Genomic DNA, 72,089 nt, shown 5'->3' with positions numbered 1-72,089 from the left:
AATATTCTTCAAGCAGTACAGCTTGTATCTGCTTTTTTATGGGTCTGATCATGCTACTTTGTGTCTTTTGTAATAATATTTACATTATTATAATACCTTAAAAGCTTTTTACTTTTTTTCAAAAATTTTAAATCAATCTATTGGCAAAGTGTAGAAGAATCAGTCAGAACAGAATGCTAGTTTGGCATAAATATCGACAGTGCAACAAGTTGGAAAATGTAGGTTGAGCAAAGATGGAGGAAGTATGTGGGGTATTGTTTTCTCATTATGTGACTGTTTATTCAAATTTCTGAAGTTCATGGGTCTAGACAGAAATGTTAATTATTATTTAAAGATATAAAGGTGACATCTTAGTGCCAGTTTTGTGGCACTAAGTTTGGGTTGACAATATATGCCCCACCTATCTCACAGCAGCTAGCTATGAATATATAATAAAATTAAGAGAAGTGCTTGGGAGAAATAAAAGTGGCATTGGAGCATAAAGTGTTTTTATAATCAAAGCATGTAGCTTCCATATGTTTGACCATTTGCTTCTGCATCCTAAATGCAAATTTTTCACTAACTGCTTTCACTAGCTTCTTTCACTAACTGCTCTACACAGTTCTCAGTTTCTGCCCATGCAGAATCATAGGCCTTTCATGTCATTAGGCTTTTCAAAGATCCTGATATATATATTCCTCATTTCATAGGTGAGGAAACTGAGGACACAAGTAGCTAAGTGACTTGATGAAGCCAAACAGCTTTTAAATGACAGAAATATCTAGGAACTGAGACCTGAATTTAAGGACAATGCTTTTCTGTTATGTAAATAACCCACCTACCTCCCCAAAAAAGTCCAGATAATAAACTGGATCTGTATGACTTCAGAACAAAGGTAGACCCCTTCACTTTCAGATAGTCAGGGAGAGTGCCAGGGAATAAATAAATGAATGTGCAATCTAACTTGCATAGGTTTATTTTGTAACATATACAGTTGTAACTTTTTTATTATTTAGGATTCATTAATTTGATTGTTTGATATGCAAATGTAGTCTTCTCAACTAGATTTTAATGGGTAGTTCAGTCTCTTAGTTCCTTACTGTTTTTCAGAGTAATGGGCTATAGTAGGCATTCAATAAAACATATTGGCAGATTGTTTTTCTTTTTTTTCTTTTTAAGTTTATGGTTGAAGTAATTTCAAACTTACAGAGAAGTTGCAATGATAGTACAAAGAACTCCTGATTACTCTTCATCAAATTATTACATTTGTTTTATCTCGTTTCTCTCTCTTTCTATTATGTACATGACACAAACAAGAATACTCATTTTTCTGAACCATGTGAGATTAGGTTACATGCCCTTTTACCCCTTAATATTTATTTCCCAAGGACAAGATTTTTCTCTTATAAAACCACAGTACAATTATCAAATTTAGGACATTTAGCATTGATACAAACAATTTTAAAGTCCATATTTCAAGTTCGTCAATTGTTCCAATTATATCCTTTATAGACATTGTTTTCCAATTTAAGAAACTGTTTGTTTACTTGTTTGTTTATTTTCACGAGGTATTAGAAATTGAACCCAGGACCTAATACATAAGAAGCAGGCACTCAACCACTGAGCTACATCCACTCCCCTAAGATACTGTTTAGAATCACATATTACATTTAGTTGTCACGTTTCTTTAATCTTGTTTAATTGGCACAGTTCCTCAGCTAGTCTTCATCTCTCATGCCATTGGCATTTCTGATGAATACAGGCCTGTTATTTCATAGAATACATCTAATGAGATTTGGATTACCTCATGATTACAGTCAAATTATTAACTTTTGACTGGAATATTACATGAGTGATGTTGTGTCTTTCTCACGGTATTATATTTGGAAGAATTTGTTATTTTCTGGCCCCTTATTGTGATGTTAAACTTGATTGACTTCGTTAAAAGATTATCTTGCTTTCTTGCTTTTCTGCTACACTATTTTCCATTTTATAATTATTAAGGAATTTGTGGAGAGACTTCTTTTCTTTTTGAGGTACTGGGGCCAGGGATTGAACCTAGGACCTTGTATGTGGAAAGCCAGCACTCAACCAATGAGCCACATTGGCTTCCCTGAGTTGGTTTTTTCCCTTTGTTTGCATGTTATGTGTTTTTGTTTTTTTAGGAGGCACCAGGGGCCAAAACCCAGGACTTCTCATGTATGAAGCAGGTGTTCAACTGCTCAAGCCACATCTGCTTTAGAGACATTTTTAAACTATGTATCTTGTTTCTCATCAAACTTTCCTTCCCTAGATTTAACAACTACTAATGATCTTATCCTAATTCAATCATTATTAGGTAGATTGTAAAATGGTGATTTTTCTAACTCCATCTTATCTATTAACCTTCTCTGTCCATCAGTCAGCATTTTGCTCTAAGAAACAGCTTTCCTTTCTTCCTGATTTATTTATTATCAATTTGAACCTGTGAATTCTTATTTTATTCAATTATAATCCATTAATGGATTTCTCTCTCAAAGAAAACAGTTGTTTCAGATATGAAAAATTGTTTCATTCAAGCTTGTTTCTGTGTCCTTTTGACATGTCCTCATCATTTTTGAGTACTTCCTGGCACAACAAAATATTCCAGGCTTATCATGTACTTTTCCTGCCATAGCCCCAGAAGTCCAAGAAGCCCGAATTCCTTTTCGTGCAGAATGGTATTTAAGCTGATTGGTTTTTAAAGTTGACATCAGAGAGTTCAATCACGTCTTTCTAAAACACATTTTTGGTTACAATAGGAAACAGAATATGGAACTGGAAACGCCTTAAGTCTCATCCAGAATAGATTTACTCTGTGCTTAATTTTTATATTTTTTTATAGAATTAGGAAGTTGTTGTGGAAAATGAATCTACAGCAATGAAATGTCCTTAAGTATTTTTAAAGGAAAAATTTAACTATTACATAAAATTGATCTACAAACAAATCAACTCTATTAAAAACCTACGATTTTAAGTGAGATGACAATCATTACAATTCCACTTAAAAATGCAAATGAAGATACAGGCTGTATCTTAGAATTCTTCAAAAACTCAATATGGCTCAGCTTGAAAACAACATATAAACAAACTCAAAATATAACTTTAAATACATAATGTAAAATGAATATTGATTGACTTTAAAATCCTTAGTGTCTGGCACTATGGAGTGTTTTAAATATGTAGATGCTAACTGAGATTTAAGAAAGAGGCAGGCACTCATGAGAATGTAGGTAAAAATATTTATACGATGGACATTAATATAATGGCACATATGCCCTCCTTTACTGAATAGGGTATGTCTGGTTTCCAATTTAAGTACCATTTCTTTTAAAATTTCACCCTTTCTCCCCTTGAAAAGCCTGCTGAGAAAGCAAAAAAACAAACAAACCAAAAAACAGATGAACACAGTATTACAAAGGCCGGCTAGAGTTCTTGTTGTCTTTGCTCAAGAAAAGCAGCCCAGCCTCAGTCAGAGCGCCCAGGCTGTGGCCTTGGTGAACCAGCTTCTGGCAACACCTCTGCTCCAGCCAGAAGGCAATTTAATATCCATGAACGAACAATCCTCCAGTTACCTCGCAAGTGTTAAAATCAGTAGTGGTAACTTACCCTGTGTTGTAGTTAAATGTAGGAATTCACACATCTGTGTGACCACAAAACCTCTCTTTGGGGAAGGAGGCTGAGCCTCTGCCACCGTGGCCAGCACGGGACTGGGCAGAGGAAAGGACCACGTACCTCATTCACACCCCTACACGCTCACTGCCTCATGGCTGGTGTCAGGTTCCCCAGGCTCCTCCGGGGCCACATTTGTAACAGTGAGAAGGAAATTTAGATCAAAAGAGACCGCAGGGCAAGTCAGGAGTCCAGGAGCATGACTGGACTAGAGTTTCCAGGTCCTGCTGTTTTCTTTCAAGTAATGAAATAAGTGGACATAAAAGAGGAAGCCAGGTTAAAAAACGGAAAGGAGGGTGGGCAAGAAGCAGCGATAAGGTACCAGGGAGGAGGATCAAGGTTGGCTGTGCCAGACCTGCTGAGCCTTATTCATTGAGTGGGAAGCCTCCGCCTATCGATGCAGCTACAGAGCTTTAAAATAAATAAATAGACAGATAAATAAATGCATAAATAAATAAACAAATAAATAAGTAAATCCTGGTGCTCAAGGAGATTGCGGCATGTTAACAGTGAAAACATTTCAGGTTCCAGTTGTAAGTGATGATGGAAATAGTCCTCAGACAAATGGTCTCAGCTGGAGGAGCTATATATTAGCTCCCCGTGAGCAGCACCTTTCATCAGTCATTCAACAGGAAATACAGCCTTGCGAGAGAGGCCTCAGCTCAGCAGGAAGCGGCAGCTTTGGAGGAGAATTACCTGATTTACCTGCTCAAAGAAGGTGGCAATGCTGGCAACATAGCGGATAAACGCTAATTACATTTTGCAGCAGAACGAGGAGGAATGAACCTGGAGGACAGCGGGGCCAGAAGCTGCAGGGCTCGTGTTCTCCACCCCTGCCTCTGCGGAGGAGGGAAACCTCCTGCCACGCTGGCGCTGCGCCCACCGCGTTCCTCGGAGGCGAATCAGAGGACGGGGGGAAGCGGGACTGACTCAGGACCACGCCGAGCCCGGGACTGTCCGCCCCGCAACGTGTCTGTCTTTCCACAGCCTGGCAGGCGTGGAGTTCAGAGGGCGCAGAGGAGTCCCTGGGGGTGGAAGGAAGTGGAGAGAGCTCGAGCTGACTAAGTCATGACCTGGGTGACTGCACTGGCGAGTCTTCCACTGGTTGTTTGACTTGAGCTCCCTCGGAGAGAAGAGAGCAAAGTCGGCATCGTCCCATCACTGAGACCATGTGACTTGTCTCTCTGACCCTCCCTCTGATCACATTTATGGAAAATCCTTGTCCAAGCTGGCTAACATCACTATTTCTTACATAATACATTTATTAAATCATTTAAGGAACTACATGCCACGCATCCATCCAGCCTTCTCTCCTCATCTCCCATTCCTTACACCCTCACCTCAGTCTTCCCCTACATAAGATCGAGCAAGTGAGAGAAAGGATTCCTTTTATCAAGCAACTTGCAGCGGATTGAAGTCATTGGGGTCTATTTCCTACATTTTCTATGGCTGCAATATAACAGACATTGATGTAATACAGGTATATGCAGCTGCATATTCTACATCCTGAAGGACTAAATTATATTCATTTTTTTGCATTTTAATTTTTTGACAATCCATTGTGTAACATATTCAGCAGGTAATGATAATAACGTAAAAAAAAAAAAAACTAACCCATTCTTCAAGAAAGCTTCCTGAAATAATTACTGACAGGAACAGGGGAGAACAATAGTAGTCTGGAGTTCCTCTGGAAAAGTTGTTTTTACAAACAGAAAGGGTGCAGAGAAACTCTTCTTAGCATCTCTGTGTTGATGAGCCAAAAACCAAGGCCACAAGTCTCATTCTCTACCTGTCTTTAATTATAAAAGAATACTAAAAACTCATTTTTAGATGGACCGATACTCTCTATCATTATAATCCTCAATTCTTCCTGGCATTATTCTGTTCTGTATACATACTCATGAGATAATGGAGAATCTGAAGAGAAAATATAGGCATTTGAAAATAAATGACTCTCTAAGGATTCACAAAATAACTACTTTTCTAAAGGTAAGGAAAGAGAAAGTTAAAGTCAATTGCTTGGATTGGATGATAAGTGAAAACTTGATTTAGGTATAAAAATAAGGGTAAGTTTTGGCCTCTGAATGTTAGTGTAGTGCAGAGTGATGGACCTGTCCTTTCTTCAAACAGGCAGGGCTACCAATGGCATGAAAACATTTAGAGAATCCCCAAGCACATTTTAAGTCCCAAAATTAGTGCAGTGATGGCTTTTATTTCGTTTTTGTATCTTGTTTATCTATAGGCAGTTAATACCAAAGAACACTGTAGCTGTTCTGAAAGTCAGAATGGGTAGAAGTGTAAATTTTTAGCTGATTCACCCAAGTGTACCTTACCAAGGTGGAAGCAAATTTAGAAGTCTTAGAGCAAATATTTAATTTACTATTATCAGAAAAACTGAAATGGGACATTTAAAATTTGACAAAAGACTTTGAAAGAATGGCTAAAAAAAAGCTAGTTGAGGAGGCTAGAGGCACAAGTCCTGCTTTCTATGCTCTAGGAAGTCTTCAGAAGCTTTCAAAGCAATGCTCTCAAATTCAACCTAGTAATGGACAAAAAATCCCTTAGACCAAAGATTTCACACATCCCTGGGATAGGCAGTGAATCCAAATCACCTTTGAAGTAAGACGCCTGAGGTCAATAACCAGAATGACCCATCTTGGCCTTGTTGATCTTCCCATTTGCAAGCCTGTGTGAGGAGTTGTTGACAACAATTGTGTAGTTGGCAATTTTGTGCTAAAAGCTGGGAACCAAATAAGTAAAAACTAGCTGTCCCCTTCCTGTACTTTCTGTTTCCTTTCAATGGGTGAGGAAATTTAGGCTTCAATAAATGCTCAGAAATCATTGAAAATTGAATCCAGTCCTCCAGGTGTATATGCTCAAAGAATCAGGCAACTTAGCAATTCATTCAAATGATAGTTCAGTAAATAGTAAGAGTATGGACTTGAAGAAATTATAAATAAGATACCATTAAATGATCCTATTAAAAATAAAGGTGACGGGAGTGGATGTGGCTCAAGCATTTGGGTACCCGCCTCCCATGTGGGAGGTCCTGGGTTTGGTTTCTGGTGCCTTCTGAAGAAAAAGGAAACAACTAGCAGACAATAAACAAAAACAAAACAAAACAAAAACAAAAATGAGCAGACAACGAACAAAAACAAATGAGCAGGGAGTGGATGTGGCTCAAGCAGTTGAGCACCCCCATGCCACATAGGAAGTCCCAGATTCGGTTGCCAGTGCCTCCTAAAGAAAAAAAAGTTAAATTTCTGAAGACAGGATTCTTTAGGCATATGCCTTAAAACTGCCTAAAATTCTATAGTGTTGATATATTGTTTTTGTAATCAGACAAAAGAATATTTTTGATACAAACCCTAAAAAGAGACTTCCACCTGCCCACAAGCATACCCAGAGCCCACCTGTACTATATAGATTGAGATGGGACATGCTCATTACACAACAAGTATTTTCTGAGAACCCAATTTATGCCAGACACTGTGCTAAGGGCTGGATATTTGTGAAGTTTCTTAAATTCTTGGGCCCACTTCTCCTTCTAAAGCACAATAGGAAGCTCTTATCCACAGCTTTCCCCCATCATAGCAACATGGATGACTGTTGCCTTGACCCAAACTTCAAATCCACTTAAGTCAATGCCAAAAAACAAAAACAAACAAATAAATAAAAAAACCTTAAAATATTGTACCTTGAAAACTAGGGCAAAGCATAAGTGAAATATAACCTAAACTAAGAATACAGTTGTTTTATTTATTAAGAAGAATTACTGTGTTGGAGCTGTATGTATCCCAGCAAAACATTTTCATAAAGTTAACCCATCCCTGTAGGTGTGAACCCGTTGTAAGTTGGACATGTTGATGAAGCTACTCCAGTTAAGGTGCGGCCCTCCTCATTGAGGGTGGGTCTTAATTCCATTCCTGATCCTGTATAAATGGAATGAATACCGAAAGAGGACATGAGAAAGCAAGCCACAGAAGCAAGAAGCTGAAAATAATGAAACCCAAAGAGAAGGGAGAGACCAGCCTTGTGCCTTGTGCCTTGCCATGTGCCAGAGGAGCCAAGGATTGCCGGCAGCCAGTCTTTGGGTAGAAAACATCACCTTGATGATGCCTTGATTTGGACATTTTCTCAGTCTCAAATCTAAGCTAATAAATTCCCAATGTTTAAGCCAAACTATTTCACAGTATTTGCTGGAGCAGTTTAGGAAGCTAAAACAACTATAGAAAGGGGAATAATTTTTATTATTAACTCTTTGCCAGGCATTAAGCTTTGAAATTTACAAGCTGAAGATAATTTAATCCATACAATAACTGTGTGATTCTTTATTTTTCTTTAATTTTCAAATGAAGAAACTGAGTCCCAGAAAGGTTAAGAAACTTGCTGTAGCAGTTTGATACTATTGATGAATTCCAAAAAGAAATACTGGATTATGTTTGTAAACTGGTCTTTTCCTCTGGGCATATGAGATTATATTGGATTCATAGGTTTACTTGATTAAGTAATTATGTAAACCTCTTGTGCCAGCTGGGCGTTGAGTCCCCACCCTTTGGTGGGTAGGGACTCACAGATAAAAGGCCTGGCAAAGGACAGAGTTAAGGGTTCTTAAAGTTGAGTTTTGATGTTGGAGTTTGATGCCGAAGCCTTAAGCCGGAGCCCCAGGCAGTAAGCTCACAGAGGAGAGAGCAGCCAGGCCCAGGAAGAGAGGAACCCAGGAAGCCTGGAACCCTCATGGATGTTGGAAGCCATCTTGTTCCAACACGTGAAAGTAGACTTTGGTGAGGGAAGTAACTTATGCTTTATGGCCTGGTAGCTGTAAGCTCCTATTCCAAATAAATACCCTTTATAAAAACCAACCAATTTCTGGTATTTTGCATCAGCACCCCTTTGGCTGACTCATACACTTGCCCAAATCACCTACCTGATACAAGCAGAGCTTGGACTTGAATCCAGTTGTTTTGATTTCAAAAACAAACTGAATCTAAAACATTTCTTAATAATCATTAAAACAAGGATGGGGGTGCAGTATCTTGTATATCAAAACTAGGTAAGTACCACTGATAATTCATTAGGTACAATTTCTTGTTTAAAATGTTTTCCTTAATCCCTTATTTTACCAAGGCCACCAAGGAAATGGAAAATAAATGGGTAATTAGTATGGGCCTTTTCCAGCCACGATATCCTCAGATAAAGTAGGAGTTTGGGAATAGGCAAGCTGTTAAATCAAAAGTGTCAGAGTCAAAGTGCCCAGCTAACTCGCAAATTGAAAAATAAATCCACAAAAAGTGGAGGGCGTGCCATGGTGAAATTGCATGAAAATTATGAAGACCACCATTTTAATTAATAATTCCTTCTGTTATTCACTGAAAATTTTTTTAAAAACTGAGATTTATAAGACACTGCAACAGCAACAAAAAAAACTGAGCTTTATCCATACAGGTATGTAATAATTAAAAGATGTTGGGTGATGGAATTTTAAATGCAAATTAATTCCAAATACCTGGTCCCACAATAAACTTTTAAACTCCAGTTATCCCCATTTATTGGAATTTAGTTTCATTTGCCTCCAACTATGTGATTTTTACTAACTCCCCTCTTCTAAATTTCCTGATGGAGATTAGATAAAAACACATGATTCTGAAAACAATGACTATGTTAGGTTTCTTCCAATTTTCTAAATAGGCTGTGTGAATAAAACAAGAATTTTATTTTTGCTTCAGAAGTTTGTTCACACTGTGTCCTACTACATGGTAAAAACCGTAGGTGAAATATATTTTCAAAATGAAATACATGTGTATTTATCATATATTAAAAAAAAATCTTTAAATCAACTTTATTGTGAGGATATAAACTACAGTTGGGTGGTTGTGGGATAGAGAAGGTAAGTGACAAGGAAGACCGGATACTCTTTCTCACACCATCAATCTCTCCTTCCTCTGTCCTTAACAACTCTACCAATAAGGCCAGGCAGCTCAGCCCCTACTGCTTTCACCATATACCTTCCACACATGTACTCCTCAGCAGTAGGTTATCATTTCCCATCTTCTCCTCTGACACAGCACTTACTGTCTCTTGAAATATATTCCTCCTGGAGATACAGGGTATTTGATATCTCACTACAGAAAGCCAGAAAAATATAGAGTATTTTTCGAAGGTAGTGTTACTGGCATTTGGATTTACTGGTTGGGAAGTCCTTCAGAATCCCTGATCTTGGTGTACTGAATGCCAGTGACACCCCCTCCCCAGTCACGGCAACAACAAAACCCCACCCTAATATTCCACCCATCCCCACAGAGGCAGTACTTCCCTGACTGTGAATCACTAATTTAAGTGAACTCTTATTGAATACCAAGAAAACTGAGTTGCAGAGCAATAAACAACTTGCTCAAGATCGTACAGTTAATGAGTATTTTTTTTTTAATTTCTTTCCTCACCTCCACAGAGGACTTCTGACTTACAGTCAGACAGACAATTATTTGAAGTACTTTTTCCAGAGGTGAATATGGGTTCTAAGGGAGATATTAACTTTGATGACAGTGAGTGAGACAAGTAGGCATTGTGTTTACTTAAAGCAATTAATATTAAATAATTGTGATGTGCATTCTATAAACAGCATTCAGTTAGACCAGTGGTACTCAAAATGAGGTCTACAAACCCCTGGAAGTCTCTGAGTCTTTTTGGCGTATCCATGAGATCAAAATTATGTTTATAATAATCCTGAGACATTATTTGTCTTTTCACCATATTGACATTTAAACTGATGGTGCAAAAGCAATGCTGGGAAAATTGCTCATACCTTAGCACAAATCAAGGCAGTAGCATTATATTCTGCACAACCAGTCATTTGTACTTATTTTTTTTAAAAAGGTGGAAAAGTGTGCATTTCACTTAAGAATACACATTTTTAAAAAATATTCTGTGCACCAAAATGGAAATATGCATAAAATATTTCTATATGAAGAAATATGATCGTTTTCTCTAGGAAAAGCTCTTGCATGATTCTTTGAGTTGTGAGCTGAACTTCCTGCTTTCTCAGCAGAGCACCAGTTTTACATGGAAGAACTATGGTTATAGACTTGGGTGTTTAGCAATATTTTCTTGAAAATGTACTAATGAGCCTGTTAATTAGGGTGAATAATTGTTTACCTGGGATTGAGGGGTTCCAGAGATGCAGAACTTTCTGTACTAAAACCAGGGAAGTCCGGGGCAAAGTTCATAAATTGCTCACTCTACTGTCACTTCAAGTAAAACAACTGACAGTATTTATTGCTAATGATAAAATTTAAGCCTTCAAACAAAAACTAGAATTTCAGGAAATTTGGATCTTCTACCATAACTTTGTCAATTTCCTAGTAAAGAATTTTCTGATGAGATGAGTGATGATGTTAACAATTGTCATTTTTTTTATATTGCATAATGAAATGTGTCAACATTTGGAAGATCTGCATAAATCAGTAAACCAATATTTTCCAATTAACTAATGAATAATGTGACAGAATTATGCATGGGTAATAATCCATTCGGAGTGCAAGATAGTCAATGGATTTTAATGTAACAGAGACAGTTATCTAAAAAGGATATTTCCAACTACAAAACTGGATAATACTAGATTTTTTCCTTATACTTTAACAAAATAAATTGAATTCAGAAATAGATATGAACGTCTTCTATTAAACCAGATATTAAGGAGATTTGCAAAAAGGTAAAACAATGCCATTCTTCTCACAAATTATTTTGCTTTGGAAAATATAGCTATTTCTTCATTAAAATATATCCTTAATATAAATGCTATTACAGTAATTAAATATATTTTTTAATTTCTTGGTTTTCTAATATGGGAAGTACTAATAGTTATAACCTGAAAAAAACCAAAGCATTGTTGTGGTTCTCAATAATTGTTAAGAGAAAAAGATGCCCTTGGAGATATTTTTATCATGTAAATGGTTAATGCTATGATACTTTTTTAATCCAATATTATTTTTTCCAAATTATTAATATTTGGGACTGAAGTTCTAGTTACCTGATCTTTTTAGTCTTAATTCTGAAAGTCACTAAGAGTCAAGGAAACATAATTATAACAAAAAAGTTCCAAGAGACCGTTGGCCCTCAGTCATTAGAATGTTTCAAGAGAGGAGAAGAAGGGGGAGAGAGATTCAATCATCAATAACATAACATCTATGTAATTCTTAAATACTAAAAACAATCCAAGGAGAAAATTTTTCAAACTCTCTATAACAGTCTATAAAATCTACTACTCAATTCCATAGAATTAATTTAAATAATTAAAATTAATTTCAATATTGGCTTCTTGAATGAAATACAATAGTGTGAGGAGTTTTGAAAGTGTCTCCTGTTCTATCAGCAAATTTAGCCAAAATTTACAAAGTGGTTCTTAGCATCTCCTCCAGAGTTCAAACACTGATTGGTGTTCTAGAAAAAAATGTTAACCTCTCTGTGGTATCACTATAAGCGGACATTATAGCTCTCTCAAAGGAGAGAACTTACGTCCTCTTAGTGCTATGGCGTCATGAGAGGCCCCGTACATACCCGAATGCCTTCCTTTACTCCATAGGCAAGTTATTTAACATCCCTCGATGTGGTTTCCCTATTTGTAAAATACCACCAAACTCTAGGTAACATGATCAGAAGAATAACTGGCACGTAGAAACAGTAAGTGTTAGCTCTTATTTTAAGAATAAATTAAGGAAAACTAAACTTTCAAGAATGCATCCAAATAGAGATCATCTATAAATAGGATGCCCATATATTGGGACATTTAAAGGACAGAACGTGTGGTAGAGCCTAATGGTTTTATAGACCTGAAGATCTAGAAATTCACATGTTACATGAAGTCTGTCTGTATCTAACCCAGAGTTGAAAGAAAATTTTAAAAATTGTCAGTGTGCAGAACGCCTTCATTCTTAGATTCTTAGGTAGATTAATACCAATATTATTTCTATGCATTTTAGCCTCTGGATTATTTATAAATATATATAATGAATCACAATTAAACTTCATGAGTTGAATAGAAATAAGGAAAGTTAAAAACCAATTACTGACTTTAGTTTTAAGAATATCAATCCATATAATTTTATTTGTTGTATATATTTATATCTAATTTTGTTGTATATATATCTATAAAAGATATACTATATAAGTTATTTTCAGTCTATCTAAAAATTAATAGATTTAAGTCTTAAAATATTAGACATTGCATGATTATAAATGTTTTCCACCTTGTGTTTCTTTCTCTTGATAAGTTACCTTAATTTGTCAACACTAAAGAAAAACATTTTTTTAAAAGCAACTTTCCTAGGCATTATTCTTGCTAATTAGCACATTAAAATATACCCCACATATCATAGAAATGTTATATGCTGTTATTAAAGATCATATTCATTTTAATAGATAGAAACAAAAAGAAGGAAGCAAATATAAAATAGCAGGGACTATTTTTCTCCTATGACCAATTGTTTCAGTGATATTGTAAATAAAATGTTATATAATCTTGACCTTACCACATTTTAGATTCTAATATGTAAATGTACCAGTGCTTCTTTCAGAAATGAACATAAGTATTCTCTATCTTTGTGCTCCTACGCCTTGTCCATATAAATTATAATCTCACTCTCTGGAGGGACTGTTACATTGCTTTCTCATCCTCCATTCAGAACAAGAACATTTCAGGCCTGAGTGTTATGAATAAATGGTTAATAATTCTCTAATGCAACTTCAGTTATATATGACTACCGGTTTGGTTTTCAAACTTTAAAATTATGATGGTGAGCAGGACTGGTTAAAGTTACAGTTTATCTTTATAATAAGCTACAATCAATTTAAAAAAAAAAGAACACTCTAGGAACAGCTGAATATTCCCCTACTCCTAAAGTAAACAGAGATATGATGTGTGGAAGCACGGTATTGAACAAAATAACTATCACAATGCAACACTTTATGTACATCAGGGCACTCTACATTTCTAACTTCATAAATAAGCATTTGAACCAAACTCAGACCTACTGTCAAGAAAAGAAATATAGATGCAGAAATCTTAAAAAGCAAGGTTCTTATTCTTAAAATTCCTAGTTCTTTTCATAAATATTCTATAGGACTCTTTATTTAAATAAATACATTTTTTAAAATAGTGAGGTATGCTCTATTATACCAGTATCCTAAAACAATGTTAGAACATTAAAATAAATACAAGTTAAAATAGAAGTTAAATACCATATTAAATATATCTTGCATACATATTTTTTGCTTGCCCAGCATCTCTTTAGGGCACCTTCTTGCCCAGTTCTTATCCATGTTCTTCCAGTGAAGTGACCTTGACCCTTAATGCAATAGAGATACCTGAGAATTTTAAATCCCAGTAGCAAGCAGCAGCCACAGAGATTAGTTAACGTGGAGCCAATCAGAATGAACCCTAAATCTTATGCTAGCGTTAGGAAAAAGATTCTAAAGTAAAAGGATGGAAGTATGGTACTACCAGTTATAATCTTTGCCACCATTTTGAAAACCCTGCCCAAGAATAAAGCAAATAGGGAAGAATGCAAGAATGCTGACCAATGCAGGAAGAAAAATTGAATCCTAGCACCATTATTTGAGGATCTGGAGTCATCACTGCCAGAATTTAGATAACCCCTGGATATTTTAGGAGCTTCAAGATGGTTTCTACTGATAGCAAGAAAAAAAAAAAAGTCCTCATTAATACAATTCATTAAATTAGCATTATAAAAAAAATTCTTACACTCAACATAGGTGACATGATGATGAATCTCATTCCCCAAATACTCCAGGGGATTGTAAATCATTTTAAAGTTTTGGGAAGCAATATGGAAATAAAGAACTGTATATTATATGCTAGTATTTTGTCTGAAGGATGCAGAAAAAGTGATAATTGCAGCATTATATATGGCCTCAAAAAATTAAATGCAGCCTAAGTCTTAACTATAGGACAATGGCTAAGTACAAATAGTAAACCAATATTATATCATGCAAATCTCAAATTATAAATACTAGGCAAGCATGAGGTATTTAGACATAATATTTTAAAAGAGAAAAACAACACTGCATTTATTATAGTAATTACACCTTTTTAAAATGATAAATTCATGGACACAAGGGCTTCTCAACCCTACTGACATGCTAGAATCTTCTGGAGAGGACCAAAAAAAGTATAAAAATTATCAATGCCTCAGACATTCTTATATAATTAGTCTAAGGTAGAGCACAGGCATTGGTATTTACTCAAGCTCTACAGGTGAGTCTGATGTGCAACTATTTAAAAAAAACTTCCTCAAAGGGAGCAGAAGGAAAGAAACAAAATTAGAGCAGAGATAAATGAAATAGAGAATTTAAAAAAACAAAACAAAATTGGAGAGAATCAACAAAACTAAAAGTTGTTTCTTTGAAAAGACCCTTAAATCAAGAAACTACTAGCTAGACTGACCAAAAAAAAAAAAAAAAAAGAAAAGAAAAGAAAAACTTGCAAATAACTAAAATCAGAAGTTAAAGGAGGGCAGTATTACCAACTCCATAGGAATAAAAAGGATTATGGGGATACTATGTACAACAATACACCAACAAATCAGATAACCTAGTTGAAATGGACGAATTCCTAAAAACACATGAACTATATACAAGACTCAAGAAACAGAAGATCTCAGCAGACCAATAACAAATAAAGAGATTGAATTAGTCATCAAAGACTTGCCAACGAAAAAAAGCCCAGGACCAGACAGCTTTGCTGGTGAATTTTACCAAACAGTCCAAGAAAAAATAATGCCAATCCTGCTCAGACTCTTCCAAAAAAATTGAGAGGAAGGAACACACTCCCTAACCCATCCTATGAGACCAACGTAATCCTAATACCAAATCTGATAAAGATACAGGAAAAGAAAATTACAGACCAATATACCTTAAGAATATCCTCAAAATGATACTAGCAAACCAAATACAACAGCAATTAAAAGAATTATATACCATGATCAAGTGGGATTTGTCCCAGGTATGCAAGGGTGGGTCAAAATAAGAAAAAACAAAAACAAATTAATTACATAATAAATCACATTAGTAGAATAAAGGGGAAAAAACCCACATGATCATCTCAATTGATGCAAAAATTCGTCTGACAAATTCTAGGACCCCTTCTTGATTAAAAAAAAAAAAATTCTCAGAATACTAGGAATGGAAGAAAACTTCCTGAACATGATAAAGAGTATATATGAAAAACTCACAGATAGCATCACACTTAATGGTGAAAGATTGAAAGCTTTCCCTCTAAGATCAGGAATCAGAGAAGGATGCCCACTGTCATCACTGTTAGTCAGCATTTACTGAAAGCTCTAGCCAGAGCAATCAGGCAAGGAAAAAAAGTAATCGGCATTCAAATTGGAAATGAAGAAGTGAAACTTTACTTATTTGCAGATGACATGACCCTACATGTAGAAAGTCCTGAAAAATCCACCACAAAGCTCCTAGAGCTAATAAATGAATTCAGCAGTGTAGGGAAGGAGGTCCAAGATTAACATGCAAAAATCAGTAGTGTATCTATACATTAATAATGAACAAACTGAAGAGGATATCAAGAAAAAAATTGATTTACAATAGTAACTAAACTAATCATATATCTAGGAGTAAATTTAACCAAAGATATAATGGACTTGTACATAAAATACTATAAAACACTGCTTAAAGAAATCAAAGAAGTCCTAAATAAATGGAAGGACATTCCATGTTCATGGTTTGGAAGGCTAAATAATGTTAAGATTTGAATTTTATCCAAAGTGATTTACAGATTCAACACAATCCCAATAAAAATTCCAAAAGCATTATTTACAGAAATAGAACAGTCAATTAAGTTCATATGGAGGGAAGCAGACTTGGCCCAATGGATAAGGCATCTGCCTACCACATGGGAGGTCTGCGGTTCAAACCCCAGGCCTCCTTGACCCGTGTGGAGCTGGCCCATGCACAGTGCTGATGCACGCAAGGAGTGCCGTGCCACACAGGGGTGTCCCCCACGTAGGGGAGACCCACGTGCAAGAAGTGCACCCCGTAAGGAGAGCTGCCCAGCGTGAAAGAAAGTGCAGCCTGCCCAGGAATGGCAGAGCTGACACAACAAGATTACACAACAAAAAGAAACACAGATTCCCGGTGCTGCTGATAAGGATAGAAGCAGTCACAGAAGAATATACAGCGAATGGGGTGGGGAAGGGGAGAGAAATAAATAAGAAATAAATCTTTAAAAATAAAAGTTTATATGGAAGGGTAAATAGTGAATAGTGAAAACTATCTTGAAAAAGAGTGAAGTAGGAAGACTCACACATCTCGATTTTCAAACATATCACAAAGCTACAAAAATCAAAAAAGCATGGCACTGGCACAAGGACAGACACATAGACCAACGGAAACTAATTTAGAGTCCAGAAATAAATTAATAAAGCCAATTAATTTTTTACAAGGGTGCCAAGTCCATTCAATGGGGAAAGAATGGTGTCATATGGTGCTGGGAAAACTGGATGACCATACGCTAAAGAATGAAGGTAGACCCCTACCTCACAAAAGTCACTCAAAGACCTAAATATTTAGATCAAAGACCTAAATATAAAAGCAAAAACTATAAAATCCCTAGAAGAACGTATAAGAAAGCAGCTTCAGGGCCTTGGCAATGGGTTCTTAGGCTTTATACCAAAAGAACTAGCAATGAAAAAAAAAGATAAATGAGACCTCTTCAAAATTTAAAATTTTTATTCATCAAAAGACTATGATGAAAGTAAAAGTATAGCCTACAGAATGGGAGAAAATATCTGATAAGGGTTTAATATCCAAAATATATAAAGAAATCCTACAATTCAACAACAAAAAGATAAACAGCCCAATTAAAACATGGGCAGGAGACATGAATAGACATTTCTCCAAAGAAGATACACCAATGCCAACAAGCACATGAAAACCTACTCAATATCATTAGCTATTAGAAAAATGCAACTCAAATCCACAATGAGATACCATTACCAAAATTTGGAAACAACCCAAGTTGCCATCAACAGATGAAGGGATAAATAAAATGTGGTATACACATACAATGGACTATTATTCAGCCACAAAAAAGAATGAACTTAAGATACATGTGAGAACATGGATGAACCTTGAAGACATCATATTGAATGAAATAAGCCAGAAACAAAAGGAAAAATATTGTCTATCTCACAGATACAAAATAATTAGAATAAGCAAATTCAAGAAAAAGAAACTAGAATAAAGGGGCAGGGATGGGTAAAGGGAATGGGGAGTTAACGTTTCATCTGCACAAGTTTCTTTTTTGGGGTTATGGAAAAGTGTTTGTGTTGAATGGTAGTGAAGTAATTATATATGTAATTAACTCCTCGGTGTGATATATTTGAATGTGGTTAAAGGCGGGAAATTTTAGGTTCTAAATACATTACTAGAATAAAATTTTTAAAAAACATAGTACAATACATCACCAACAGTGAGCTCTCACAGAAACTATGGAGTATAGTTAATAGTATAATAATAATTATAGTGTTTTATCAATTGTAACAAAGTTACCACACTAATGCAAAATGTTAGTAATTAGGAAAACTCTGCATGTGTGTTTGGGGGGCGTAGATGGAAACACAGTGTTCTGCATGATTCTTCTGTAAACCTAAAACTCTCCAGTTAAAGTATACCAAAATGTGGTTGAGCCCCACCTACCACATGGGAGGTCCCAGGTTCAGTTTCCACTGCCTCCTAGAGAAGACAAGAAAGACAGCGAGCTGATGCAACGGGCTGGTGCAGCAAGCTGCTACAAGGAGGTGACACAATAAAAGATACAAGGAAAAAATAATGAGAGACACAGCAAGGCAAGGAGAGGAGGTGGCATAAGAGATTAGGGGCCTCCCTCCCACATTGGGCGTTCCAGGTTTGATTCCCGGTGGCTCCTAAAAAGAAGACCAGCACACAACAAACAGGCCCAGCAAAATGCAAACAAGGAGGGGGTGGGGAGAAATAAATAAATAAAAATAAATCTTTAAAGTACATCAAAAAAGACTTTTATAAAACCCATGATGTTAAATGACTTTTTAGAAGTTAAGTTAGAAAGGATAACTTAAAAATTAATACAACCTAAAAATGTAATACATAAACCTGATGGTACCCAGGACATTAAATAAAAATAATTAAGGTTTCAGAAATATTCTAACATTTTAAACATTAATATTCTTACTTTATAAGCCTTAATTAAACCTTTTCATCTTGCTATTACCTGCCAATTTGCAAATTGTTTGGTCCCTGAGACTATGTCTACATCCATGAAAACCAGAGAATTCATGGAATACAGGTTATCAATAAAATGTCAAGGTTTACAGATTTTTGTCCTAGATTCTGACCAGACATAATCTTTTAGTATGTATAATGACAAAAACAAACAAACAAACAAAAAACTGGAACTATTTGGAGAAATATGAATCGAAGTATTAAAATTTAGAATAGAGTTTATCTGGATTAGATAGATTGGTTAAGGGTGATGCCAAAATAAAAGATAGGGTAGGAAATCATTTTAAAATACAACATTGTAGTACAACCTGCTATCCTAATATATCATTTGTCCAAGGCATTAAAAGACAAAGATCACCTGTTACCAATTTTCTTGCTTTTAGTGATTCAAACAAGATAAAGGTAATAAATCAGATTTTCCTAAACCCCTTACCCTCTTCCTCTACAAAGAAACTTTCGTAGATAAAAGTCCATAAATTCTAAAGCCCAAGTAACTCTGATATGAAGCAAAGTTTAAGAATTTTTGCATGGAAATATTGAATGCTGTAGGAGTTACTGATGTGTAGTTCAATCTATTTGCAACTAATAGCCACAGAGATGAATTGCAAAGTGCCAGGCCTGAGTTATTCACCATAAAATGTCTTGTTTAATGTTTCTTTAATGAAATCAAATCGTTAAGATAATGAAAATAAAGAAAAAGGCCAAGTCACTGAGGAAAAGCCACTTAACCTTATATCTTATTGCATAGAACAGCACAGTGTTAAGAAACCGATCCTCATAAATTGAATTTATTTCATATTCCTAATGCTTATGAATAAATCATCTTCCATAATTAAATGATACGTGCTGCTTTTCTGAAAAACCTGCTATCAGTTGTTAGGGTTGGCTTGTCTTTTCCAGATTTGATAAGTATCTGGTGAGAACTCCCAATGGAGTCAAAGTGGTATGCTGTACCCTTGGGCACTTACTGAATCTATTTGCGTATTTGAGAAACAACAGGAAAAAGAGAAGTTAATAAAGGCTCAAGTAGTAAAACAGCTCAAAATAAATCTCTCAACTCCCTAAATTAGCCTGGAATTACTCCTTAGATTTCTTTTCTTACAAAAGAAAGCAACAGGTAAGGTCAGTATATTTTTATAGCGCACCCCCACAGCAATCCATTTTCCAGAAATGGGTTTCAGATGCTGTGCATTGTGAAAATATTTGTGATTGCAGGGACATATTCCATCATAAGTATACGAAACAGCCTTATTTCTTTTTCTTTTGTGCCAGATATTTTTCTGTTTTTGTAACCCAATTCCTCTAATATTTTAAAATTCTAAAATATAATACAAAGGCAGGAAATCAGAGCTAAGTATGATATTCACTTTTACATTTTAGCAAAGTGCTTAAATCACATTTGAAAGTCTCCTTCATCCTTCATGTTCTGGAGATTTGCTGATTTTCACCTAAGAAGCATATATAGTTGGGGGTATACATTTATTCAAAGCCTATGTTTTATTCATCTGAAGCCAAATGGGGATGGTTCAAGTCTATTTTTGGTAACTAAGATAAATTAAAGGAAAAGGTAAGCAGTTATATTCTCTATATAAACCACCCCACTTCCCATTGTTTTCTGCACAATGGGATATTTCAAGATAAAGAAAAAACAACTTACATTAGCAGTACATTAATTATATATCCTGTAAGAGCAGCTGTCGGCTTTTTTTTTTTCCTGCGGAAACGTTTAGGATTGATGATGTTCAAATCTCAGATGCACTCACTCTTAAACCCAATCCCCAGAGCGCTTGCACTAACTCCATTCCTTTTTTCCCCTCTCAAGACAGTCCATAAGAACGCAAGTGACTAAGAATGAGAATGCCATCATAAAAGATAATCTTGGCTCTAATTTGTGAAGAAAACAAAGTAACCATACCTCAAGCTTCCATAATGTAATTATTACTGGTAAGTTACTTACGATACATTGATACAAACTTCCAGTGGTGAGTCATATTTTAGATTATTTTGATAAGATTTCCACTGCATATTCAATTTCAAAAATTATGCTGCACTATTTGTATTAAGTATACCTGTATTTTTTAGATTTGTTTTTTTTAGAGCTATTGAAAAATCATTTTCCCATGCAAAGACTCAGAAAATGCACTCAGTTGTATTTCCCAGAATTCAAGCCTACAACATTCTTCTCATTGTCTTATTTATGGATATGTCTAAAATTTGCACAGAAATCTTTTAAAATTATCTGATTTTGACACCAATTATTTAGAAATCTGAGATGCTTGAATGGATTGAGTCCTGGGTTAATATTTCATAAGGTACTTCCTGTTACTCTTTTAAACCTTAAGTACAACTGACTGACTTTATGCTCTAATTAAAACACTGAGCCTTACAGTTTAATTCAACAGAAGGATAACTGAAAAGCTTCATCCAATAAAATAAAAAGTCTCAGTCACACTGAAGAACACCTGTGGAAGATATTTAAAACACATACATACAAAGATTTTTAATTTTTGTTTCTCGCTTAGGAAGCACCTTCATTAATGATGGTTAGGAACTGAAAACTTCATTTTTATAACAAGTTTTGTGCTTGCAGCATTTACAATTGAACACCTCTACGGCATGGAAATAATTGCTGCAAATGAACAGGGGTTCCATAAGACAGGAAAAGTTACTAAAAAAAAAAAAAAAAAAGATGATTTAAAAAAAAAGGCCCGGGCTATAATTACAAAAGAAATAAGCAGTGAAGCAACTTAAGGCAAGAGCCAGAATAAGGGCATCTTGCCTAAGTGAACATGTGACAAACATTATTTGCCTCCAGTGAGACTGGTGACACCAATCAATAGCCTAACAAACAGATGGGGGAATAAAAGCATTCCAGATTCATGCCTCTGATGGTGAATAAACCAATGTAATTTACTTGCTACACTGCATTCCACTTTCGCTACTTCCAGGCCACATGAGCATAGGTGACCATTTTGTATTTACAAAGCAGACATAACTTCTGAGGAATTATTCTAGCCACACCCTGAACCACAATTATTTCAATAAGAGTTCTAGGAGTGTGTGGAAAAGTTTCCTAGGAAAAAAAAAAATTAGAGGAGTAACTTCCCGGGCAAGCGATTCGTCTGCTTCAAATTTATCTTAGAATTAAATGATTTATTTATAAATAAATAGATTTGTTTAAAGTCTTATTTCTTTTAGTTACAAGTAACCTTCTCATAGTGCTTTGTTTCTAGAGTCTCCCTGTCAGTACTTCCTCAGGATAAAGGACTTTGTCTTGTTCATTTATAAAACCAAGAGTGAGCACAGAGTGGGAGGGAGAAAGAAGAGCACAGTATGTTTTGGTGGACGATTTACATTTTTCTGTTGATTCCTACATTCTGTTGATCTCCGTTAAAAATCAAACTCTAGCTTGTCGAAAACAACCCCAATGAACAAAACCTTTTGTAAAACCCTGCCACCATTTTTTGTAATGGCTGAAAAATAGTTGAATCAATTAGGGTATATCACTTACTGAAATATATTCAACCTTGAAAAGAAGGGGAGATGTAAGATGATTTAAATGAAGAGATGTCTAAGCTATACTAACTGGGGTCTGGGTAGTAGGCAAAAGAATATATCTGCTTTTATATGCTTAGAAATCTTTTAGAAGGATAGAAAACAAACAGAAAAATGACTACTCCTGGGAATAAAACTGAGTATGCCCTTCAGTTATACTTGAAATGTTTTATCATAAATATTTATTACTCATATAATAAAACACTAGGCAATAAAATCACAAAGAAATGCCAGTAACAGGGCATTTCTTTCCAGGGCAGAAACCAAGAGAAAGCTATCATGGTGGTTATCTCTAATGACTTTACAGACATTGGATTAATTTTGTTTTTGTTTTGTTTGTTTTCCTTTGTTTTGTTTTAGGAAGTACTGGGAATTGAACCCAGGACTTTGTACATGCAAAGTGGTGCTCAACCACTGAGCTACACCTGCTTTCCTGGATTAGCATATTTAATACAATTACTATGAAAGTCACCTAATGTAAAAAGTAGGTCAAAATACCTTTAATTAATGAAATAAAATAATAGAATGGGGAAATCATACGTACAATAATGACAATGTACCAACTACTTGGTATCAAAGGAAGAAGTCAAAATTTCACTTTTTGCAGATGACATGATCCTATACATAGAGAGCCCTGAGACGTCTACCACAAAATTCTAGAACTCATAAATGAGTTCAGTAAAGTTGCAGGGTATAAGACCAATGAGCAAAAATCAGTAGCATTTCTGTACATCAATAATGAGCAATCTGAGGAGGGAATCAAGAAACAAATACCATTTACAATAGTAAATAAAAAAAAATCAAATACCTATGAATAAATTTAACTAAAGATATAAAAGACTTATTATACACAGAAAACTACACAACACTGTTCAAGGAAATCAAAGAAGACCTAAATAAATGGAAGAATATTCCCTGTTCATGGATAGGAAGGCTAAATATTATTAAGATCTACAGATTCAGTGCAATCCCAATAAAAATCAACACAGCATTTCTTAATGAACTAGAAAAACTAATTATGAAATTTATTTGGAAAGGAAAGAGGCCCCGAATAGCCAAAGACATATTGAGAAAGAAAAATGAAATTGGAGGAATCATACTACCTGACTTCAAAACATGCTACAAAGCTACAGTATTGAAAATGGCATGGTATTGGCACAAGGATAGACACACTGACCAATGAAACCGAATTGAGAGTTCTGATATAGATCCTCACATATACAGTCAGATGATACTCGACAAGGCCACCAAACCCACTCAACTGGGAGAGAATGGCCTCTTCAACAAATGGTGCCTGGATATCCATATGCAAAAGCATGAAAGGATTACCATCTCACATCTTATACAAAACTCAACTCAAAATGGATCAAAGACCTAAATATAACAGCCAAAACCATAAAGACCTTGGAAAAAAATGTAGGGAAGCATCTACAAGACCTTGTAATAGGAAATGGCTTCATGAACTTCACACCCAAAGTACAAGCAGCAAAAGAATAAATAGATAAATGGGGCCTCCTCAAAATTAAAGCCTTTTGCACCTCAAAGGAGTTTGTCAGGAAAGCGAAAAGACAGCCTGCCCAATGGGAGAAAATATTTGGTAACCATGTAACTGATAGGAGACTAACATCCTGCATATATAAAGAACTCCTATAACTTGGAAAAAAACAAACAAACAACAAACAACCCATTTAAAAAATGGGCAAGAGATAAGATCATATGTTCTCCAAAGAAAAAATATAAATGGCTAAAAAGCATATGAAAAAATGCTCAAAGTCACTACTATTAGGGAAATGCAAATCAAAACTACAATGAGATACCATGTTACTCCCATGAGACTGGCAGGTATCAAAAAAACAGAAGACTACAAGTGCTGGAGAGGATGTGGAGGAATGGAAACACTCATCCACTGCTGGTGGGAATGCAGAAAGAGGACAGGTTGGCGGTTTCTCAAAAAGTTAGCTATTGATTTGCCATATGACCCAGCAATTCCACTGCTGGGTATATACCCAGAAGAACTGAAAACAAGGACAAAAACTGATAAATGCACACCAATCTTTATAGCAGCATTATTCACTATTGCCAAAAGTTGGAATCAATCCAAATGCCCATCAACAGATGAATGGATAAATAAAATGTGGTATATACATACAATGTAATACTACTCACTCTAAGAAGGAATACAGTACAAACACATGGGATAACATGGATGAATCTTGAGGACCTTATGTTGACTGAAGAAAGCAGGCATTGAAGGACAAATACTACGTGACCTCTCTGATATGAAATAAGCAAATCAAGCTGTCTCAGAGAACTAGAGACTAGATGATAAGCTTAAAGGAAGTTGGGGGGGGGAGAGGGAAGTTTGTGAGCCAACGCCTACACTGGACATGGAAGGGATAAGATGAGGCATTGGGATACCTTTGGGTGGGGCATTGCAGGCTTGAGGGGGGCTACATTTGGGAGGATGGGTTGGATGGCCCAAGGAACTGGGGGGGGGGGGGAGGGCTGGGGGGAACATTTGAACATGGGAGATTATCAGGTATGTGGTTGAAACTATAACGTTGAGAAAACTCTTTAGAAAATATGATAAGGAAGGATTACCTATTTAAGATGCTTAAGGGGGGGCATCTGGCACAGGCTCAGGCTTCTAAAGAGTATATGGGTACTCATTTTGTCATAGTGTATTATATCATCGGGTGGAGACCAATACAATGAGGGAGAAGGTGTACCCACATCCTGGGGAGGACTGATGTTCTCAAACAGAGGGAATTGTCTCTTGAGAGAATTGGTAGCTCCCAATGGGTAAGGACAGTCTAGTACGTCAAGTCCTCAGCATTGGTGCAAGTATCTGTGAATCTGGCCCTTCAAGTAATGAAGATTGATTGTCACTGTGGGCCTGAGGGGAGGGAAGAGGGGTACAGAATAGATGGAATCAGGGTAACTGGGGGGCAATGGAAGGGTAACTGGAAGGGCAATGGAAGATCATGCAATGATAGATATAGGACATGTTAAATTACACCAAAAATGTATAAAAGTCTATAGGCTAAAATGTAAACTACAATGTAAAACATAAGGCAACTAAAAATTTAGAAAACTGTACAGTCTAAAATATAAACCATAATGTAAACCAAAATGAAACCATGTTTGAAAGCTATGTTTCAATATCTGTGCATCAGCTGCAGCAAATATAACTTGAACATGTAAAAAGATCCTTGCTGGGGAAGGGGAAAAGGGTTTGATGTTGGATATATGGGAGTCCCCTATATTAATATGTGAATTACTGTGATCTAAAACTTTTGTGAAGACAAAATTAAAAATTAGAGGAAAAAAAAAGGATGTAGACACTGAGGAAGAAATGAAGGAAATTGCCTTGCCACTGTACATATAGGGCAACACCTATTTCAGTGATGAAAGGCAAAACATCAATAACAAAGCTTTATAATATTTTTCACTTTTTAATACCCTAATTTATTTTTACTTTATTTTACTTTTTCTAAATTAATATGTATTCTATTTCTAATCTTTAAACCCATCACTATTTTCATTTTCCTATTATTTGAATATGACAATATATTAGGTTCCATTTTCTAAGAAGTTTTGGACCACAGAGAGTTTCGACTATGGCAGGGGAGGAACAATGGTGTGGGATGTTATTGATGGGGGCACATGGTTGGGAGAGAGTTTTCCGGGTCATGTATATAGTGTGTACAAAAATGTTTGGATGTATGTTGAGTATTTTCATAGTAGTTACAGTTACAAATGACAGCTGAGGGAGTGCTGAGTTCCTATTCAGGGAAGCTCTATCACATTCCCCAATGGAACAGCAACAATCCCCCAAGTGCAATGGCAAAGACCAACAAAGAAGGATGGTCCAACAATGAGCCCTTGATACTGATGACTATGCTTATGAGCTTGTGTGCCTAAAATATAAACTAGGTCTAGAGCTGCAGGGTACCTAAGAGTTACCTCCTGAGAACCTCTATGTTGCTCAAATAAGGCCACTCTCTAAGCCAAACTCAGCATGTAAATGTATTACCTTCCCCCCAGTATGGGACATGACTCCTGGGGATGAGACTCCCTGGCACCAAGGGATTACTACCAAGTACCAGCTGGTGATGCAACTAGAAAAAGACCTTGAATAAAAGGGTCAACTCTGACCAGCAGAACATGCTTTTTGACCTTCAATAAAAGGGGGAAATGGCAAAGACAAATGCATTTATATGGCTAAGAGTCTTTAAAAAAAAGATTCAGGAGGTCATTAGAGGGGTTGTGCTTACACACGCCTCAGCAGGACCACAAAGACAGCCAAAGTAGATACAACCCCAGGTGCTGGTTCTCCTGAGGGCTATGGAGACCCACAGGTTCTATGGTCATGGCAGATGGCTCTGGAATTCAGTGCTGTGTCAGTTGGCCCTACTTTGGAATTTGTGTTTCTAAGTGTGATGGAGTTGGACTCAGAGGTGACCTTTCTAGACATCTCTTCTGTCACTTTTACTGAACCTATGGTTGGCACTAGGGTTGGTATATGTATACTCAGGAGACTTGAATCCCTGGACTGTCTATGTCCCAGCTGGGCCCTGAGCCTCAGCCAACTTGCAACTCCTACCCTCTGGTTCCTTGTACTTACTCAGGCCAGCTAACAGGGAGGTAAAGATGATCAACCACCATACCAAGGAACTGAGAGTGCCTATAATTGCAAGTAGGAGAACTGCATCCATCATCCATGTGGAATCTAAGCCCCCTCTTGATATATAGGTGGAGTGGACATCACCATCCCAGGGACCACAGGATGGAGGAATAAAATATGGGTTAGAGTGGCCTTACTGATATTCTCCTATGGGGCTATTGTGACTAGTAATGGAAGAAATTGTAGCATTGATGTGGAGAAAGTTGCCATGGTAGTTGTTGAGGGCAGGGAGATGGAAGAAGAGAAGTGATTGGGGGCATTTTTGGGACTTGGAGCTGCCCTAAATGATATTGTAGGGACAGATGCTGGACATTATATATCCTGCCATAACCCACTGAATGGACTGAGGTAGAGAGTAAACTACAATGTAAACTATTATCCATGTGGTGCGGCAGTGCTCCAAAATGTATTCACCAAATGCAATGAATGTGCCAAAACGATGAAAGAGGTTGTTGATGTCGGAGGAATGGGGTGAGGGGGGTGGTATATGGGAACCTCTTATATTTTTTGAATGTAACATTAAAAAATAATAATAAAGAGATCACAAAAAATGTAATAGAACCTATTTTCCTGCAACACTAACAGTATATAAATCACAGTTGTATTCTTTGTGGGCAAACATTAAAAATTAGTTGGCAATTCAGCAAGGTGAGGGAAGCAAGGGAGTGAGAACACGACTTTGAAGATAGATAGTAGGTACCCTTAGAAATCCAGGTGAGTCTCTTTTTATCCTGGGCAATTTTATAAGTTATTTAATTTTACTGGCCTTGAAAAATGGGAACTTAGCTATAGGTAGGATAATTCTGAGGATGGTATGAAATTATATATGTTATGTACCCGGCACATAGTAGGTGCTACATAAACTTTTACAAATGATCAGCACAGCTGATATCGAGGAGGTGGCTATAAGTCAGTTCAGAAATAAGATAGAAGATTGCCTGAATGTTAGGTGAGGCAGGACAGGGGGCTGCCCAGAGTTTAAATGATACATAAAACAACTTTTCCATGAACAACTGAGAATGATGTCTGTCAGGAATAGATACAGAGTTAACATAGTTCATTTTCTTTTAATATACCCATACAATTTAGAGAGATTTAATCCAATCATAAACATTAATAAGCCTCAAAATATTGGAACAATCAAAATCCTTTATAAATACACCTTCAAATTAAATGCAAAATGTATGTTATACACTAATGAGATTTAGTACTCAATGAACATTTAAACCTTTTTTCCATGGGAATATAATGAGCAGTGTATTGCTCAGGCCATACAAGATTAAGCTGTTATGGAAAATAGTTATTTTTAAATATAACTACTTTAATTACAAAAGATTTAAAATTTAGACTATAAATTTTAGAGTTAATTATTCATGAAAGACCATCATAGCTCCACAAGGCAGAAAGTAAATGACATTAATTGGCTCAAACTGTGTGCTAATAATAGTACCTACAACTTCAGTATTAAAGAATTACAGTGATGCTTATTATATAAATCACCACATGGATATGGAAAGAGTAGAGTGATTTAACTTTATCTCTAATGCTCCTTGATCTATAGTAATAAAAATTGTGTGCCGAATATGCCATTCTTTCACTGGCACTGCAAATTTTCTGAGCTCCGATTACGCAAATTTAATATTTCCCAAAATGCATATTTTATTAAGAGGAAAAAATATATTGAAGAGTTCAGCTGCCATTCTACCATGGCATAGTTAGTTGATATCCATACTTTTAAAATATAACATTCTAAAATTAAGTTTAGTCTTGAAATCACTAATATTCATAAAATGGAACCAAATGATGAGTGGCACTAAATTCCTAAGCACTGACATTGATTTTGAAATGAGAACTGAAGGACTCAGGATAGTCAAAATGAATCATTAGGAATTAGACACATTTTTAAACGTCTTAATGTAAAAGAGATGCCAAGTTTTAAACTCTAGTATTTTGTTTTAATTATTTAAAAAAGAGATATACACCTCCTTCCAAGAACAACTTCTTTGCCTTGAAAAACAATTTGTTTTTATTCTCTCTTTTTCATAATTACTTTTCTTCTATGATGAGAACCCTTAAATCCCAGAGGCTTTATTTGATATTGAGGAGTTGCTTACAAGAGACTCCAAAAAGGCAGCAAAGCGGTTAAGACACCTAGTTATAAAATTCACTTTTGGGTTATATCATACTTATATTTCAGGTCCTCAAGGTGAGGTCTATGGCCACAGCTTCAGCAGTATCATGAAGCTGTTAGAATCACAGAATCTCAAGCTCCAAGCCAGTCCCACTCAATCAGAATCTGCATTTTACTGAGATCCCCAGATAATTTACCTGTGCATTAATGTTTGAACTGCAATGGTAAAATAATCTGATATAGTGATAACAGAAACATCTGATTATCTTATCCATAATGAAATTAGGCTGATACAGTGACTAAGTTACTATTTAGTATTATTATATTAATACTTCAAAGCTAGGAAATCTGGGCTGAAGACACTTCAAAACTATAAAATCCTCTATATCCCCTCCCCTGTGAGAGGTAAGCAGAAGGAAAATAATCTATTAGTGATCCATTTCATCCTTAGTCTAAACTGTTTCTTCCCTCTCATGCAATCATCACTTTCCTTCTTTTTCTTTTTAGAGCCCAAGAAGCCAAACTTAGGAAACTGAGTCAAATTTCCATAGAAAATTCCAGCTTTCCACCCAACTGGGTTTATTGAAGGCATAACCATTTTAAGAAGAGCATGCAAGTGTTTGGCTTTATTTCCAGAGGGAAAATAACTTTGTGCTATCTATAGCACACTATAGGTACACGAAATGAACATTTTTATGTAACTGTAAGAACGCTGCATTTAGAGAAAAACCAATTGTATGCCTCAGGAAGAAAGCAATAAATGGTCATCCAAAGTATTCAAGAATATAATACTGAGTTTTTGTCTTTTAAAGACTGGATGATTACTTGATGTTCTAGAAAATCAGAAATAGTTCAAACTGAGCTTTACAGGAAGTAGGAAATAAGGCTCATCATGTACTACCCAAGAGAATCTGAACAGCTGCTCTTTAATTTGGGATACTGGATGATAACTGTGACAAGTGAAAGTGCCTAAAATTTAACTGCGTTGGAGTCTGAGTATTTTTTATACCTTATTTATCTAAATGGGAGAAAGGACAGATTAACTTCAGGACAAAAGAGAGACCTGGGATAAGAGATATTTCCCCTATCCTTTACGTGGTAACAGTGGTTCACTGGTAGCAAATTGACATGTATCTATAGGGAATAAGTGTCTAAAGCATGCCTTCATTCTTTGACAGGCCAGTAAACACAATGGAATTAAGCATAATCGCTCCAGTATCTACAAGAACTCATCTATTTAGGGTAAGATTTATCTGTCTGCCATTACTCTTCCTCATTTTTAGTCCTTCCTCAATCCTAACCTTCAGGTAACCAAAGCAATTTTCTTATAAGACTTGATTTAAAATGGAGTCAGTTGAAAATACATTTGTAATCTTCAGAGGACATCCTAATACAATCCAGAAAACAGTATATTATTTTTATCCATGCTCTATTTTTCCACATTATCATTGAAAATGCAGTTACATGATTTGTGCTGTGGGATATGAGTTTTTCATGTAATCACTCAAGAATGCAGAGTAGAGTAATTAAATTGGGGGGGGGGGGCTCTCTTTATCACCATTAGAAAGGAGAGTGAAGTATTTTCTTTCATTTACTGCATTTGAGAATTTTTTTTAGGAGATACATGGGATTGAACCTAGGACCTCATAGATGGGAAGCAGGTGCTCCACTACCAAGCCACGTCTGCTCCCTACTGAGAGTGCTGGTTTTTTCATTTGTGTGTTTGTTTTAAGGAGATACTGGGGGATCGAACCCTGGACCTCATACTTAGCAAGCAGGCACTCAACCACTTGGGCTACATCTACGCTCCCAAATCTGAGAATTGTATTGTGGATTTTTGGATAAATCACACACACTTCTGAAGGAGAACTGAAATTATCAGCAAAGAACTCACAGCATCTCCACTAATTGTCACCCATACATATTTTAATAATTACTCCTAACAAACACCATGAGTTGTTAGCTCTACAATCAGTCATCTAACAGAGAGGTGCAACAGAAAAAGTGTTTTTGTAAGATCTTTGTCTTAAGAAACCCCTGTAAGATATATAAGGAAAATGTAGTAGGAAGTTTTAGAATAGTCTTGCAAAAATGATATGTGACTCATACGTTACTTTTATATATGAATTAGACCTACATATACAGAAATGGAAAGCTTGTAGTTCAAAATTTGAATTGCATATGCCGAGAACATGGCTGATTTTGAAATGAGAAACTAAAATACAATGTAAACAAGTGCCTGATGAATTATCACCAGATACCAACTCTTTACTCCCCTAGGTGTTAGAATCACTGCAAGATCAAGCAGGTGTCCTCTTTTCAGCACCTCAAAGGCAGCCTGCAGTGGAAATATGTTGTTAGAAGGCTGTTAACTGTGTTTAATTTCTGGCTTAGTCATTAACTAACTTTGTTGGGTAAGGCAGTACTACCATTTTTAATATGAAGTTATTGGCTATAAGTGATTCTTAAGTTGTGGACCTTGGACAAGCTGCATCAGCTTCACCTGGGAATTTGTTAGAAATGTTCTTTCTCAGGCCCCACCAGTCCTTACTGAATCAGCAACTCTGGGGGTGGGACTCAGCAATATGCTTGAACAAGCAGCCAGGTGATTCTGATGCACTCTCAAGTGGGAGACCACTGGCTTACATGATCTCTAAAGTTTCCTCTAGTTAGGAGGCAATTAGCAAGTTGAACCACCTGACTGCGAGCTTATTAAGTCAAGGACTGTGTCTTTCTTAGCCCCAGTACCTAGTAGCTGAATGCGTCAACGAATGTGTGAATGACTGGAGATATATCAATACTAATTTCTTATCCCCTAAATTCCCATTGCACTTTATGTGTAGTGATTTTCTTTAAGCAAATATCACCTTTTGTATTACTGCTATGCTGTTATTGTCATTTGTACACATTTCTTTTCAAAACTGATACCATCAATAGCAGGATTTCCTTCTTGTATCAAATACAGCAGTGCTTCTCAAACTTTACCACGGATAAAATCACCTGGAACGTTTTTTAAACTACAGATTTCTGGACCCACCCCTACCCCACCCCCAAATTCTGAGTCGGTAGGCCTGAGGTGGGACTGCCACAGAGCATACCCCTTCGGGCACACCGATTATTACTTGTGGAGCTAACAAAAGGCTTCTAGAGTTGCTGACAGCAGGGAATTAAAATAGACAGGTTATAAGCTTTTTAATTTTTAATAAGAATGCTGAAACAGGATTAGATACATTTTTATGCTCATATATGTATATAAATTTGGCCTATGTTGCTAAAAAAGCTCAATTATTACTAAGTCTTTGATAAGCATAGCTCAATTTATCCTTATTATTCCTTTTCGAAATGGCATCTCTTCATTTACAAAGAAATTTATAGAAAATCGCAAGGTTTCTGAAGAAGTTAAATTATTTTTTTAAATACTGTATTATGAAAATCCAATTTGTTTCTATTAGTTTATATCTCTTTCAAATTAATTATTTTATAGGTTTCTGAAAGGTTGAAACTATTGCTTAGAAATCAATTCTAATTCAATATTATCTATTCAAAAATACTCTACCACCAAATAGACATGAGTTTAGGAAGACACAGAAGTGAGAAGTAGTCATAGATTAGAAACAATCTATACAAACATAACTGGGGTACTAAATCTAATAGGAGTCTGCCAATCTTAAAATAGAATTCTTGGTGTTCAAATTTTAAAAAGCCAAGTTAATATAAGAAATGAATGTTTAATATAATAAAAATCCAGTGTGTGATTATATAAGTCCAAATGGCTAGCTAGTGGTATTTGCAGTATAAAATAATTTATCTGCTTTCAAAATGATTCAAAGCTGGATCTTAAAGTTTCTTAATTGTATTTTAAATATGATTTAATTTTATACACAGCTTTATCAGAATCATATTTACTACATAAACTAAGGCATAAGCATACGTGATGTTTGGAAAACCAATGCAGATCTAAATCACAATATACTAATGACCCAAATCACAGGTTTAAATCACAATATACTAATGACCCAAAAGCTCTAAAACTATTTCAATTTTGCTTTTGACAATTCTACAGAAAATGTGAAGTCCCATTAGCAGTCTAATAGCGTTTCCAATCCTAGGTATGCATTCTCAGAATTAATGAGTAAAAGAACAGCCACCAAATTTTCATTCTATAATATTTGTCGGCCATTGATGCAGGCATACATCAACTTTTCTGGCAATTGTGACCTTTTTTTAGTGTTCCAGCCAAACTTACTTCTTTTTCCATTATAACTAACTGCTCACTCCTTATTCAACTGACACTAAGTGCCGACCATAGGCCAGGCTCTGTTCCAGGTGCTGGGGATAAAAAGTCCTTGCCCTAATAAGCTTACCTTCTACTGGAGGATTTCAGTAATAAAAAATTAATGTATAAACATATTAAATATATTGAAGGCACAGATGGTAGCTTATTCTTGGCACAGTGTTTTGGGTATGCATGGTGCTCAATATTTAATTCACTATATGAATACATTCTTCATGGTTTGCAGATAGTTATGTCCTTGGGAAAAAAAGGCAAAATAAAGTGGGAGGGGGCGAGGGGAGAAGGGGAGAGAAATAAAAAAAAAAGTAACTGGCTAAAACATACATTTGAAGTATATAGTACAATATCAATACATTTTCTGATACTTTCTTATTCTCTAATTCAGAACCTATAATGTCTAAAGAGGTAAGAAATCTCATTTAAGTATACTAAACATGATGAATTTAAATGTGCTTTTCAATGTATATTTTTTCTTCAAAACATAGTACAATATTATGGTTGAAATCCTAAGCAAATCTTTCTTCTATTACCTAGCAACCCTCCTGTTCTCACTTTGCAGATTCTACAAACATCCCATCACTCCCCACCTTCCTCCACCTTCTATTCCTGGAAACCACACACTTAACCACCTAATAAAAGGCAAAATTTAATTAGAGTTATATTGCATATATCCACCATCTCATGAAGCAGGGAGTTATATAAGAGTAAATAATGGTTGCTATGGGAACAATAATTTACTATTTTAGGCAAAAGCTTCAACTCTATTCAGATCAACTATTTTTTTAAGGAATTATGCTTTGAGAAAAATACACTGAAAGATCAACTTTTAAAAACAAATTTCACAAAGATTTCATTTTTGCTCTAGAATGCACATATAGAAAAGTCAAGAAAATACATGTTTCACAAACTGGAAAAAGGAAAAAAAAATTCAGTGGGACCAAAGTCAGCAGTGATCATAAAATTCTCTCACTTTATTATATTCATTATTTATTTTTGAGAAAATGTTCTACTGATTAATGAAACCAGACTCTATACAAAGTTTGTATTCTGAAAATAAAAATGTAAAAATCAGGTTCCTATCATCTATTTAAGCTCTGACACATAGCACTTTAAAATCAATTTCGAATTCAATGAGAACAACAAAATCTGTTCATGTTCTCTGGAAAACAAAAGACCGTGTTTCCAAAAGTCAAATGGTCCAGACTTGGGATATAAGATAATGAAGATAATATAGGTGGTCAGAATATTTTTACCACGTGAAAATTGATGATTCTCACTGATGGCAATGTTATCATAACTGGTCATTTTCATCATATAAAACTTTAAACTGCAAGTTAAAATGACTAAACTAAAATACCTTCCAGGAGGTCAACTTTTTATTTATTTTTGGTATATTATCTACTCTATTGATTACTCAAAATTAGCACCAAAGTCATACTATTGTCCCACTGTACATGTATTTCAGCTGCTTCCCTGCAGACTATTACAAGCCAATTATATTACTTGTAATTAAGAGGGTACATATTTTGTCAAAATCACCACCACCACCACCATGATAAATCCACACAACTACTTAGAACTTTTGGGTAATTCACAGATATGCTCTTTTCTATTCACAAAGGGCTACTCTCCTGAGAAACCTTAAAAAATAAAATTGTTCATAATTTTACTACAAAACATAAACTGGAGAAAGTTCATAATAATGATTTTAAAAATAATTACTTTTCAAATAATAATCAAATGGCAATTAATCAAAGAAAAGGTGAATAACATTTCCAATGGAAGTGTTGCTTTGAAAATCATTTCGAAACTATAACATAAATAATGACATTGCAAAACATCCCACACAAGTATTTGTTTAAATTTATGAATACATGGATTTTCTTGGCTACCACTCAAGTCATTTATGACTGAATATTGTCCCTTGTTAGAAACTTTTTAATTAGCAAGAAAACATAACCACCCCCAAACCAATAAAACCTAGAGATAAGAAATGAAAAATGTTGCAAAACTGCACAGATGATTATAAAAGAAGTAAATAGACTATAAAATAAACAGGATATTTAGATATACCAAATCTGTATTTCTCTATCTTAATTGTGTTCACATTGCCAATTCCATTTGATGTTTTTTCTTCCAACGTAATACAAAGATACTACAGAGAAAAATATTTCTATTGACACCATCCAGTAGGATTCAAGATTGTTCTTAAATTTGGGAAGCAAATTTAAGGTATCCAAATCACATACACACTTTTACCAAACAGTGCTTTTCCTTTACTGTAAATAATTATTTCATTTACTACCTGCTTTGCTCACCCTTCTAGTTGGTGAGAACCTTTGGTGGGCTTGAGGATTGTTCTGGCTCATTTACAAAATTGTTAAATCACCCACCTACTAGGAATGTTAAGATTTCCAAATGTGCCCACTGTGAAGTATAGAATCCTAATTGTCCTACCAAGTAGGATGCCTAATAGTCTCGTTGTTTAAAGTTTCTAAGGGTATATTGCACAGGTTGTAGAATATCTATTTCATTTAAATCTTAAGAAATAACCAACCATGCCCAGTTCAAAGTAAATTAAAGATCCATGGTCATTGAGTTAATTCCACATTAATGAACTTGCTGACAGGATACTTAATGCTGTATTCCAGCGGGGTTGGCAGCCACAGCATATGTGCTAGCTAGAGGCTGCCAGATTCCAGAGGCACTTAATTACAAGGCAATCACCACCGCCTCTGCCGCCGCCCCTGCGTGACCGCCTGAGAGGTTTGAGCACAGGTAGGTGCCTGCAACTAAGCAGCGGGAGTCCAGCCACCAGGGACACACTCAAGAGTCCTTTGTTCAAAAGGTTGCTAAATGAATGGAAGAAGGGAGGCAGGGAGAGGAGGAGGAAAAAAGAGTGCTTGCAAAAATGAAAATAAAGAGGGGTGGAATGCATATCATGCATCTTTTCTACTCCAAAGTGGTCTGGTGTTGAATAGTGGCCTGGATGAGACTGGAAAGAGACCGAGATGAACCGAAGAAAGCAGAGTGAAGACTGAAAACTTTCCAAATATTTCCCAATGGAGGCTTTGGGAGAACTGCAACACTGATGCCCTCTAAATACCTTCCAGGATTTCAACCATCTTCCTAGGTCCCTCTCCAATACTCTCTGGACATCCAGGTTCATCACCTACCAAAGCAAACCCTGCGTTGGAATACTTCTCCCTACGGGAGACCAAAATCCCCAGTTCACCTTACTCCAGGAATGCTGTGTACTCTTAAGTGTGGATTTAGTCAGCTGATCAAAGCAGTAATGTCCTGAGCATAATAAAGGGCATTGGATTTTAATTGCATTGCCTGTTTTGCATTAATTGCAAAGAAGTTCTAATTTCTGCAATGTGGGGAAATTTTTGAGTACAGAAAACCTTAACCACTCCTTGTTTAGTCTCCTTCAACCCACCTTTCGTCTGGGTTATGCCACCGCCATCTCCACATGATCGAGCTTAGAGCAGGGCTTCTCAGGGGACAGGTAGCAGTCTGGAGACATTTTTGGTTTTCATGACTGGGGGCTGGGGGTGCTCCTGGCATCTATGGAAGAGAGGCCAGGGATGGTGCTAAACATTCTACAATGGCCAGGAAAGCCCCCACCCTTCTAGATAAAGAATTATCCAGCCCAAAACGCTGAAAGGGTGAGGCTGAAAAATCCTGGGTTAGAGTCAAATCCATCACAGCAGCATTATCACTCCATTCCATAGACTTCTTCACCTTTGGCCAGTAGCAGCCCTAAGCCTCAATAAATCCTGAATCACAGGGAATCATACATTTTACCATGGGGAAACCCTTTGGTATTGAAGGACCATCTGGGCAGGAATGTGGGCTGAGAACAAATCTACCATAGTCTGCAGCTTATTCACCTCGTCAGCTCCATCCCTCTCTCCAGCTGTGGCAACACGAGTGTTCCACCGCCTGCTGAACACTACCATGATTAAGGCAAGGATTTCATTGCCCTTACCACTATTTATGCTTCCTTGATAATGAAATAAAAGCTGCGCTGTGCAAAACAGAACAGCAGTTTTGCTTTCTGGCCTCGGTTTCTGTTTGTTGTTGGTCCTGCCTTTCATTGAACAAGATTCTCTTGAAGAAAAAGAGTGCAGTTGTGTCATTTCTCTGTTCTTGATCCCAGCCCACAATTACAGAGGAAGAAGAGATGGTCTGGAAACATTTGGGGGGCAATTCTAAGTATTTTCAAATGAATATTCCTATAATTTAATTATATCATGTTTTTTGTTTTTTAAAGCATTCATTTATCACTTTTAAAAATGAAATGCATAGAATATACCCAAACCTAAAGGGACTGTCAATCTAGTGGGCAATCTTTTCCAACTACTTGCATCTGTTTCAGTCTGGACTTCAAATAAAGTGTGAAAAATACTTCTCCCTTTATACTTTTATACTGAAAATACATTTCATACCAGTATCAGTTAAGCAGTTTTTAGATTTTTATCAATTAATATGTATTATAATTGTGATAGAGGAAATTATTTGCATAAACCACCTGTGAATGCATGAAATGATATACAAAAGGAAAAGTCTGTAATATAACTAATTAAAGCTACATAACTGAAATCAAAGTAAAATACTCCAAATGCAAGCCTTTTTCTACTAGATGATAGAATTCAAAGCTATTTAAAAAAATATTTTACTGAAATATATATTTCTGTGGAACTATGTTAGTACAGATCTTTGTAGAGGCTAATAATATCTCATTATTAGCCTATACTGTTATCCTCTAAAAAGAATATTAAAAAAACTTCTTATGCCTATTTCTATTTCTAAAGCATACTATTAAATAATATGTAAATATTCCGAGTTCATGGCTTGAATATTTTTTTCTCAATGGTCAGGTAACAGATAAAAAATATTAGAGCCTTTACTCAAGTATAGTACTATTAGTAAATTTGCATTTCATAAAGTGGTTTTATAGTAACCAGATTTGAAAAAATAAAACAATTTAAGTACCTTCACATGGACAAATCTGCTACCTCTGTAATTCTCTAACTTGCCATATGTAAAGATATATTGTTAAATTGATAAGATAGTCAAATGGTCACTAGAACTTATTTTGCAAATTAAAAGAGGTTAATAACCACAACTCCACCCTTTAATTCAAATGGCTTTACTATTACCTCTTAAAACTTGTTACCCAACATTTTTTTCTCTAAGGTAGCTGCCTTCTTCTAATAAGCACTAAAGATGTGAAAAGAAAAACTTTTGTATAAAATAACTATAAGCTTAGCAAACTTAAAAACGTCAGCTTAATTCTTTGGCACACTAGTTTTCAGATTATCTTTTCCAAAAGAAACACCCTGTCCTTAACCTGCTCATATGAGGAACTCCAAAAAAAGACTGAACGCAAACAATTTTTTCTTTGAGAATATAACTGAAATTGTCCTTTCCCTTTTATTTGATTCCTGATTTTTTAAAAAAGTATATGTCTCAGTGAATAAATGAGCCTTTTTATCCATCTTTCCCTTTCCTTTGACATGAAAATATGAAAGCAAGTTGATTTCCACCTTCTAAGTGTTCAGTTTAGCTATTTCTAAAAACTACGCAGAAACTTAGATAAATGAAACAAAAACAGTCTTATCATTGCACAGTTCCATGTGCAACAACAAAAAAGCATCAGGTCCTTGAAAACCATGGGGTTCATATTTATTTACCATATCCATGTATCTTTCAAAGAAAGGACCCACTTGTCAATAAATATTCTATTCTATTCCCTGCCAGACAGACTTACAATATTAAAAAAAAAAAAAAGTTAGCATCATTTTGCCTTACTCCATCCCATTTAAGCACCAGTCTTAACACCACAGCTAACAGTATGTGTTCTATAACTCTTTGCTGAACAATGAATTAATTTCAGCTATGTTTACCAACTGCTACTGAAACCATATTCTTAACAATCAAAGAACAATGTGGGGCATTTTTGTGCACTTGTACTAAAACCTTTCTCAAAATGCATCAAAATCTTTCTTATTTCTATTTTTAAAAAATGTTTAGCTGCATTTGCAATTTTTCACAATTACCACAAATATGCCAACCACACATTTTCAAACCTCTGAGAAACTTAGCCTCACATCACTTTGCAAATATTTAAAAATAGTGAGTTTAGTTAATTGGACAAGAAAGGACATTTCTACCCACCTATTCTGAACCTTTTCTCAAAGACTTCTATTTAGCTCCAAAGCCTGCCCCCACTCCAAATTATAAACAATATCAAGACCCACCGTTCCATAAGCCATAAAACCATTTTGCTCTTCTATCTATAACAGATTATTTCCATTTCTCAAGACAATTTCACTAGGTCTTTAGAAACTGTCATTCCTTTATTCCTTCCTTCTCTTTCTATTAACTAATCCAGTTCTTATGAATTTTAACCAGTATTATGATGGACTATTACATATTTTTTATTCTTTTAGTTTCTGATTTGGTAAATAACTTCAAAATACAAGAGACTGTTTAAATATATTTTTCCAAAATCAGTCAAAAACGCTAAAATTCAAATAGCCTAACAAAAGTAATAGTAATCCAAATTAACTTACTAGAAATAACATAAAGTCAAAACCAAGATCAAGAAATTGTACCAAAGTCAGAGCTTCATTATACTACTACAGAAATAGCCTTTTGAATATGCAGCTCCATAATACTGTCAAAAATCTCAAAATATCAGCCATAAATGTTTGTAACTTTTTAAAGTCAACCTTAAACTCAGAAGACATACGGCAATGTTCTTTCACCAGAAGGGTAAACCAAATTTGTTCACATAGTATGAATGAAAGACATAGTTCTAAAGAATATCTTGTCAAATTTACAAGAGTAGGGGTGACAATTACCTACCAATATTCAATCAACATTATTCAGTTTCTATTAAAATAGTTTCAGACTTAACACTCCATATTTCATTCATTCAGCAGATAGTTATTAAGCTACTACAATGAGCTATTATTGTAACTGTTACGCTATGCAAATGATAACACAAGCAACAATAGGGTGCAAAAATACTTTCACAAAAAATATTTTTATTTTAAGGGCAAATATAAGCAAAATAGCCCAAGTCCAGAAAACAATTAAAAATGAAAGAGAAGCGCTTAATTAAAGCCCTCCCCTCTGACCCAAACATATTCATAATATTCTTAACATCTAACAAATGACTTTTACTCCCTCAGTCTATAAACTCATACTCAGAATTGTAAAAGAGAAATTTGAAATGAGCAACATCGTTTGTTAATTAGATCTCTATTTAGAAGCCTGTAAACTACCTTTAAAACCCAGATCTTTAACCTAGAGTTCTGGGAACTTCCATTTGAATTAAGCTGCATACCAAAACAAGATGCATGGCAGTTTTATGGGATGCATTTTCCCAGAATGGATCACAGTAGAACTTCATGAGATTGAATTAACACGAGGAAGTCAGGTAAGAAATTGGAAGTGAGTGTAATTACATCTGCATCCATACACATACATACATGTGTCTCCCATGACCTGAGGATTTAAATTCTTTAACATAACTTTTTTAGAATCCTTGCTAGGATGCCAGAAAAGTTAAGATGTTTTATCTTTGAATCTTAGAAAGAAGCCATAAATACCTAAAAATGTTCCCTTTTATCGAAGACTTTCTTTTCAAAATTGTTTCTTAGGGGGAAATGTTGACTCCAATTATTTAATCAGGCCATGCCCCTACTTTAATCAAGATTACTTTTCCATTTAGGTCAGCTTCTGAATGAACACCGAATATAATTGCCAAACTGTTCACAAGCCAATGTGAAAACAGCCAAAAACATGTGTCTATCCCATTTTACACTCAACAGTTGAGCAGTCTTAGTGGATAATGCTGAATATCCTCTTCAGCTGTGGATTTCACAGGATCAAATAATTCTATGACTGACTGGTAGGCAGCACCCTACAATGTGTGACATGGGGCTGAGTCGACGTCCCTTAACATCCAGGGGGCTCTCCGTCTATCACTCATTTGGGGTTTGGACGAGATCAGTGGTTCTAAAAGGATGGCCCCAGGAGCAGCGACATGAAAATTATGAGCCCCTACTCCAGACTTACTGGATCAGAAACTCTGGAGAGGGACCCAGAAATAGGTTTTAACCTCCAGGTGATTCTGATAAACAGTCAAATTTGAGAACCACTGGACTAGATGATCCCTAAAGCCTTCTTCAACCATCAAAATATCACTGTTTTTAGATCGAATATATGGTCTAGAACCAGCATCATGTTCAATTAAATGCATTCACATTCCTAGTAGTCAAGAGTAAAATAATCAAGAATGCCACATTCTATTAGTTGTATTTAAAAATCTGCTACATTTCCACAGAGATAAAATTTGCATTAGCAAGTCTTTACCCATTAAACAGACGCTGTGATAAATATTAGGTATCATTTTAACTAACAGCCATCTCCAAATTAAATCTTTGTTTCCTTCATATTTATAATTTAGGGACTTAGTCCAGCTGTTGGAAAAAATATGCTTTTATGACAATTAAGGTGGAGGTATTTTGCATCTGTTTCTCAAAAATACCTTCCTGACCCACCTGTGAGAAATGCTGGACTATAATTCAAAAGGGGATACAATACTGTGATGGTGAACACATTTGTAAAGCATTTCTGGATTACCACCTACAGGGAATATTAACTAATCAGGAAGCAGGAAGGCTTAGACAAGTTTAAAGAAGTCTACATCCAAACAGATCTGATCCTAAATGTGATTCAATAAGGTTTATTTCAGCAGCTAACAACATGGAAATTGTTTTACCTAAGAGCCCACATTCCCAAACATGAAAATGTTAGACATAAAATAATTACAACTTTTCTGAGGCTATTACTTAAATGAGGACCAAAAAAAAAAAAAAAAAAAAATCCTTTGAAAGGACCTAGAACCTGGAGGATGATAGTCAGGGACCAAAAGGCAAAGCTGTTAAAAAGCAGCAGGAGTCAAGTTTAAAAGTCAGTTTTAACTCAAGATGAAAGCTACTTTCCCAGCCAATTTCTGTTTTCACAGGTGATTACAACAAACTCCTACCCTACCTACCTCGCTTACTTCCTTCAACATTCTTAGGTCAGCTCAACTTTTTTTGTGAAACAAATGTTCTTATCTCTTCACACCACAATTCCACAAGAGGTTATTATTGGTCAAAGAAACTGACATATTCTTAACTTTTTAAGAAAAAAAAAATAGGAATCCCTAATTTCTCTCAATTTTGTCAAGAAGATAATGGAGAAGCCTCAAAACTCAGAACTACTATTTTCCTGGACCAGGCACACATATACAATTACTTTCTTTGAGAATCCAAATGCATTTATTTCACCGTACCCACTAAAAGCATATTAAAACCTTCTGCCCTGCTATCCCAGATCTATAAAGTCACTTGCATGACTAAATTCTGTGCGAAGGCGATTAATGTACTCAGCAACCCATTTCATTTCCAATTTCCCATTTTCAAATACTCCCTGTCAGGAGTATATGCATTTCTTAAATTAGTCAGATACTTGGCAGTACTTTGTGTCAAATGGTTTCCAAAAAACAGTATAAGAAACAGTCACTACATTTCTTTTTTAAAAAAATTTTCAGAGAATGTTTGATACATGTCTTCAGAATTTCCAACACTTTAGAGCTAAACAACTAAATTTAAACACAAAAATGAATCGATCAATGAATCAATCATAATGAGCAATTTCTCTTAATTTTTACATTTAGAATATATACATATATATAAAATACTGCCTTTCAATTGAGTTTGATGTTACACTTAAATGAGATCTAAAATGAAAAAATAAAAAAAGGTGGCTATTGGACCATCACAGGCAAAATTTTATATTCCTCATCCACACTCAATACTGAGATGCATCCTGAATAAAGAACGTTTTAAGGCAGAGGTTCTTAACCACCAGTCCAGGGACCAAAGATTTCAGGGAGTCTGTGAGCTTGAACTGAAAAAAAATCAACTTCTTATCTTTATTTTTGCTGTCCTCTAACTGAAATCTAACATTCCCTTCACTTTTATGTATGCAATAAATAACTTAGAGTAGTATTCATTTCACCTGACTGGCAATGGGGCCCATGGAACAAAAGAAGAACCCCTGTTTTAAGGCAAGGTATGTTAATACAGCTTTAAGGAAACCTGTGGCTTGTAATTTCTTTTGGCTTTGTCAACGTAATACATCCCTTTCTCAAAAGAGCCTCCAAAGACTATATCTATTCTTCAGAGATGTGAGGTACATCAAGTGCTTCTGTGCCTGGTTTTTTTATTTTACAGAAATTAAATTAATAATAAGCCTTCCAAAATGAAAACTAAAAAGCTCATACTGCCTCCTACTGTTAAGTGGAAAAATTTATGAGGCCAAGTGTACTCCACAAACCAGAGTGAAATGACAGCAAGGTAACTGTCTTAAGTCTGTTTTGTTTTGTTTTAGTCTGAAGATCTATTTTCACATCAAAACCTCAAAATATCAAAACCCATACAAATGTACTGCAGGAGACACTACTAGATCTGACTTCTGAAACGGAAACCATCATCCCCAAACAGGTTTTTGACTTGGCATGACATAATGTAAACAACAAAATCAAGGCAAGAAAAATAAATGAATGAGCATCAACCTGCCCTGCCAGGTGGAGGATTACTTTCTCAAATCTAAGGCAGTACCAGCAGTTGGTTTCCCTACCTCCATGTCAGCTGAACAGATTCAATACTCTGGCCCATCTTGTACTCTGATGGTAAGACATGGCCCCAGGGCTTTCTAGATGATTTTTCTCCATATTTTAGGAGTTGGGAACAGTCACCCAAATCATCACTGAAATAGCTGTCCTCAAAATTTGATAAACACTTCTTAAGGGCATCACACACCTAGCCCATCGACTCCACCCACGACACTCTCTTAAATCACTGAATATGAAACACAGAAACACATAGTTTTGATTTTTTCTTTAAAAATGACATTTGTATTAAAAGTCTTAAAATGAAGAGACAATGATTAAACACATGTCTGGAATGAAAAATTACAATTAGTTAGGATTCTCTTGATACATCATGACAGTAAAATTTTGCTCTTTGCTTCCGGAGGAACATCCTATAACAGAAAACCAAAAAAATATATATATAAAATAATATAAAAGGGGAGCTAAATACCTCAAATTTCGAACAAAATGAAGGGGAAAAAAAATCATTGCAAGGCATGGAAATTACATTTTAAAGGCTGGAAATAATAAAAGAAATTCACTGAACAACAGGCCCTATTGTCCTGGCTTGTTCAGGAAGATTACTGGAAGGAAACTGGGAAGTGGTTTGGGGAGTATCAGATACTAGAATATGGTGGGAAGTTCACAGGTTGGCACCGGCTGGAACAGCTGAGTTTTGAAGGCACTCTGCAGACACAGGGGTGCTGGGGGCCCTGAATCACATTTAGGAAGTCTTTGTACTGTATTTTAAAGAGCTAGTCATCAAAATCTGTTACTGCCAACCAAAAACAGAAACAAAACAAAAACCTAAACTTAAAAATAAACACACATTACAAAAAAATGTGCAGATCTGTAACATTTTTTTCACAGCTGATTTAAAAAAAAAAAACAAAAAACAAAACTACCGTTCTCCCCCAGACTCCCCTTTAATACAGTAGGTAAACAAAATAGATATTTTTTTTTTCCACAAATATCAGCAGACACTTTCTGGCACCCCACACCGTATTGGCATCAGTGTTAACAGTCCCAGTTCAGATGTGCAATACTTCAGATTGGATACACTGTAACAAGAATCCAACTTTGCATAGACATCCTCAGAATCGCAATCAGTCACGGGGCTGCCCTTCCAAGCTGGCAGAAAAGGAACCCCATGTTAATTTCCATCTACTCCTGGAAAAAAAGGAAAAAAACAAAAGTTTCTTCCCCTCCTCCTGCTCCTTCACATGGTTCTCCCGGACTTCCTTCCATGTATTTAAAACTTGGAACTACACAACGGTTGTTGACCACCCCCCCCAAAAAAAGACCACCCTTTCTTCCATTCTTCCCCTCCTCTTCCTTCACTCCCCCACCCCAACACCCATCTTTTTCCAGGCCGAAACTTTTACTTGCCGGGTGTCAAGGTGCCAATACAGCGCCCTAACGGCTACTTAAACAGGGAAATAATGCGTCAACCAAAATCAATGAGAAACGTACATGCTGCAAAGAGCCACATTCCCAATAGGGTCTCGGATGGTCAAGCCGGGACACCCCCTTGGACACCGGGCGGAGGCGGGGGACTCCGGCCGCGGAGGCCAGTGGTACTCCCGGGGCTCCTCCGCCGATGCACAGTCGTCTCCAATCTCAAAGCATGAAGAGAAATCACATTGAGAGAGTCGGGTGCGTTTGGCTTTTGTGCGCAGAGCGCGGCCGGCGCACGGCGGCCGCGGGCGCCTCAGAGGATCACGCAGGCCGAGCAGCAGCCCTCGTCGCCGTTGGGCTGCGCCGCGTAGTTCATCTGCCGCACGATCTCGGCGAACAGCTCGTCCACCGAGGCTTTGTTTTTGGCCGACGTCTCCATGAAGGGGCAGCTCCACTCCTCGGCCAGGGCCTTGCCCTCGCCGTAAGAGACCTCGCGCTCGCCCTCCAGGTCCACCTTGTTGCCCACCAGGATCATGGGCACGCGCTCGTACCGCTTCACGCGGATGATCTGGTCCCGCATGGGCTTGATGTCCTGGAAGCTCTGCTGGTTGACGAGGCTGTAGACGAGGATGAAGCCCTGGCCGTTCTTGATGTACAGGTCCCGCATGGATGCGAACTGCTCCGTGCCAGCCGTGTCCAGGATCTCCAGCACCGACGGCGACGAGTCCACCTCGATCTCCTTGCGGTAGAAGTCCTCGATGGTCGGGTCGTACTTCTCGATGAAGGAGCCCGTCACGAACTGCACAGTGAGCGCGGACTTGCCCACGCCGCCCGAGCCCAGCACCACCACTTTGTACTCTCTCATGGCTCCGTCGGCGCCTGCCGCGGCCCCGTCGGGGCTTCCAGCCCGGGCAAGGCTGGGCTTGGCGGCTGGACTTCTCCCCTTCTTCAGCCGCGCGAGAAAACCCCAGGCAAGGGTAACCGGGGAGGGCAGGACGCAAAAATCACAGCGCGGGGGCCGGGCCGGCAGCGGCGACGGGGGCTAGGGGCGCGCGTCCGGGGCCCCGCAGCAGCCCGCAGCGGCAGCCCAGCCAGGCGGCGGACCGGGAGGACAATGCCAGCAGCCTGCGCGAGGCGACGGCGGGCGCTCCTGGCCGCCGCAGCCCGGGAGGGCGGGGAGGAGGCGGCGGCGAGCTGCGGGGGCGGCTGCTAATTGCGCGCCGGCCCGGGACACGCGTGGCATGAGTCCCCGCGGAGCGTGCGCCCACCGCCGCGGCCCATCGCGCTCTCGCTCGCAGCCTCCGCGGGGCGAGGGCTTCCTACTCGCCGCGCGCAGCCCGGCCCTCCCCGCCCCGCCGAGCATGCCCAGTGCGCCGCCGCCGCGCCCGTCCGAGGCGCGGTTCCGGGTTTTCCGCGGGGCCGGGGAGGGGCCGGGCTGGGGGCGGGGCTCGCGATTCGAGTCCGGAGGAGCGGAGTGGGGAGCGGCGCGTGTCTCGGAACTAGACGGGGGACGTGTGTGTGTGTGTGTCTGGGGGAAGTGGGGGGGGGGGGGGGGCGAGGTGGGACAGCGCAAACGGGAAGACGGAGGCGCCCCTCTTTCTCGGCTCTGGGGTTTGTGCGCGGGAGCGGCGTATCTGGAGAAGCGCGCGGTGGCCGCGGGCCGCCCGGCGGATGGGGTAGCTGGGCTTCGGCCAATCCCGTTGTGCGCGGCCCGTGGACTCCACTTCTCGAGCCCCCGGCAGGTGTGCGCCTCGGGCTCGGAGACCTTTTGGTGCCCTGGAGTGCACGAGCGGCGCGCGGAGTGCCTGCCTCTCACTCCAGAGACGCGCCGCCGCCTTCCCCGGCTGCTCCTTCCTGCACTTCACCTCCTGGACAAAGAAAACGGGAGAACTGGGCTGAGACCCTGTCCCGGCGAGGGAAGGGGCGGTCTCTCGGGACCGGGGTTCTCCCCGCGGGGTCTTGACCGGTCCCACCCGCTTCCCTCTCGCCGATGTCCAAAACCCGGAGGCCCGAAATGCACCCCAATCCAAAAAGTCAGGGGGGCGCTCGCGGGGCTCTGGGCATGCTCAGTCGGCAGAGCAGGTTTGGGGACTTGGAAGTAGGAAGCTTTGGCACCGTACACCCACACTGCAGCTCGAATTACCTCTCCCAGAATTCGGTACCCATTGGTCCCGAGGCGCAAGTCTCACACCCCCCAAATTCTCTCCCATTGGCTGCCGCCAAGATTTTATCAGTTTGGGCTGCTTCATTGGCCAAAAAGTAGCCTCCACTTATGATTGGTTATTTATAGCGATTGAGTTGCAAGGCGGAGGCACAGCTGTTCCTTCTCCGCTGCTCCCCCGCCCCCTTCCTCCCACTTCCCCAACCCAGTCGTTTTGAAGCGAAGAGTGAAAAAATAAGAGGAATTTAGGCGGAGAGCTCAGAACTAAATATAGTCCTTTGTTGATGCTTTCGAGCCAGTCTGGCTTCTCGCTGCCCAGTCACGACTGTCCCTTAGGCGGAGCAGAAAGGGCTGATTACAGTCCTTGGACATCAGATTTTTCGTGGGGGTTGGGGGGGAGCAAGGGTGAAGAAATGGACCACTTTGAATTCGATTCACCCTGAGTGGATGGGAGGAATGCCCAGGCTTGTCTCTTCAAAAACATCTTCGCTTTCCGGCGGGCAATCGCTGTACTTGGCTCGGCTCACACTCTCTCGGGAGGCGCGAGGGAGGTGCCTCGACTTGCACCGTGTCTCCCTCGTTCCTCTCGGGAGAGATGTCAAGACCTGTCTGAAGACGGAGATGACAGCTTGAGCCCCAGGGTGAAGGGGGTGGGGACAGGACTGAGCCGCGTCACCCCTGACTGTGTCTTGCCTTTTTCATCCCACGAGGCCACTACCCACTGATTTGACCTTAAACATTGGAGGGAAGCACCAGGCCCTGTGCTAATACTTGGTTTCAGTTCCTAGTCCCGCCAGTGACTCACAGCCACATTTGAGTTAACTCCAGACCTCTGGCTTTAGCTGCTAACATGGCACGTCTGCCACCCTGTGAAGTCTTTGGGCACAGAACTGAGGCGGAAGTGGGCAGCAGCCCATGCCTCGGGCGGGGTGGGTGTTGTACACCCCTATGCCCGACTCCACCATTTAGTGGAGAAAGTTAAACCTTGACTATCAGGGTGCTTGGATATGCTTATGCTTACATAATTCTACAGAAAAACCTTTCTGAGGCAAATTCATCTAATATAGCTGTAAGAGAACGCAGCAACATTTTTTCTAGGGCTTAATGTTTGTCTGGCATTTTAGGCACGTACTGTCTCATTTATACCTCATGATAATAATTATTATACCCACCTGAAAGGTGAAGTAACTGAGACCCTGAGATGTTTAGTAACTTGCCTGAAATTTCCTAGCTAGAGAGTGGATGAACTAAGGTTCCAACCCAGGTGTATGGTCTCTAACCATTTGGTAACAATGCCTTCTCACGAGAAAGTTCCCGGATTTTCTTTTCTTAGTTTGAATTTAAGAGGTTCTGCAATCAGACCTACCCTAAAACTCAAGCAAGAGGAAGCTTTGGGCTCTCCTTTTGGCTCTACTCCTTCCCACAGGGTCAAGATGATGGCCTAAGTGGAGAATCCTCTTCTAAACCATGATCTAGGTAGCTAGAAATCTGGAATCCTCTGCGAAAATGGTGACAAGCCCGCTTCCAAGGCCGGCTCAAGCCTTTGTTCTTACCCGGTGACTAAGGAATGGTTTTGTTGGGTTGTGGACAGTTCTTGGGCCATTGGCTGAGGAGTCCACTCCCAGGCCCTTTGGGCCCTCCTACTGTGGTCAAGAAGGGTCAGTTTCCCAGTACCTCCTAAAAACAAACAAATGAAAACACCAACTTTCATTGGATAGTGGAAGTAACTCAGTGGTTGAGTGCCTGCTTCCCAGGTATGAGGTCCTGGGTTCAATCTCTGGTGCCTCCTGAAAAATAAATCAAAGCTGTAGAACACCTTAAGTACACGACAATTACTACTCAGATCCAGGCAGTGTGACAGTCCTATCTGAAAGAGAGTGCGGTCAGAACACCTGCTAACTCACTAAATGGATATTGAACCTCAGTGGCCTCACCAGTACCAGGAAGAGGCCACAGTCTGAATAAACAATATGATCCATGCCTTAGAATGTCTATTAGGAATTCTTCAATATCAGTTTTCATTACATTCAGATGGTCTTTCACAGAAAGTTTTGTGTTAGGGCTTTGGGATTCAAAATGAAGCAATGGAAATTGCTGATGCACAGATTTTTCTTTCTTCTTTGCTGATGCACAGACTTTTAAGAGGGGTCACTTCCTCCTATTAAATGTTCGGAGTTTTTTTTATACCTTTCTATGGCAACAATCATTATTTACCCTGCGACATAATTAGTACAAGTCTATAGCTTGTCACCTTAAGCACCGTGTGAACTCCCTGAGAGCAAGGTCCAAGTCTGGTTTCTCTTTGGCGCTGCTTCTGTCCCTAATGGTACCTCTTATAAATGGTACAGTGCTATGTAAAAGAGATCCTCAGTAAATATTTATTAACGAATATAGGAATAATATTTTATTCCTTTTCCAGATTGTGTGTGGGAAAAGACTGCATTAACCATATTAATCTTTGGCAAAACATGTCAATGTTTCAGTCTCCCAGAGTCGTAAAGATGGGTTAGTGATCAAAGTCTAACCTTATTTGGGTGGAAACACTAAATCAGTCTTATCTCGAGGGAAGATACCAACACCCTTTCTCTGAAGAAGACAACATTTGCAGACATCTGTGAAGATGCATTTCTGGAAAACAATCTAAAATGACAGCTACTAGGTCAGGACTGCTTAACCTTTAATCCTGACTGTTGTATAAATAGGGGTTTTATCCCTGAACTTGCTCACCACTGATGAGCTACTTCTATATTACTGAGATTGGCCTGTCAGAGTTAAAAGGTTTTTCAAATGTGAATCTTTAAGTCCTCGAGAAAATAAGAGTCTCCTTGTTGTCTTCATTTATACCTAAGAAGTAGAAGTTTACTTCATTCTTAATAGTGGTAGTTTTAGCTGGTGCCACAAGGAATTCTAAAAAAAAATTATTCTAATTTTGAACACATCAAAGGTAAATTAATGGTGTCCATGTATCATTATTTTAAACTATAAGTGTAAGATTAGATTCACCTAGCAAAGTTCTCAATAAGTATTTAAGTAACTGAACATGTTAAAACATAACCATGTATCCACTAGCAGGCTTTGAATATTTTATTTTATCAGTGATTCTTTTTTATTCTCCAATAATGCCTTCAAAAACATTTTGAATGTCAACCCACCCATCATCATTATTTCATATTATTACTACTACTCATAATATACTTTGTGTACCAACATGCTAAATATTATTTCATACTACTACAAACCATCCATACTGCACTTGGTGTAGCCAGCTTACAAGACCAATGACTTGTACCTCTTATAAGATTTTGACAACTTTGTCTATATATCTTAGCAATTTCCTAAAACCTTAGCATGGTGACTAAAGACAAACACCTAATTTTTATAATTTAAATGTCTGCCTATATCACTTGTACTCTGATTTGTTTCTTTTTCCTACTTTATTCCTCAAAGAAATGTGTGTAGTCTTAAATTTTAAATTAAATAATCTCTAAAATCATTCACTCCACAATTTTCTGATTGGCCAAAACAAAGAAATAGATTTGATTCTTGGAGAAAGAATCAAAATAGCTAATATCTCAAGGTTGCTGTTTATCAGTTTAGCATTGAATAATGATTTTGACATATACATGGATTAATATTCGATTATTTTTGATAATGAACATGACACGTCTCCATAAAGAAGTTATCCTTGACTGATATGCCACACATATCACATCAGTGTGGCTAAGGCCACATCAGTGCACAGTGGGTTTGAGTTCTATGAAAAACTCTTACTAATGGTTTGACATGTTTCCATTTCTTTTACCTGATTTTAGAAAAAGAAGAAAACTAAAAAGTCCCTCTTCTCTAAGATAAATGATCTGACCTTCTCCAGATTTCGGATTCGCCTGACAACCTGATCTGTAGAAAGAAGAAAACAACTCACTTACTGCACCACATTTGTATGATGAATGTATTCTCACTCAAGGGAAAGTTTTAAAAGATTTCATTGCTCCTGTTTTTTCAGTTGAAAGCTCGATTTCACATCTCAGTCTTAGGTTTGTCTCCTTAGAACCTTCTGTTCTAGAGAATCAAATACAGCTAGAATGGGACAAATTTCTTAGTTCCATTGAAAATAATTTTTCTCATTTCCTTTTTTTCTTACCAATGACTAAATTAAAGGTGGTCCCTTTCCTCCTTCAGTGACAATAACCCTCCGCCTGCCTCGATGCACAATAGGAGCCTATCACCTCTTCTGCAGCTACATAGATAATATCTTTCAGGCTTTTAAGAGTTTGTTGAAGGAGAGAATGAGAATCTATAGTGGGGTAAAGAAAGTCTTCTTGGTAAATAATCTTCAGCAACAGAGTTTGCTTTAAGGAATCTGCCTAAGGGGTTCTGTTTTTCTGGCAGTTAGGCAATTCTGGCAATCTGGAGAAGAGAAAAGAATCTGTGCCTGTTGGCTTAGGCAGATACACAAAACTGTAGAATTCAGTCTACTTAAATCCTTCTGTGACTGCTATTTTCAATTCTGTCATTGATGTTTGTGGCTCGACATTTTTGTTTTTGTTTTTCAATCTGTTTTAAAACTTACATGTAAAAGGAAGATTACTATTTTACTATTCAACTATTGTAATGTGACCATATTATCCCCAAATATAAAAACTATGTCCTTGCTGTAAAAAAAAATTATATACTAAAAAACACCTTATTTCATTGCAGAATATAATTTTATGGTAGTTGAAGGGAATGATTTCGGAAAACCATCAAATAATTTTGTGTCAGATCAATTAAATATTCTAAACCAGAGGTTGGCAACTTTTTTTCTGGAAAGGTCTAGATAGTGACTAATTTTGACTTTTTGGGCATACCTTCTCTGTTGCAACTATTCACCTCTGTCCATGTGCCATGAAATCAGCCATAGATGATAAACGAATAGGCATGGCTATGCTCCAATAAAAGTTTATTTACAGAAACAGGTAGTGGACTGCATTTGGCTGGGAGGCCCATACATTGAGAATCCCCTTTCTAAACCGTGTATTGAGAAATGATCCCCATTTGTTGCCAGAGGCCAAAATGTTCCTTAATCTAAATGAACTACTAGTTTGTCATTAGAACTATAATCCCTATCTATAAACAACATAAAATGCCACTCAACAGATATGATTGTAATTCTATATATAATTTATGAAATGTTCAACTTGCTATTTTTTATACAAATAATGTCAAATTGTTCTCAATGGTTAAGGGTATTGACCATTTTTATTTGATTTCTGGTCTCTTTCTCATTGATTTTTTAATTGTTGATTATATATCATGCATATGTTGTGTTAGCTCTCTATCAAACATATGTCTTGCAAATAATTTTAACAGTTTGCAGTCTTTTATTTTGTTTATGCTTTCCCTTTATCCTTAGCATTTTAAAAAATATTCCAAATTTTAATTTATTAACTGTTTTTTTTTATGACATCTGCATTTCATGCCACAGAGAGAAATATATCTTACAGTCCAAGATGTTTTATATAACATGTTTTCTTCTAGCATTTTTAAAGGTTTACTTTTTTATGTTTACATTTTGGTTTGCTTTTTGACTGAAAGGAGAGCATCAGTAAAGATGGGAAAATTGAAATCCAAGGATTAGGATGTCAGTGGACTATAAATTTCTGATGAGAGGGGAAGGGGGGATCTGAGAACTTTGGTAGAAAGTCTGGGGAGCCATCCTGCCTCTTGATCAGAGAAGGAGGCAGAGAAGAACCAAGAGAACTAACCTTGAAGGTGAAAAGTTGAGAGAGGTGCAAATAGCCTTCTCTCCATAAGGGCAGATGGCAAGGCACCTGCTGATAGGTGGGATGCCAGGTATGGAATCTGAGTAGAAATGAAACTATTTCTAATATGACTGCCCCAGGCACCATAAATTTGGGCTGATAAATTTGGGCCCCATGAACTGTGTGAAGATTCCAACTCAGCTTTTTAGAAATTATTATTAAAAAGGATACTGATAATTCCCTTAAAGTTAACTATCTCCCACATGTCTGTGCCCTTATATATACAGACAAACTTGTGACTCTTGTAGTAATTAGAAATTCCATTACTAATGAGATATTAAATTAACTCAATAAAACTGTTTTACTAATACAGTCTTTCGAGTCTCTTTCTACTCTATTCTAGAACTACAATAAAACCTTGACCACCTAAACTTTCAGAATGAGTCAGTTGAATAGTTGAATATTTGTCTGGAAAATTTTGTTATTGTGTAGGGTGTTCTGTCATTAGATAAGTAGGATATGTTTACTGTATTAAACTTAGAATATATAGAAAAGCAGAAAGAATAAGCTAGAAATAACTAATTATGCCAGAATAAAAACTTAGCATTTTCTTTAATAGCCTTGTCTTTTTTATCATAGAAGTGTTTTAAAGGTTCCACTAGTTTAAGTTTGCTCATGACTGTTTTAACATACAGTTCAATTTAGGCCTCCACTGTTCTATAACCTCAAGAAATAAAAAGTTGAATAAGAGAGGTAGCTTGGGGAAGAATTTCTCTCTGCTTGTTGCTGGAAGTATTTATATCTCTTATGCTAAATTTGTTGCAATGCCCCTGAGGTGAAAAGTTGCCCAAGGAGTTGCTTTCTTGACAAAATCCCTGATTTGGGGATGTTCGTGTTTTTCATGAAGGTAGGGTGAAGTGTGTTCAGGTTCATGACCTCTGGGGCAGCCCTTATGCACAATTAACTAGTGAATAAAGGACTTCAGCCGCCTTCCCCCAAATGGGTTTTTCACTCTCCAGAGATTATCTTCCTCTTTGTTGCAAACAGTGCCCTTCGATGTGTCAGCACCATTCAAAGCTCAACAGTGACTTCTGCATCACTAACACATTTGTGGTTTCTTTGTCAGTTTGCATCAGGCTTCTGTCTAATGTGCCGCAAGTTCTTCCTTGAGAATTAAAAGAAATTCACCCCTCTCTCTTTCCAGCATGTTGTCCTAGCATGTTTGGAAAATGACATTGTCAAGATTGAAAATTCTTTGTCAAAAAAAAAAGGATACTTTTGCTGATATGGTTTCAGGCAACAATTTTCTCTAAACTGTTCTCAGGATTTGATTTGAATAGACTAGCAAGCGTAAGCAATATTTAAAATTGTATATTCAATGTAATAATGGAATGGAAATTCCAGACTATTGCATGCCTGATAAATCTACTTTCTCATTAAACTTTGTATGTAGTAAAATTTCCTATCTTGAATAACACTTTTTCTATAAGCTGACCCAGGAAGTTAATATTCGGTGGCTGGAAGATAGAATAGTGTTCACAGATACCAGTATATTTCCTCTGGGTAAGCTGAATAATTGTGTGAAAGCAGAATAGTTTTGTTATGCTCAGGTAAGCCTGTGTTTCTGAAAAGATCCTTCATTAAATATAAATAAAAATGGTGGTGGCGGGGTAGTTAGGGGATACAAGAGACGTGATGTGATTTTTTAAGCATTATTTGGACTCTGTAAGCAAGTGGTAACACTCTAGGATGCTCTGACACCATGTAATTTCTGAATTATTAAACTGTCAGCTTCTTATTTTGTTTGGTTCAAGTAAACTTTCACTAGGATGTAAAGCTACAAGTTAATTTAGTCCAACTTTATATGATTTTTATGTATCAAGAATTCCAGCTTGAGCCTACAATTGTTTTATTCTAGATGCAGGCCAGCCAGGGAAGGAAGGTCATTCTGTAAGGCACCAAGTGACCACTTGGGAGGTAAGAAAAGTGATGGTTGAGGCTCTTAAGTGTGATTCAAGGACAGCAAAAATAACCAAAGAGAAAGGAAGCTACCTGTCCATTATAGAATTTGATTACTCTAGATTACTTTTAGATTGCTCTTTGGCGGTGCCCAGATGAAACTACCTAGAGGAAAGAGACTGTAATAGAATACAGCGAAGTCTCTGAGTCATCAGATTGATTGCGAGTTAGCAGCAGCACAGGGTGCCACAACTTCTGCATCTTTGGTGGTAGCACCTTCTACTTTGGTGACTGGAGCAGCAGCAGAAGATCCTGGGAGGAACCTTACCCACAAGTAACCTCTTCAGTGGTTACCAGCAGCATGCCAGTCACTTTGGGCTTTGGCAGCCCACGCAAAGACCTAAATATAACGCGCTGACGCAGGAGCCGAGGACAATGACTGGATCTGCAGAGCAACCAGGGAGGCTACACAGAGTAAGGACAAGAGACTGTTTGCAAGGAATTGAGGAGATTTGGACTTCTTACCCTGTTATTAGAGACTAAGGACAAAAGTAACAACAATAGTACTGCACTACAAGTGATTTTGGTTGTCTTACCCCTCAGCTAGTACAAGAGAGGAAAATAGGTTGCATAGGAAATGGTTTAGAAATGAATTTTTTGACGAAGCCAAAAAGTTTTCTGACAACTTCCTCCTCATTCCACCAGGATTTGCTGACTTTTTAATATCTTATATATACTTATGGCTGTACTTAAGGAAACCATGCAAAAGGGTGGTGGGGCTAAACAAATAAAGGAGATTCCTCATGTAATGAATCTGTTATTGGAGCACTTCTAGCCTTGGTTCAGCAGCTCAATGAGGAGAAATTCAGTCCCTGAAATCACCTCCTTTTGTGGCAGAAAAAAGGCAGGGCAGGGACAGCGGGGGCAAAGATGCACAAGCTCAACCTCCTATGAAAGCTCCAGGAGACTTCCAGTTATATTTCTTTGGCCAGAACTGTGTTGCATGCAAGGGAGGGTGGGAAGTTTAATATTTAACTTTCCCAGCTTCTATTGGAGGGAGACAAGGGAGAATTAAACAGGGAATAGGGTTGCATGAACCAGCCCTTCAAAAATCAAGATTTTTCTTCAATTGAATTTACACATCATTTTTTCATGCCTTTTAAAATAAGTATCGAGTGAGAAAATCTCTTGTCATTGAAAATCACATTTTAAAAATCTTACATATTTTAAAATTTGATTGTATGTGTGATATGAAGTTTTCTTTAACCCAACTTTGTTTTAAACATAAATCTGCAAACAAATAGACTTTTTTTTTTTTTTTACCTTTTCTGTCTTATGGTGTCCAACAACTCATAGCAACAACTCATAGAAAGAACCCTGGATTTCTAACCTGGCAGATGTACATCCAAATTGTAACTCAGTCATTTTCTAACTATGCAACTTAAGAGAATCTGTTTAATTTCTGTGGTAGCCAACCTCCAAGATGGCTCCCACCAGTCCCACCTCCTGGCATTCATGTCCTGAGATAGTCCTCCCCCGATAGAATATGGTGGAAGTGATGGTATGTCATTTCCAAAACTGCGTTGTGAAATACTGCAGCTCCTGTCTTGAACTCTTTCTCTCTCTTGAACGTCCTGCTCTGGAGAAACCCAGCTGACATATCTTCAGGACACCCAGGCAACCCTGTGAAGAGGCCCATGTGAGGGGAGTTGAGGCCCTTATTCCAAGCAAGTACCTGAGACCAGTCAATAATGGAGAGGGTGAGCTTGAAAGCTTGAAATTGGGCTGCTACTCCTGCCATCAGCTTAACTGCAGCATCAGGAGAGACTCTGCATTAGAACCAGGCAGCTAAAGAGCACCTGGATTTCTGGCCCTCGGAAACAGTGTGAGAGAATGAACGTTTGTGTTTTAAGCTGCTAAAATTTGGAGTAATTCATTATACTGTAGTAGATAATTAATATGCCATCTATAAATCTAAATGTCCTCATCTACCGATAGTCTAGGAAGGGAAATAAATGGTGGTTGAGACGATCATGAGATAACGTATGTGAATGTGCCCAATGCAGTGCCTGCATCAAAATAAGGGCACAGAAAATGTTAATTTAACAAATATTATTTGTTTACAATCATTTTCACGTTTACATTTTACTTGTTCTTTTGAGAACTCCCCTTTTAAGATTAGAATAGCTGAAAAATATCTTCAATTTTGCTTTCCATTAGTAAATGTGGTGAAGCCCAGCTGACTCTGTGGCATGGCCTTAGCCCTCTACTGCACTGGGGCTGGTTTCGTTAGTTAAGGCCACTTATGTTAATAATGAATATCCTTCCCAGAATGCTCAACTTTGTGTCTCATAGGTCGTAAGTGGGTTGCCAACTAAATAAAACTGCCCTATGGATGTAAATAGGGCCAATCTCCCACCAGAAGGCCATGAGTGAATTTTACATGCCCCACTTGGGGAATTCACCCCCATTGCTGAATCTCTGTTGTAGGGAGTACATGGTGAAGGTGACAGTCTGCTCCATACTTTGCAGAGTTGTCCCAGTCTTATTTCCCTTTGTCCTATCCCTTTAACCCTTTCCACTGCCCGATCCATTTCTAATCACTGACACCATGACTATAGCTGCTACCAGAATTGCTTCACAATCTCAGTCATGTCTGCTTTTCTTTTCACAAACTATTTTCTTATTTCTTATCTCTTGTCCTGTGCTACTTATTGGTCTCGATGCTTTCATGCCAAAAAAAAATAAAAATGTGTTCATGATATATGTGTGCATAAATGTATAGATACTTATGTGTATGTATTTGTGTGTGTGTGTGTATGCTGTCCAATTTTAGCACTTTTTATTCTTGGCCAATATAACATGCTGGGAAGAACTTTTAGTTCATTGAACTGTCTTCATTATCATTTGTTGCTTAATTCTCAGGGCCTTCTTCTTTGCCCCAAAGCAAGGTTTTGTTATTGTTGTTTTAGATTTTTTAAGTTTCTTGTGCATTTTCAGTCACTCCTAAACCCTAAGAGTTTTGAAATACTAATCTCCAAAGACCAAAACATTTGCTGTAATATTATTTATAGTTCCCAGGCATTCCACGTTGTAATTGTCAACTAGCCCAGTGTCCGAATTGGTCTCTTTGCTTCCAGTCTTGCCTTACTTTCCTGCATGTATCAATCAATCCTATATAATGCTAGAAGATTGAGCTCATTAAAAATATAACAGAAAATGAAAATGAATGAACTACAATACAAATGACTCTTCAAGACTTAATACTGAGGGAAAAAAGGAGAGTGGCTTAGCTCAGTTGGTTGAGCTTCTGCTTCCCATGTACAAGGTCCCAGGCCCAATCCCTGGTACCTCCTAAGGAAAAAAACAATTGAGTGAAAAAAGCCAGACACAACAGAACACATACTGTGTGATTTAATTTATCTAACATACATAAAAGACAAAATTAAATTATTTTGTCCTGGTATGTGTAATTAGAGAGTAAACTATAAAGCAAATCAAAGAATAATGGCTAGCTGTAGTGGGGAGAACTGCCCATTTGAATTTGATGCAGCATGAGGGCTGATCAGAGAAAGGGCTACACAATTTGTGGGGCCCAGTGTCAAATGCAAAGGGGTCCCTTGTTCAAAAATTATTACTAATAATGTGAATGCAGCAACAGCAGAACATTAAGCAAACGGGACACCCCTCTGAGTGCTGGACCCTATGCAAAACTGCACAGGTTACAGACCTCTGAAGCCAGACCTGGTTTGGGAAGTTCTGGGCTTCTGCTAATGTTTTTATTTTTATTGTTTCATTTACTTGGAACGAGGGGAATTGTACAACTACTTGTTTCAGCAAATATCCTAAAGTTGAACATTTATGATATATGCACATTTCTGTATATTTTATAATTTTTAAAAAATATATTAAAAAACCCTAACAAATCAGAATTGAGCATATAACAAATCAGAATTGAGCCTATAAAATGATTTCCCATGGATTAAAATGTCTGCACCTAGATGCTTTCCCCCTGCCTCTTCATTTGCTGTAAGTCCAGCTCAAATTCCAGTTTATCTATGAAACATCCTGGATTTCTTCCATCAAAATTAACCATTTCCTTATTATACTCCTTTATCACTTTTTTCTTCTGGTATAACATTTATCTTCTCTGCAAATCAGAGCTCATTGAGGACTTTTTTTTTCCAGATCTATATGAAATCTTGGCACAATATTCCAGTCTTATATATCTCTGTATTTAGTACCCTATGGGCACTAAATAAATGATTGTTAATTTAATTGAAATTGTATCCGAAGATTATCATAACCCTTCAACAGGATCCATTGTAAAAGCCTAAATCACTCAAAATTCCTATACATCGCAAGTCCTTAATCTATGCAATAATACATGGTAACAAAGCTGATAATGCTTCTGCAAACTAAAATATGTTTGTTCACCCAAGAACAAACCTGTTGTGGAAAATAGCCATTGCTGTTTGGTGAAAATTTGAAAAAGATACCAAGTGTTTCAGGATATCAATATTTTTCTTTTTCATATCTGAGATGAAATTTATGGCCATCTTTTTTAATACTATTGTTTGAAAAGCCATAAATTTAATAAACTCTGAGGTAGTTTCTGTGAAACTGATACCCTAGGTACCATTTTCACCAGAAACACATTTTCAAACACTGTTTCCCACTATTATCTTTGATTTTTTTTTTGTTTTTGTTTTGTTTTTTGACATATTTCAGCTCTCACTAACACTTTGAATTCTTTTTGTATACATGTGCCTTGGACATTTTCTTACAAGAGACAGATGGGTGTGTTCTCTGGGTATTATTTGTAAAATGAAGAAAATATTCCTCTTTACCAGCATCTGGGTAAGATTTGGAGTTCTGTCACACATTTAAAATATTGACAGAAGTAATCATCTCTCCTCCACATAAGGTGACTCTGCAAGTAATTTTTTCTATTTCTTTTTTTTTTTTTCCCTATGCCAAGCTTTGAAATCACAATTGAAGTATGGATTTTAAAAAAACAAAAACGCCTTATAAAACAGTATTTGGACATTTCTTTCTTTTCATCATTCATTTTTATGGATGTTTTCCAATCATACTTCCCAGATGGCCAGGTTACCAGTCTGTGGTAAATTAAAAGTTATTTGCATATAAGTGAAATACTGATAACTAGACTTATAAATGTATAATTTCACCATACAAAGCCTGTCTAAGTTAATTAAACATTTGGCTGGCAAACATGCTTATGTACTCAAAGCCATAGAGAGACAGTAAGATCATTCAATAAAAAATGTCCACCATTCCTACAGGATAATTCATTTTAATCAATGTAGAGATTAAATATTTCTGAAATGATTCTTCTCTTGTTCTGCCAAGTAATCATTCTTGGCCAGAGACAATTACAGCAAAAGAATGTGAAACTTCATTAAACGATATCTCTTTCCACAGTGGTCATGGCCTAATGACCAGTGATCAGTGTTCACAGGTGCAATAAAACATATATTTTTAAAGGTCTTCCAGCTAAACATTTTATTCCTTAATATAACTCCATGAACTACGTGAGTCCCCAAGGCCAACACGCTTACTACTTCAGGGACTTTTCATTTGCTGATTCCATGGCCTGGCCTTCTCTTCTTCCAGCTCTTCCCACAGCTGTTTTTCTCTCCTCCTGCAGGCCTCTGCTGAGCTATCCCCTCCTCTGAGAAGCCACTCCAAACCCTCTCTAAGTTCACTCACTGCCTTCTCCCTGGACCAGGTAGCCAGGAGTTAATGCCCAGTAGGGCATGCCTACTAGTCAAATCTCATTCGTACAAGCTAAGAACACCTTTAAAAATTTTTTTTATTTTTTAATGGCTGAAAAAAAAAAAGATAAACTGTTTCATGACATGTGAAAATGGCGAAATGCAAATTTCAGTGACCATAAATAATGTTTTTTTTGGGGGGAACATATTTATACCCACTCATTTATATAGAGTCCATGGTGACTATCATGCTACAAGGGCAGAGAATAGTAGCAAGAGACCTATGGCCCACATACAATCTATACGGCCCTTCACAGAACAAGTTTCTCCTATCCCAGTGTGAGCTAGTTCATAGCATCTAAATTGTTTCACTGAACTTATCTGTAATTATTTTTATATGATTAATTTACCTGTTTATTTATAAGCCCATTGAGCACAGGACATTATCTATCTCCCAGTGCCCAGATCAGTAAGTACCTGGACGTATTAAAAGCAGCTTAATAAATATATATGGAATGACTGTAAGTTAATGGAACTACAATCTCTGGCATGAAGTCCCTACCTTATTTCTATATCCCCTTTTATGGTTGACACAGAATGGGGGGAACCCATTTCTCTTTATAATTGAGAGCAGCAATTTACAGTATTATAAATGACACACAGAAAGGCATGTTCACAGAAAAAGAATATTATTGATGGACATTAAGATGTACCTTGAAATCTCAAGGTTCTGGATGGATGGCTCTATCTAGCCTCCACAGCATGATGGACGCCAGCCCAATACAGAAGTTGTGATGATTCCACTGTAGTTTCACTTCTGATTCAGATATAAGCTCCCAGGGAAGACTAGGTCTCCACAGGTTCCATACCCAGCTCTGTTCCTTCCCCTCTAGCAGTGTCGTTTCACTGACTATATGCCTTCCACTTCGAGGCCTGACTCCCACACCATTTTCTATTATTTGGAGTACATCTGTCTTCTTGCAGCATCAGAAGTCTTAAGGTTTTACCCATTATCAATTAAGCCCTAGGAATTACCTATAGTTAGCCATATATATATATATATATATGTATATATATATGAATCTATTAACCTGGATTAAGATTCAAGAGATTTCCTACATAAAGCCAAGTCTCCAGAGCCCCCTTTCCTCTAGCTTTAAGAGGAGATGAGCTGTCACACATTTTAATGAGAGCGTGCTCTGTTCCCTTCCATCTCCCACACTTGGGCTACATATTAACTTGTCCTTTATTAAGCTATAGAGTCTGGAGAGAAGAATGGCTTTGAATGCCAGTGGAATTTTCAGTTTGAGAATCACAGAACAGTGTCTCCGCATCCCAGCTGGGGTTCGCTATTTTGTTAAGCAATTCCATGAAAAGAAAAACTGTACTCATTCGAATAATGAGATAAATATGAAGTTTACTCTGCTCTGGCGAAATTTGGCTAATGGGATGTCCTCTTTGGTCCAGGGCCACACAGAAAGCAGACCATCCTAAAGCAAGGCTAGTGCTTAATACACTGAAGAAATTTATTTAAGTCCTCTAAAATGTATGGAATGTTAGCTAGTTTATCTGATGTTGTTAGACAGAGGTGGCTCACTGGCCATGGTTAAATGAATGAATCCCTATGGCTTCTATGGAGCTTTGTTGCATGTTTGTAAAACCATGGTTTGTTTTCCCTGTCCATAGCAGCATCTTAATGCAAAGGGCTTTTGTCCCCAATGATTAGCTGAGAAGGGGGAGGGGGCGAAGTTCTCCATTTGGCCTCTCCAAGAGAGTGATGGGCTATAAATTTGAAGAACTCTCCAGACCCCCTAACGTGAACTTCAGGTATGCATATGATAGAAACCAGACCATCCCAAATATATTCTCCAAATTTCATAAGAAGAATTCTTTGATTTGTCTATACACATTCTGTGACCTCAGAATTTTATAACCTAAAACACATAAAAAAGATGCGTATGTGCACTCGGGGGTGTGGTGTTTTCTATTACTTCACTTCAGAAGTTTACACTTTAGCTGAGGGAATGATTTGTGAGACATGCCACAGTACGGAGAATTCTGGGTTTGACTTTAGGGAGGGGAAGAGGGCGAGCAGTGCTGTATACTTATATACCATGACTTCCCTTTGAGGAGCTGGTACATTTTCTCCTTGTGGACAGTGTGAATCATGCTCCCCTTTTTCTGTGGCCTCTGGCAGTTGAATTCAGAATTCAGCTTTAGTAATTGTTTAAAACTTGAAGGCCTTCCTGTCTGAGTTCTAAGTTTTCCTCTCATGTATTGGGAAGAAGAATGGGCAGATCATTTCACCTCTCTAGGTTTCAGAGTTCTCAGCAACAAAAGGAAAGCATTGGGAAGCATCAGTGGTTTTCAGTCTGCTTTGGGATGGAGGGTAGACCTCAGGTTCTTTCTCCTCCAGTTCAAAAGCAACACCACCACTTTAGCTGGTTTACACCCTAGAAAAAGACATCCTTTGAACAAAATGTTAGCAGAGTTTGAAAACTCTTGTGAGCTGTATTTTGTGAGGGGCTTTAAAAACAGTCAGTTTTAAAAACCTTTAGACAGATTGGGAATCGAAAGACTGGATTTCTAATTCAGTTTCTTCCAATAACTTGCTGTGTATCTTTGGCATATCTCCCTTCCTCTTTGGGCCTTCATTTTTTTAAAATCTGTAAACTTAAGGAATTGAATGCAATAATTTTGAAGTTTGCTTTGGCTTTAAATTGCTTTATTTATTCTCTCTCATCCAAATTTCCCAAGTATCTGCTCCTGTAAGAAGTAGCCTTAGGTAGAAGGATAAACATATTATAAAGAGAGGAAGACCACATCATTTCCTCTCTTGTTTTCTTTTCTCTTGCTTGATATTATGGCTGGATCCATTTCATAAAAAGTAAATAGAAGAAAGGGTATGCAGAGAAATAATATTTAAATAAGGCATCATTGTGAAACTTTTATTTGCTCAACGGAAGAATCATGAAAATGTCCTGTGAGGTGTTCTGATAAAAGGCTGAGTCAGACTAAGATTACCTCACAGCATTGCAATCTGTAGCTGGACTGACTGCTGACCCGACAGAACACGTTCGGGGTTTTCCTCCCTGCCAGCTTCCGCCTTGCTAATGTCAAGTCATGCTTTTCCTAACCATTGGTTTCTGTACACACTGCTCTCTGTGTCTCTCTGTGTCATAGGAGTAGGCAGGGCAGTTTCACCGGAGCTGTTTGCAAGTTTGCTTTAATAAGCTTCATACATTGTATCCTTGGGCAACATTCCCGTAAGTTATGACATGGGTGTCAAAAGGTTATTCCAAATTGTGTATATACATTCATCCAGTTGCGTCTCCATGTATTTCATTTCCATTGCCACAAGAAGGACGGGGCTATTTTGGCCCCAGATGGAAGGACATTTGAAGGGCAAGCTATTAACTCAAGGGTCCTTGCGAGAATCCTGGAGGATCCCACTGTATATGTCCTGGCTGAGGAAAGGGGAGAAGCCTTAGATGGGAAGTCCAGTAACAATTTCGCCTATTAGTCATTCCCTGCTCCACTCCCATTCCCACTCCAGCTGGCATTGGGAGTTTGATTCCAGGTCTCTGAAGTCCTTTCCAGAGTTTACACTAATAGTCACTTTCTCCATTCTCTTCCTGTGTGCATTAGGATCTGTCCCTAAATGATCTTTCTTTTAAGAAGAGTTCCTTAGTGCTAATTACATTTTCTTTTCTCCCTGCAACTTTTATGCACTCTTTTTTGCATAAGACTACTTTTACCTCAACTTCTTTGCCACATAGAATAGAAAGTGAGCGATTGTGTCACATCAGATCGCATTACTTTTCTATTAGTTCAAGATCACACAGCAGAATTCCTTTTCAATATTAGTGAAAGAAAGACTATTACAGTATGATCCATCCCATGGCAAACAGGCAGGGGGTTCTTTTTCTGGGTATTGTGTATCTGGGTTTGGACAGTACTTACATAAGCTCCCACTGGGCAAGTAGTTCAGATGGTGCTTTAAATATTAATCACCAAATCAAAGAATGGGAATAATTCCTTCTTTCTCTACACACAGAACTCTGGATTGTCACGTTAAGCCATGTGACATTTTCTCCTTTTCCCTGTTCTCCATGTTAATTTAACCAAGTTCTAATCGAGAAAGGATATTACCAGGATTATTTACCTACTAACCCTTGCTTTCTTAAAATTCTCTTAGGACACTCATTAACTTACTGAAAAATCTGGTTGGGAATATTGCATCTGCTCTGAGGAATCAATTTAACTTGCAGATTTTCTGGAGCATTACAAGAGCAAATTTTGAAGTTAGGGAGTTTCTGTATATAACATGAGAAAGTATCAAATCCACTTTAGTTTTAATTTATGGTTAAGCTTTCTACTAAAAAAGCAGGACTTAGGAGAAGAAATGTTAGCACTACAAAGAGGAAGCAACAAAGAGGCAAAATTGATCAGAAAACATACTTTGTACATTTATTTACAAATATTCTCCTTAACTGCTTATGTGAAGATACTAGTAATCTGCTGCAAACCCTTAACCATTTAAATCATTACTTTAAAGTGCTTGTCTTTCTATTTATTTATTTGTTTACCCAGAGGAAAGGGACCCCAAATTTTTCTTGTTGGGAGACCTTAGTTTACAGGATTCCTAAATGCTTTCTCGCATCAACCAGCCCCATGGGAATCTGCAGGCTAGCCACAAAACTGTTTCTAGTGTAGTATACTTCCAAATAGTATGTTCTGAATTGGAAAGGAAAAGATTGCTTATACACAAAACATGGAAAGACAGTTTTCAGAAGGCAAGATGCTAACTGGTTCTTTACTCTCATATGATACTACAGCATTAAATCTGTCCATTAAATGTTTTAATGAGTTGGCTTATTGGAACTGATGAACTCTAGAGATCCTTGGAGCATTAGATTCTGCCCACAATACTTCTTCAATTCTTCTGCCTTCCTAACCCACGCTGTCAACTATTCCTTTCCTAAGAAAGCTCCTTACCCCTGCATTCCTCTCATCTCTTCTTGATTTTCATATCCCTTTCGATTGGTCCTTTCTGCCACCAGGCCCATTCTTCTCTCCTGAGATATTATGTCAGTATGACGGGAGATAGATATTAGCTCTAAGGTAAATAGAGTAGGTAAGTAGACATTAGAATGAGTGCACAAGATGATAAGAAACAGTTTTAAAAGACAATTTTAAATTGTACTTGTTTTTCTAGTTTAAGAAGAATCTAGGTCATATAGTCAGGGTTGTCTTTTACAGGAAAGCTTCCCAGAGTCAATCTTTCCTCCAATAGGATTGGATCCAAGTAGGAGGAAAGCATTTTCCTAGATGAGATCAGGACGCCAACTAAAATATGACCATCTCAACGAGGTAAAGAGAGGGGAGAACAAAGGTTCACTTTAGGGGATGGAACTGTGCCTTCTGGGTGCTGGCCAAGGTCTATACCATGATCTGTGTGATGGTTACATGGGGATATGTATATATATATGTAAAATCCACCAAGCTTTGCACTTATGATTGGGCACTTTACCATATGGTAAATAAAATAAAAATAAATAATGTAATCAATGTAAAATGAACTGTGACCCTGGAAGTCCTACCTTAATATGACAGTCCTCTAAAATAATAATGGTAGGTGTGAAGAGAAGTATGCACCCTGGAACCTAGGAAAAACAGAACCTCAGACCAATAATTCATGGCATTTCCCCAGCATCATCTACGATGGAGGAATGATCTCCAAGTGGCCCGGCATCCGGAAGTAGAAAGAAGGGGCTCATCTACCAAGCTCTGTCCAAGGATCTTATATTTTTTAAATTGCACACTCAACAAAATAATATTCCAGAACCTCATTATAATGTAGATATGACTCTTTTGAGTGTGATGGCATCATGAGTCAGCTTTCTCAGAGTTTGATTCCCACATCTATCAACATAGATCTGGAGAAACTGGGTTACTGGAGTTATTGGCCCCGTAATCATCACACGAACCTGTAGTTTCCAGTGTCCTACCAGACATTTGGATGTAATTGCTACAGGTAGAAATTCCCTGGCTGAGGATTTGGGGTGGGGTGGCATGGGGTGAGGTGGAAGGGTGGGTATGGGGGAGGGACAGTAGCCTAAGTCATTTCTTGCAATCTTGCAAGTAGGAAAAGAAGACAAAACCGATTACCTCGGTGTTTAAAAAAATGCAGCTCTCTACAATCTTTCTCTTTTTTTTTGCCTTTGTGAAGCACTGTTGCGACAGACACTAAACTTATTTCAAAACACTTACTGTGCAACATTTGGTAGGTTAGTGTTGCCTATTAAAAGGTATATAAACAGAAACATCTGGAAATACACAAAGATGGACTTCACTTGCAATATGTTTAAAAGGCAATGGTTACCAGATGTCAGTTTTAAGGGATTTTTGCAAACAGTATCTTTTAAGGGCTATGAGGTCATTCAATATTTTCTTTTCTAGGATTTCCTCCGACCAATTATCTGTAACGATTTCACCTATGGGCTCAAAAGAAAAATGTATTTTAAGCATGAACCTAATGCCAGAAAATAATATAATACCTCCCAGAACAAACCAAACCAAATCAAAACAAAAATAGAAGCCATTAATAAGAGGTCTCAGGAAATAATTTGAACTTTGAATTTAAACTTGCTCCAAATCCCAGTAGAATCAGAGCTAAACAAACAAGAAACTGAAAGTACCTAACATCCTTTTTTTTTAAGCATCACTATATGATAGTCTATTGAATGTGGTTAAGGTCAATGCAAAATTTCATTCTCTCATGCTGACATGGTTCGCTTATTGCCATACCTGCAGTTACATGCTTTTTATTAGCAAGGACAATATTTTAAATCCTTTTTGTCTGTGTCTCAGAAAATTGCCCCAATTTTAATAATTTTGTTTAGTTGGTATAAGTCCCTAACATTTTAAAGAAAATGTCAATAGAGGAGTGTTCTAGTCATTTACATATTAGGAAATGGTACTATCAGGCCCCATACATATTTGCTGACTGAAAGGGAAATTCATTTCTTTTTTTTTTTAGATTTATTTTTTATTTATTTCTCTCCCCTCCCCCCTACCCCCCCTCTGCCCCCTGTTGTCTGCTCTCTGTGTCCATTCGATGTGTGTTCTTCTGTGCCTGCTTGCATTCTTGTCAGTGGTACCGGGAATCTGTATCTCTTTCTGTTGCATCATCTTACTACATCAGCAATCCACGTATGTGGCGCCACACCTGGGCAGGCTGTGTTTTTTTTTGTGCTGGGCAGCTCTCCTAACGATGTGCACTCCTTGCATGAGGGGTTCCCCTATGCGGGGGACACTTCTGTGTGGCACAGCACTCCTTGTGCGCATCAGCACTGCGTGCGCGCCAACTCACCACACGGGTCAGGAGGTACTGGGTTGGAACCCTGGACGTCTCATATGGTAGACGGACGCTCTATCAGCTGAGCCAAATCCACTTCCTGAAGGAAACTCATTTCTGAATGATATTGAGACATGCCCAGGGAATGGAAAACACTCACCCATATGTAGACTAGGCAGTCATTTATATGTTCAGAGGTGGTAGGGATTTAGAGAACAACTGTCCCACATTTCATAGCTTTTCACAAGCTCTATATGCCCCCAGAATGCCATCTGAAACAAGATATTTGTCATTTAAATGATCTTCTTTGCTAGTCCCTTTTAGGAAAAGTCAGTCTGAAAAATATATGAGAAGCTAATAAATTTAAGCAAAAAGAAAAGAATTTGTATTTTAGACCTCACATCTCAAATGTAAAATAGAAACAAAAGTTATCATACATTTTTCTTCCTAGCACATTTCAATAACTTTACAAAGCTACAGTAATGTAGACATCTTTGATATCATGCAATAGCGTAGAAGTATAAATAAAGAGGATCCTCCAGGGCTGTCCTCAACCCCAGGAAAACCAGAGCTTGGGTAAAATGGAAATAAAAGAATGTGCTCATTTTAAGTATGGCACACCTTTACTTTTCCTAAAACTCATCAATAACGTATGTCACAGGGCAAACAGAGGCTAGTTTCTGTGCTGGGGCTTTCTCTATTTCTGGTTTGATTTGCGTCTAGGGCTTTCTCTCATTTCCTTCTCTTTTCAGCTTAGTGAATGGATTTAATTTTATAAGCATTTTTCAAACTACAATTTTGTGTATAGCTAACATTCTTTTTACTTCTTAACGTTGTGTGGTCATGGGGTACACAAAATTGTTAGAGTCAGAATTGAATTATTTGAGTTGCTGCAATATAGAGTTCTGATATAAGTATTCTATACTGATTGAGATTTTTGATACCCTTACACTACCTCAAATAAATTTTTAGTTGGAACATTTAAATAACAACTTCTTTAAAAATTTTCTATCTCCTAACAGCATTTCATTTCTTGACACAGGATTCCTAAGGGAAAAAATATGTTGCTAGTATTTCTTATTATCTATATAGTATATAGATAATATATATAATATATATATGATATATATAATTTTTTTAAGCTTGTGCCACCAGAGTTCATGCAAAGTATAATCTCCTAAGCCTGAAGCTTCAAAATGCAGAAGATTCAGGTGATTTGGCGAAATCATAGCTAAAGCTTTTAAAGATTCTTCTTTGGAATTGAACACAGTATCTCCTAGCTAGGAGGATATTTCAGCCCAAAGTTCTTTGCCATATTCCTAAGATCAGAAAGAAAAGCTTCCTCATCACCCACAGGAATTTAACAATCAAAGACCATGTCAAATACATATTATGAAAACAGGTATGGCAACCTCATTTTGACCTAAAAAACAAGTAGGGCTTAAACCACTGTGCCAACTGTTTTGGCAAATCTTTGTTACTTTGGACCAGGGTGTGGCAAGATACTCTTGCCAATGAAAAGTTAATATTTGACCAATGCTTTGGCTCAGGGATACTTTCTGCACAACCGGTGCCCCTAATATAGCGTGAGTTCCACTTTAGTGAAGGAACAAGGCAGGAAAAGGGGTTCCGAAAACTTCCCCTTCGGTTCTTTTCTTTCTCTGATCCAGGCTTCACCCTATTCCACTCCATAATAATCAATTTGGGCTCACCAATTACATGCCCTTTGTTTCCTCTGGGAATGTTTTCTAGTCATTGATTTCCAAACAGGACTACTGATTAAAATAGTAAATAAGCTTTTCACTCTAATGGAAAAGCCTTGGCTGAAACTGCAAGCAATCAACAGCAAAGGAAGCAAACGGATGAAGCGAGTAATTACTCACATCCTGTTGTTAAAGTTACTCACAGCTCGTGGAAATGACACCACCATATCAAGACATATTGCTACCTCATAATGTGTCACGAACAAGTCAAGGTGTGTAGAAAATTGGTCTTTACGGATTGGTGTGGACAAATCAGTTGTAATAATACACTATCTCCCATTATTTTCCATCAAAACTGTCCATTTATGTTTAGTCATTTATGTTTAGTTTCTTTGGTCTTTCCTGGATACTTCCTTTACTACTTGTCATATTTCTTGGGCTGAAATAAGTTAAACTACACGTAAATTAGATATGCTATGTTTGCCTAGAAGTAAGACCCTAGGTGTGATAACAATAAGAGCCAAGTTCCTCTAGTCTTGACTGCAACCAACTAACTCAGGCAGGTTACAGCCTCTCAGGATATCATTTTGCTCATCAGTCAAATGAGAATAATATTGCCTGCCTGCCCACTTGCCTCCCAGAGTGATGATGAGAATCAAGAGAAATAATAGAAGTAAAAGGATTTCGGAGTTAAAAGTGCTGTGAAAATGCAAGTCATTATTATGAAAAAAAAAACCAAAAACAACTCAGCTGTAAAAACTCCGTAGGCTGGTACAGCTGACAGGAACCTGAGAAATCAGGTCCAACCCCCTAATTTTGCAGATGGGAAAACTCTGACCCAAAAAGCAGTAGAATGCACAGTTAATTCCCATAATTTTAGATAATAATAATAATTAGAGGATTTACTGTGGGCTAGACAGTGTGCTAAGAGCTTTACCTACTTTATCTCATTTAATCTCCTCCACATCTCCATTAGGAAGGTCTGAGGTTTAGGTAAGTGGCCTGCCCAAGGTTGCATAACTAGTAACTGGTGGGGCTCATATCTAACTCAGGACTTCCTGACATCAAAGTCCATGCTCTTAACCACCATGATATTCTGCCTGAAAGTTTGGAAGCTTTTTTACAGGGTGGCTTAAAAATAAACATTTTCTCTCTTTGACCAGGATCTGGGAGAAGGTACCTGGCCAAAAGATAGAAAACTAGGAGAGCTGTAAGTCCATGTATGATGAACTACATGTGGAGGACAAGGGATATATCCTAGTTCTTTTTTTTTTTTTAAGATTTATTTTATTATTTCTTTCTCTCCCCTCTCCCCTCCCCTGGTTATCTGCTCTCTGTGTCCATTCGTTGTGTGATCTTTTGTGTATGCTTGCATTCTCCGTGGCACCGGGAATCTGTGTCTCTTTTTGTTGCATCGTCTTGCTGTGTCAGCTCTCCGTGTGTGTGGTGCCACTCCTGGGTGGGTTGTGCTTTTTTCACATGGGGTGGCTCAATGAGGGGTGCACTCCTTGCACGTGGGGTGCCCCTATGCAGGGGGCACCCCTGCATGGCACAGCACTCCTTGATACGACATCGCCATGCATTAGCCAGCTCACTACATGGGCCAGGAGGCACTGGGTTTGAGCCCTGGACCTCCTATATGGTAGGCGGATGTTCTATCAGTTGAGCCACATCTGCTTCCC

The 72,089-nt window shown here is 37.6% G+C and overlaps 1 protein-coding gene across 1 annotated transcript; it reads right to left on the bottom strand.

Moving 5' to 3' along the window:
- Positions 1-40,665: 40,665 nt before the first annotated feature.
- RAP2B (RAP2B, member of RAS oncogene family) lies at positions 40,666-47,108 on the bottom strand. Its single transcript, XM_058295177.2, has one exon. The coding sequence runs from the start codon at positions 46,608-46,610 to the stop codon at positions 46,059-46,061; it is 552 nt and encodes a 183-aa protein (XP_058151160.1). The 5' UTR covers positions 46,611-47,108; the 3' UTR covers positions 40,666-46,058.
- Between the last annotated feature and the right edge of the window lie 24,981 nt (positions 47,109-72,089).

Source organism: Dasypus novemcinctus, chromosome 4 (genome assembly GCF_030445035.2).
Source record: "Dasypus novemcinctus isolate mDasNov1 chromosome 4, mDasNov1.1.hap2, whole genome shotgun sequence".
In the NCBI taxonomy this organism is placed as follows: domain Eukaryota; kingdom Metazoa; phylum Chordata; class Mammalia; order Cingulata; family Dasypodidae; genus Dasypus; species Dasypus novemcinctus.
This window is presented reverse-complemented; position numbering and strand designations above follow the sequence as displayed.

Excerpts from the sequence above, each read along its gene's own strand:
- RAP2B (XM_058295177.2), bottom strand. The coding sequence starts at position 46,610 with ATGAGAGAGTACAAAGTGGTGGTGCTGGGCTCGGGCGGCGTGGGCAAG.